The sequence below is a fragment of the Lontra canadensis genome, unplaced genomic scaffold, assembly GCF_010015895.1.
Source record: "Lontra canadensis isolate GAN:19392208 unplaced genomic scaffold, GSC_riverotter_1.0 scaffold63, whole genome shotgun sequence".
NCBI classification, from domain to species: Eukaryota; Metazoa; Chordata; class Mammalia; order Carnivora; family Mustelidae; genus Lontra; species Lontra canadensis.
Genome location: NW_022631057.1, coordinates 5,537,051 through 5,597,998, shown reverse-complemented (window position 1 = coordinate 5,597,998; position 60,948 = coordinate 5,537,051). Strand labels below are relative to the sequence as shown.

The 60,948-nt window shown below is 35.8% G+C and overlaps 1 protein-coding gene across 2 annotated transcripts; it reads left to right on the top strand.

Annotated features, from left to right (window-relative positions):
* Nucleotides 1-1,113: 1,113 nt before the first annotated feature.
* On the top strand, nt 1,114-54,804 carry ATP6V1G3 (ATPase H+ transporting V1 subunit G3). 2 transcript variants are annotated; one of them, XM_032878206.1, is made up of 4 exons: nt 1,114-1,220; nt 4,678-4,794; nt 47,351-47,451; nt 54,589-54,804. In XM_032878206.1, the coding sequence occupies exons 2-4, from the start codon at nt 4,734-4,736 to the stop codon at nt 54,760-54,762; spliced, it is 336 nt and encodes a 111-aa protein (XP_032734097.1). In that variant the 5' UTR covers nt 1,114-1,220; nt 4,678-4,733; the 3' UTR covers nt 54,763-54,804. The 2 variants fall into 2 exon arrangements, with proteins under 2 accessions (XP_032734097.1, XP_032734096.1); XM_032878205.1 differs by lacking the exon at nt 1,114-1,220 and adding an exon at nt 34,877-34,994 and having other exon boundaries at nt 4,709-4,794.
* Nucleotides 54,805-60,948: the final 6,144 nt, after the last annotated feature.

The window sequence follows — 60,948 nt, the reverse complement described above, 5'->3', positions numbered from 1 at the left end:
AATGTATGTATATTATATGTTCTAACTACTCCACTCTGAACAAAGACTTGTACAGAAGTATTCATAGAAGCTTTACTTGTGATAGCCCTGAATAGGAAACAACCCAAATGTCCATCACAGGTGAATAAATAAGTAAATTTTGGTCTTTCGACTCAATGGAATACTGCTCATCAATAAAGTAGGAATAAATTGCTGTTACATACAATGTAAATGAGTTCAGGGGGAAAAAAGAGCAAGTCCTGTGTGATTTTATTAATATAAAAATAGAAGATGCACATTGCTCTGTAGTATCAGAACACAGATCATTGGCTGCCTCTGAGCAACATGGGTTGGAGAGGGGCAGAAGGGAGTGATGCAAAGGGCACTCAGGAAGCTTTTGGAGGTGGTGGATATGTTTATTGTCTTGAATGCTGTGATGGCTTCACAGATATATACACATGTCAAAACTTACTAACTTGTCCACTAAGTAGGTGCAGTTTATTGTACAGCAATTATTCCTCAATAAAATCTGCTTTAAAAAGATGAATATGTATAGAATTCAGACTGTAGCTAAGGATAGAGGAATTTGTGACCATCACCTTGATGATGATAGTTCAGGAGTCCCTAAAAGAGATTCAGGAGGCCATGATTCTGCTCACAGTGTGTGCAGAAGTAAGCGTCACTGTCTATTTATAGTCAGTCTGCTTAGGTTTGAAACCCAGCCAAATAAATGTAGGAGGTGTGAATCTTTGGCAAGTTTCTTTATTCAACCCAGCTCAAATTTCTTACCCAACCTCATGAGATTGTTACAAGGATATAATAGATCACACAGTAAGTGATCACAAAATGTTAGCTTAACAAATGCTATATTCTCACGTCAAAACTTGGGTGAGGGATTCATAGCTTTGGCCAGCTGCTCAAAGAGTTCTGTCTCTCAGAAATTCAACCACTATGGTAAGTGAAGTTGTGAAAGGCAGGAGAAATTATTCAAAAAGAGTGTGCAGAAGCAGATGAGAAAAATAAGTACAGAATCTGGGAAAACTATCTGAGCTTGATGAGCAAGAGACAGAGAAGGAACCAGATAAGAAAACTGAGAAGTAATGCAGAGGTAAAGTGGAAACCAGGAACTGGCGGGGTCACGGAAGCCAGAAAAGGAAATATTTTCAAGAAAAAAAATATCACATACTTCAGCCATGTGGAAGAAGCTCAACTATAAGAAAGATCGACTGGATCTGACAATAGTGAGTTTTAACTTTTTTGTTTCTTGAGATATAATTGATATATAACACTATATTACTTGCAGGTGCACAAATAATGACTTGATATCTATAGATATTGCAAAATGATCACCACAGTAAGTTTAGTTAACATGTTGACCTTTAAAGGAACTATTTCACCAGAGAGGTGGGGAAACAAGGCATAGGAATAGGGGGATATAAAGAAATGGTTAGGAAGCTGGACAATTAATTCAGAGAACTTTTTGAGAAATTTAGAAATTATTTGAAAACAAAATAAAACAATAAGGCTATAGCTGTAGGTGGTGTTAGGGGAAAGAGAGTATTTCTCATGGTAAGGAGCACCTGAGCTTGTTTTCAAGATAATGGGAAGAGGCCAGAGAAAAACAGGTTGTTGGAAATGAAAAAAGGACAAAGTGACTCTTTCAAAATGAGGTTTTAAAAGAAGTAAAAGAGGAAAGGCAAGCGGGTATGCAGTCTTAGAAATAACATTTACATTTTATGTAACCTTACATTTTATGGAAACTAGAAAGAAGAAAAGAAGAGTGAGGACCAGAGACATTTTGAGCTGAAGAGGAGGAAAATTGAGGTCTCTGGTATAATTACCGAGGTCATGATCCAAAAAAAGAAGATAATTGACTGACATTGCCAACACAAGCATGGTAAGACTAAGAGACTTGAATTGTCAAGAACTTGATATTACCACATACATGATGTGCTGGATGTAGATTTTCTGAAAAATTTAAAGAGATAGAGTACTGCAACCTCATATACCTGACAACAGATACTATCACAGACTCGAGGTTTTATTTTGTTTTTAATAAGTGATTATATTGATGTCAAAAGCTACAAGCAATAAACCACAATATATACAACCATGGAATGAAGGACCTGGTTACTAAGTACACAGATTCATCTATTAAGCCTTTGGTTCTACTTCTGATTCTGCTCTGTGACCCTGAATAAGAATCTTTGCCTTGCTGAATATCAGTGCCCAACTAAACAGTTTGATCCAGGTTGCACATGGTAAAATTAAATATCTTTATTTCAGTTCCAGAGATTATATCATTTTTGGTTTAATGGGACTTGACAAGTTGTTGGTTTTTTTTTTTAATTCCAAAACAAAATATGTTCTTTTCATCAGTAGATGAAAATAAATAAATAAGAAAACCCAGAGTCAACTGTCAGGCCCCTGTACCATGAGGGTTCAAATTCGCTGAAGTCCCCTAGTCACCCTTAATTTCCAACAGATAAAACAAAAAAGGTCATTTGTCTGGCTACATAGGCTTCCTCAATCAGAGACAGCCAATGCCCTTCCAGCTTCATGTAGGTCATTCTAAACAAAATTTAGTGTTTCTATGATATTTTCCAGAGAACCTGACCTGACATCAAGGAAAAGCAGTGCTTTGTTTCAGAAGGGCACAAGTATAGTAATTAAATATGAAGTTTCAGAAATGAAATCACCTGAGTTTGAATTCTGGCCCCATTGCCTACTAATTATAGCTTAACCCTTCCAAGCCTCCTTTTCTCCACCAGCAAGACAGCACTGTTAAAAATTTCAATGAGCGTGTGCATCAAATATGCTTAGGATAGCATCTGGCACATAGTGAGCAATAAATGTTATTCTTTTTTAAATTTTTAATAAAAATGCACTACATTTGGGGAAAATACTTTTTCCCTCAATGAATATTTCTTCTATTCAGATAATATTCTGTTGGGTACATTGTATTTGCAGCCTGAATATAAATTAGCTTTAATTGAGGCAATTAATCTTGGGATTAGTGTGGTCCCACAAAAAGCCATTGAATAGAGGGTGGCATTTAGAGTATCTTCTGAAGTAAACCTGATAAACCTTCCACTTCACTTTTCCTCCTTCTTTCTCCCACCCATTTGTCTCCACTCCAGTAGGAAACAATGGTCCAGGTATTGTTAGCAGAGAGTCCAAATAAATAGAAGGAGGTCTATCAGTGTCGTGCCTGGGTGGCTCATTGGGTTAAGCGTCTGCCTTTGCCTCAGGTCATGATCCACGGGTCCTGGGATTGAGCCCCGCATCAAGCCCCACATTAGGAATCCTTGCTCAGCCAGGAGCCTGCTTCTCCCTCTGTCCTTCCCCCTGCTCATGCTTTCTCTCTCTCTCTCTTTCTCTCTCTCAAATAAATAAGATCTAAAATTTAAAAAAAAGAATTATTCTCTTTTATCTTAAAAAAAGAGAGAGAGAGAGAGGCTTATCGAGAACTGGGTGAGCCAAAAAAAAAAAAAAAAAAAGAGCTGGGTATGCCAGTTTGAACAGCTAAGAATTTATGTTGTGAACAATGGAGTGCCAATCTGGAGTTAAACGGGGAAACAGAAAGATGAAATATGCATGTTAGATGATTTAGGGATAACTATAAAACATGGATTGGCGAACTTTTTCTGGAAATGGTTACATAGTATTTTAGTTTTTGCCAGGCTTTGTTACAACTGTTGAATTTTGCTGCTATAGGACAAAGGCAGTCATAGGTGAGATGTAAATTAATGGGTATGGCTGTTGTTCTAAAAAAACTTTATTTACAAAAACAAGCAGCAGTAGCAAGCAGAATTTGATCTTGTTATAGAAGATGAATCGTACAGTGTAAGATCGAACAAGAATCAGATATTCCAATGAAGTAGTTAGCATAATTGACCAAGAAAGACCTGAGGAGACTTGAAGAAAGCCATTAGCAGAGAGACAAAAAGGAGGCAATAAGGTTTTAATATATGTAGGAGATAGAAACCACAGGTCCTAATAACCAGTTGGATATACGTAGAAGTGATAATGAAAATCCAAAGTTTAGATCTGATTTGGATGATAGCGTACAGGTGGTACTCCCCACTCGATGATGGGAAACATGGGCACTGAACTATTACTGAAGGTAACACAGTACCTGGGAAAGCTCTGCCCTCTGGTCACAGGTCACAACCCTGACCAAAATTCTCTTCTCAGTGCAGAACCAGCAATATAATTTCCATGACCCACTATAAAATAAATGAGCATGTGGGAACCCTTATTGAAAATGATTAAGGTTTTCAAGACAATAACAGTAGAGCTTTAAATCAAGCATGGAAGCCTTTTGAAGCCCTGGGCCTTGTGCCCACAAAGATTCATAGGACCATGAATCTGACCCTGCCCTTATCTCCAGCCTGGCATCTTTCAGGGGTGGGTTAGCTACTGTAATTCCAGAAGCATGCTATATTTACAAAATGGGGCTTCTAGTCATGTTTCTTTTGACTAGTGGATTTCAAGGATGTTTTTTCACAGTGCAGGGCTTTGCTGTGCCAGTAATTAAGGAAATTTTTTATTGGGGTCATAGCTTTTTAACATGCCTCCAAAGCCCACTTTTGTTAGTTTCCCAATCTGTCACATAATGTAAATAGCTGTACTTCAATGGTGACTTCAAGTTAAAGGAGCTTTTTAAATTTTTTCTTCCCTCACCTCTTATTCAAGATATGGCAGAATGGCAGTATGCATTCCCCATGACTGATTGAGAGTGCCTTTGGAAGATGAGTTTCTCTCTGTGCATCAAGTTGACAAGGCATTTGGGGTGGCACACTGAAAAGGAAGGTAAGCTCCAAAGTCCTAGACAGCACCCCCCTGCCAGCTGTTTCCTCGGGGGACCTATTGATGTCTTAGAAGGTTAAACCCACTAGGAAGCATGGAGAATGTTCTGTGGCCAGTGAAGAAAACTTTCTTTGACTAGAAGTCCAAAAATACATGCTGTCTGTCCAACTTAGCCACCATTGTTTTGTACCCTTAATTGACTCTTGACATTGCTTAGTACATCTTCCTTATGGTGACACATGAAGCATGGGTCTTCAAGACCTAAAAGTCACTTTTTGTATTATCTTTGTTCTTATTCCATAAAGTTTCAGAGGACCTATCATGTCAAGATATTAGATAATTTATGATACATAACAAAGAGCAAGAAAAAAGAAAAATGTCATCATAGCTGATTATGATGTTTATGTACACACACACACATTCCATTTACAATCAATTACTCCCCTATTTACCAAGAAATATTTCTTTCCATTTGGAAAAAGGAAAGCTAACTACCCAAACACAAGAATTCCTACAGAGCAGTCACCTATTTAGGGTTGCCAGATAAAATAAGAGACACTAAGTATTTACAGAGATTTGGGACATAGTTATACATTAAAATGTGTTATTTATTTGAAATTCTAATTTAATTGGATGCCTTTTTTTTTTAATTGGTAAATCTGGTAACTCTACACCTAAGCTGTGTGGGAAATCTAACCATATGACTTCTAAAGTCCCATCTAGCCCTGAGATTTTCAATGTAGGCATGATTTTATGGTTTCCAGTAAACCTACTTAAGACCAAAGAGTGGAAGTTAAGAGAGGGAAGATAGTGATTCAATAGAAGAAGAATCTGTTAATCAAGCAAAACAGTAACCGCAAATGTAATCCACCTAACCGTAACCCTAACCCTAACCTAACTTAATGGTCTATAAAGTGGGATGTGCTCACCGCAGGAGACATTCAAGGCAGTCCACTTAAGTGGAGGAGGTAAAAAGGAGAACATTCCATTTTTAAATTAGAAAGAAGTTGACAGAAGAATTGAGCCTGGTTCTCTGTCTCTATCAGGAGGTGAAGGTATCATGAAGGATCTGTGATAGTTTCACAGCGCAGGGGGTCCACAAAGAAAAGCATATATTAGTTTTCTGCACTATTAAAAGGGAGGGATAAAAATGTTTCTAATTTTTGTGCTTTGTTTTGCCACAAAGGACATGACATCCTTAAAAATGTATAAGCATCTTTTTTGCATAAGCATGATTTTTTAAACTTAAATTTTCCAGTATAATTTCTGCAGTGTTTAAATTTTTTTCAAAAATATAAAACTGTGATTGTCCAGTTACGTGCAACAATAGCTCAAGGACATCAAGGATGGCAGGGATTTAATGGATAAACTTCAACAAAAACCTTTGCTTAATTACTGGATGAAATTTAGTACCATAATGTAATAATCACAGTTAATAATGTATTTTTTCTTTTGGATCTATATACCAATATGGCATATATTTTTCAGTTATGACAACCATTACAACCAAGTATCAGGATTGCTTTACCATAAAATTTTGTATAATAATAAAGTAGCTCCATACTTTTCATGTACAAAAATATTCTTATACATCTTCTTTGTGAAAACAAAACAGTTTTGATATTTTGCTTTACATGTTGAAACATTTCAGGGAAATTAAAGCGTGTTGAATCATTCATAAATAAAATGAAATATAAATTATTATATCTTTGATCTTTACCTCATCTACTTTTTTTTAAATTTTAAGAATATTTTATTATATTAGAGTACAATGGAAAAATTCATATAATTTTTAAATAAATAATACTTAGAAATCAGAGAAGTGTTTAAAATTGGTGATCTGCACAATTACCTATCAGAGATATTTAGGAGACATTTTAAAATGAGGTGGGGATTTACTCTAAACTCTAAGCTTTACTCATTTTTTTCCACTTTGAGTTTATTATTTTTGACAATTCTAGAGTATCCCAGGTAAAACTGCTCTTTATTTTGGAGGGGTGGGCAGTCTCCTGTTTGGCAAAAAAAAAAAAAAAAAAAGAAAGACTTTAATTTGGAGACCCAAGCCAGAACTATTCTTAAACTGCCTTTGCCTCAAAATTTAGAAGAACAAGGGTATGTCTTCATTTTTGCATATAATACATAGTTCAGCAGTGTTGTATAAAAGCTAATTTAATCATTTCTATTATAGATTAAACCTATTTCCTCTTCTTATAACCATCCAAAAAAAATCACAACTCTGAATCTGAAGATGATCATTAGATTCTTTTCTTTAAAAAATGGTTGTGTCATTTTTAATTTGGTAAAGGAGAGTGCAATCCATTTTTTCTATTTTTTGTTAATTTGTCTACTTTAAAAAAACTCACATATTTGTAAAGTAATTGAATTTTTAAAAAAGATTGTATTTAGAATAAAGAGCTAACCAACAAGTTCAGAAAATATTAGAGCAAAGAATAGATAACTTAGTGTTCTTTGAAATTGCTATGAATTCTTGGAGAGCTGAGAAGAAATAATAGACAAGAGTAGAAACCATATGAAGTTAGATAAAGTTTAGTAACATGAACAAATGTCACTTTTTTTTTTTTTTTTTTGGTAAGCTCTAAGCACAATGTGGGGCCTGAACTCGTGACCCAGAAATCATGCTCTACCAACTGAGCCATCCAGGCACTCCCAAATGTAATTTTTTATTAGTTGCAATTCTGTTTCAATAATTTAAAGTTAGAAGTCATCCTTAGCTTAAGGAAGATATAGATTAACAACTTCATGACAAATCAGAATTACTTTTAATATTTTGACTAGGCCATATTTTATAGGCAAACTGAGTATAATTAAGGAAAATATTTTAGAAGCCTAAATTTATGGTTGGATGCCATTCTTCTATTTAAAAGATATGCAGTAGAAATGATATATACAGGTAAAAACAACACATAGGCTGATTTTTTTTTTTCAACCTGGCTAAAGTAATTGAATTTTCTAAAATAATGCTTTGGTAGCTTATCAAGAAAAGTCCGTAGAAAGTGAAGAAAGGAAAAAACACTTAAATCACTCACTGAGTTACTCTACACTGAGGACAGATTACTCAAGTAAAATGGAAGGTAGGCCTGAGTGCTCAGATCTTGTGGGAGACGTTGTGGCTTCTTAGGGTTTCACTTGACTATACAACTTTATAATATATGCTATATTTGAAATATGAGTATAGTGATAAAATGTCACCAGGTTTGTGGTTACCAAAACCACCCCGAAAAATAAGAAAAAGAAAAGGAGAGAATGAATAAAGAAAGTAAAGGCCTGAATGTAAGATTTTAACATAGTACACTTCTTATTTTTGTGGGGGTTTTTTGTTGTTGTTTTTGGGGGGTTTTTTGTTTGTTTGTTTGTTTGTTTGAGACCATAAACCCATTTTCCAGGATCATCTAAGTTCTTTCTTCAGACTACTTCTATTCAATTTTAAAGGAATATATGGAAATCTCACATCTTAAGTTCTAGTTCCCAGCACCTCTTTCCTATTCTTAAAAATTTATCTTTGAAGGTTCCGCTCATTTGTTGCCTCTTTTGTGAAAACATCCATGATGAATTCAGAATATTTTATGCAATGTTATTTCACTGATTATCATCAACATTTGTTCTTCTCTGTTGGAAGATGAGCTCTACAAAGCAAGGCACACATTTTATTCATCCCTCTATGCCCAATGCTTAGAACAGACCAGCTTAACATTGATAAAAGTCTGATAAACTTAAGGATAGAAGGGAGGGAGGGAGGGAGGGAGGGAGGGAAGGAGGAAAGGAAAAAAGGAAGAAAAATTAAATACATGAATAAATGACTGAAGAAACAGTTTTTGGAGGAGGTATTGGATATTTCACTAGTTATTAGAGTTACAGGAAGAGTATAGCATATTTCTTCTTTAATATCCCCTGTTAGGTAGGCATTAGATTCAGTCCTGAGCAATGAATAGCATGAAAACCCAAGAGTATGAAGTTAGAGCCAAGTGTAGTAGGTAGCAATAAAAAGTTAGTGCTAAATCAAAGGCAGGCAGATCATTAAAATAGAGCTGTCAATTAAAAGAGCCTGAGTAAAAAGTCAGAATTCAAATCAAAAGCAAAGGACTAGAAACTAGACGAAAGAAGAAGAGAAGCAGAACCAAGAGAAATCCCAAAGGCAAAGAAAGTAATTACTATAATTCTTTGTGTGTTAGTAATGACCTTAGCATTCCATAGAGACTAAGGGTCAGATCCTGCATAGGCTGCCTGAACTCAGAAGGGCTTTGTTGTTTACCAGATCCCTTACTTTTAGCATGACACTTTCCTCATTTGTAAACCAGATATGATAATGATACTTATCATTATCATTACTTATCATAAAACTTATCATACTTATCATAAAAAAGTGGGGGATAGATCCTGGATACAGTGACAGTATTTATCAATTTACTTAGATCAATCCTGATTTATGTACGCAGTCTTGGTATCTTATTTGGTTAGTTCTTTCACTATCTTAAACTATCATAGAAACTTTAAAAAATGAAATGTGATGGGGCACCTGGGTAGCTCAGTGGGTTAAAGCCTCTGCCTTTGGCTCAGGTCATGATCCCAGGGTCCTGGGATTGAACCCCGCATCGGGCTCTCTGCTCCGCGGGGAGCCTGCTTCCTCCTCTCTCTCTGCCTGCCTCTCTGCCTACTTGTGATCTCTCTGTCAAATAAATAAATTAATTAAATCTTTAAAAAAAAAATGAAATGTGTTAGAGTATCTTTAGGATGTCAAGATAGGGAATAATTTCCTGAAACACAAAATAAAATATACAAATTATAAATCAGTCAAATCAGACGGTGTCAAATTTAAAGTTTCTGAACAAAAGACAAAATGAAAAATAGTAATCAAGAAAATGCAGATAAAATATAATGAATGACTTGGTTTCTATAATAACACAGAGATGGTCGCTGAGCACACCTCCCACACAGACCAACAGAAACTGAACAAATTGCAATGGATTTAAATTAAACAGAGTCTGTTCTTTGAATCTATTGCCAAACTAGAAACTATAGCAAAAAGATACCTAGAAAATACCTGTTTAGAAACTAAACAATGTATTTCTAAATGACGCATTGATCAAATAATTAAATAAAATGTAGTGATATCCATTAATTAAATTAAATCATTGATTAAAATATCACATATCAAAACACTGGGAAGTAGCTAAAGCCATGCTTAGAGGAACATTTATAGCACTGACAAATATATTAGAAAAGCAGAAAGGCTGAGAAGTAATGAATAATTTTCACTGATCTAAATATTAACTTGATACACTTGAAAAGAAAGCACAAATTAAGACTAAAAAAGGTAGAAAAAAGGAAACATAAAGACAGAAAGAAATGAAAGAAAAGATGTTTTTTAGAACAAATTAACAAACCCAAATGTTGCTTCTTTGAAAGTACTTATAAAGGTTATAAATCCAAGTTTACTGACAACTTTTTGAAAATGCAGAGATACCTAATACCAAAATAAAAAAGAGGTCATCACTATTACATTTATATTCAAGGTCAAAGTAATTTACCACATTGATATAATAAAGGGAAAACATGCTGTGGTCTTTTCAACAGATACAGAAAAGGCATCCATAAAATTCAGCATCTATTCACAATTACTTTTACTAAACTAGGAATAAAAGGAATTTCACTAATCTGAAATTTAAAAAAACACAGCAGATATATATTTCATGGAGAGCTATTAAAAGCTTTCCTCTATAGATCTCAAACAAGACAAGGATGTTATATCATTTTCCCAAAACAGAGTAGAAAAATCCAAATCCCATTTATGTTAAAAATGCATCCAAATCATATGCATCTGAACTGTTTTCTCCCCAGCGGTCTAAAGGAGACTGAGGAGAGCAGGATAAAAAAGGCAGAAAACAGTTAGATCTCTCAGTCTTTTTTTCTTTCTTCTTGTTTTTCATATATGTGTGTATATAGAGAGAAAAGCACATAAAAGACAGAAAAATGTAAGTAGTAGCAGAAGCCGGTGTTAAAATGTAGATGTTGCTGGTGTAAAGGAAAGAAGGAGAACATGGCAGAAAGCCAGACTGCTCTGTGATTTATGGAGACATGGGAGAAAGGCAGGCAATGGCTTGGGAAATGAAACACTTGGGAGACTGAAGGACTAGGTTTTGGAATGCCTTATGTTTTATGTTTTGCTTCTATTTCATTTTTTTATCATGGTGTAGTAAGTGCTCTTAAATCCTGACACAATAAGATTATTTACTTTTCACTGAGTCAGAAATAGTCATCATCTCTTTTGACTAGGAGGGGGAAAAATGATTAAAACAAAGAAGTAAAATGGCCTAAGATGATCCTAATTCCTTCCAAAGCTCCCCCCACAAATAAAACCAACTGCCTCTATTATCACCCTAACAAAAAGACAGTGAGCCACACCCTGAATTTAATAGAAATATGTGAATACAAGTGACAATAAGCTAAGGCAATGGAAAAAGCCTAATACGAAATGACAATTATAAATTGATGTTCTCATTATCATGACCCATATTACAAGAATCATTAATGAACCTGCTCATTCCAGCTAAATTTAACACTTACATTTCAAGTAAGATGAATATTACTTTCCATTGTAGATCTTACAGGTTAACACAAACAAGTCATATTCCCCTACTGAACTTGTGTTAAAAAACATCATTCAGGGGTGCCTGGGTGGCTCAGTGGGTTAAAGCCTCTGCCTTCGGCTCAGGTCATGATCCCAGGGTTCTGGGATCAAGCCCTGCATCAGGCTCTCTCTGCTCAGCAGGGAGCCTGCTTCCTCCTCTCTCTCTGCCTGCTTCTCTGCCTATTTGTGATCTCCATCTGTCAAATAAATAAATAAAATCTTTAAAAAAAAAAAATCATTCACACAAGCATACTCCACAATGCACTTTCCACACGGATGTTTGTGACTATGTTAAATTCCTATTTATGTTAAAGTGGTTGGGTATCGTTAAAAAGTAACATCAGATTTGCTAGACAAAATAGCCAGTTATACTGTATTTTGCTTCTGACCATGTTAGAATGTTATAGGCATAGCAAGAAATTTTTGGTAAAATCTGGGGGTTGATAGCATAGACTATGAAATTCTGGATTCAATCACAAATGGGCCATTAAAAGTTAACTTTATTAAAATAAATAAATAAATAAATAAAACTACCAATCTGTTGGCTGAGTTTTGCCAGTGCATATAGAGCTGAACTTCACCAGTCCACTATACTCAAGACTGTAAACTGCCTGTTATTAAATTGTTTTTCCTGTGCTAAGCACACAAAGATACATTGAAATCAGGCAGGTAACAGCGTTAGCTCCCGATTCATTCTCCAGACTTTATGGAGCCAAATTTCGTGTTGCCAATCAATACGGAGCCACACGGTTGTTTTTAAATGTCTTGCCACAGGAATTGGCTCGCAGCCATCATAGCAGGGTGGTGGAAAGTAAAGGAAGCTGATATTATGGAGGAAGGGAGCAAATGCTTTTTGTCTCCCTGGAGTCTGTTTATTTGTATATTTTGCTATACAATCATTATTTTAAAAGAGAGCTATAAATTTAGATCCCTCAAGTCAGAACTCTTGGAACATGGTTTTAATCTAGAGAGGACAATTCTCTTGCTTAAAATCTTGAATCTCCCCATGTGTTCATCTTAAGCTTAACCGGTCAGAGACCCAAATAATAATTTAGTAAAGGTAAACATTTGGTTTACTAGTTTTAATTTTTATTGTATTCTATAATTTTGAAATTCTATGTGATCTTGTACCTTTGCAGTGTTCTCTAGCAGAGAAGGATCCAGATTTTAGATATCCAAGGGAAAAAAGGTAGTTAAAAGTAAGATAAACAGCAAAAGGAATTTAAGTATGTAGTTTCTGAAATCTGCCTTTAGAGCTCACTTTCTTGCCATATATATGCATTTTATGTACTCAAAACAATACAGTGTTTCTGCCATTTTACAGTGATTTTTCAGCAAATGAATCAAAGGTTATTTAAGTTTGTTTAGTGATAGAAGAAAATATTTATCAAAAAGGTCTTTATGAGTAGTGATAGGAAGTCGAGCATTTAGGTATGATTATTGCATTTGGAGATAATTTTCTAAAGCAGAAAGGCAGATTTTTGAGAATTCCCTTCCCCGTAAATAATCTGCCATAAATAATAAAAGATTTCCTTTTTTTTTTCTGATATGTAAAATGGAAATCCCTTGGTAATTCAATCAAAATATGCCTTGATATTTCTCATATTGCATTTGTTATCCTTTTATTATGACTCAGGCCTCGGAAAGGTTGAGCAGGTGTATCTAGGAGTCAAATAACATGGAACTTTGTCTTCTCTGGTTACTTTTTCTCATTTTGGACATATAAGCACTTATTATTTTTTTTTCTCTAGGGACCATTATATCCTCCAAATGTGTGCAATAAATGTCATAACTATCCACAGGAGGTACATTAGTTGTTCGGATGAAGGGAGGTTGGAGTATGATTATATATCTGGGAGAATCAGGAAGCGTTTCTTTCAAACTGAGTTGCAAAATGTCTTAAAAACATGTTCAGATGTTATAGATCTCTGATTACCCTTGGAGCTCCGAATGGGGAGGAGTCAAGATGGCAGAGAAGTAGCAGGCTGAGACGACATCAGGCAGCAGGAGTTCAGCTAGAGAGTTATCAAACCATTCCAAACACCTACAAATCCAACAGGAGATCGAAGAGAAGAACAGCCATTCTAGAAACAGAAAATCGACCACTTTCTGAAAGGATAAATGAGGCAGAAGAGAGAATTAGTGATATAGAAGACCAAATGACAGAGAATAAAGAAGCTGAGCAAAAGAGAGACAAACAACTACTGGACCACGAGGGGAGAATTCGAGAGATAAGTGATACTATAAGATGAAACAACATTAGAATAATTGGGATTCCAGAAGAAGAAGAGAGAGGGGAGCAGAAGGTATATTGGAGAGAATTATTGTAGAGAACTTACCCTTGGAGCTAGGATATTGCTCAGCAAATTTACAAATTAAAATGTATGTTGCTTAGTGAGTTAATGTTTCTCATTTCATTTACTGATATACAAATAGCAACACTATCAGGTTCTGCCTTCAAGTCACAACAGGGACAGGCTGTGTGGTATAATAGTTTATTTCTCTGTTTGGGTTTATACATACTTTTGCAGACACTGATAGGATTCAAGAAGTTTTGGGAAGTCATAGGATGAATATGGACACTTTCTGGAGTAGCAGTTTTACTTGAGGGAGGAGAGAAAGAGTCAAATAATGTAAAGTAAGTTGTTAAGTTATTAAAAAAAATTGAAGAAAACATGCAATAGACTAATATATTAAATTTGCACAGATTTTTTAAGATAAGTAAATTTTGGATACTTAACAGGAATGGAATGTTTCAGCAAGATGTGTTCAGCTACAGCATCCCATATCATCCAGGATTGATTTCTTTTAGAACTCCTTTATATTTTGCTTTTAGTACTATATTGGTGAGGAAGCATGAGAAGTATAATAAAGCAAGAGTAACACCGAGCTTCTGGTTTTCCCCCTGTTGGTGATGTGAACCTGGTCAAAGCTTGCCCAAAATATATATATATAATGACCAAAATACTATTACCAAATCAATATTACAAAGATTTGATTACAGGAATTAAATATGGCTGGCTCAGTTAGTAGAGCATATGACTCTTCATCTTGGGAATATAAATTTGAGTCCTACGTTTGGTGTAGAGATTACTTAAAAATAAAATCTTTAAAAAATCAAATATGATAATATAGTCAAAGCTCTTTATGAATTAGAAAAGAAAAGAAACTTTTTTTTCATTTATTTATTCTTTTATTTAGCAGAGATTTATTGAAGATTTCCCATGTGACAAAACTCCACTCGATATTGTTCTTTTCTTCAAGGAACCTACAGGCTAAGAGAAAAGAAACAACTCAGTCACTTCAACACAGTGCATGGAGGCCAATAATAGATGTTTCCTCTGAGTTTAGTGACATTTGAGGGAAAACCTGATGGTAAAGGAGTGAGTCACAGAAGACAACTCGGGAAATGGATTTCGGGGCAGAGGAGACATACATAGACCCAGAATTAGGAGCACATTTCATTTGTTAGAAGGACACCACGTTTCTGAATTAGCATTTTGAGGAATCAACTCAGATTTATTATTTTCTTCAGCAGTGTTTCATGTGGAATTGAAAGGTAGTTCAATTTTTTTTGAGATTTAAGTCTCTACTATGTGATTACAAAGAAGGGAATTTGAACGTATAAGCAAGGAAGTGATTTTATGTAGGAATCGGGAAATCCAAAGGAGACATAGTAGAAATTACTGATAGAAAAAAACGTGGTAAGGTTAGCACACAGGTGGGTCTGCATGAAGATGGAGAATTGTCCAAGTGATACACTAAAGCATACTGAGAAAAACATGTCACATAAAAACACATAAAAGTCAAGGAGAAAAGCAGGTTATAGAGCAAGATATAGAGTATCATCCCAGTTTTGTAAAACTAAATACTTGGAAAAATGCACAACAAAACGTTAATAGTGGTTATTGCAGGATGATAGAATTATAAGCCCGTTTTATTTTATTTTCTTTGTCTTCTATATTTTCTAAATTTTCTTCATTGAATATATATTGCTTTTGCAATTGAGAGAAAATTAAAAACAGATGTGGTAGCCCAGAAATATGGGAGTAATACCACACAGGTAATTAAGGACAATCATTCCCAGACCTGAAGAAATGGAGAGTGACATTGGGCACCACAGAAGTATCGCAAGCTGATTCTGAGATGGACAGGCATGCTACATTTACTGTACTTCCTTCGCATCTCGGCCCTGCACCCATCCTCCTTCTTCCTCACCCAGAAAAACACATCAAAACTCCCATACACAGTGAGAAACTCACAGGCTAGCACACACACGTACTTCTGCACTTCCTTCTTCTTAAGATGACAGGAAGCCCTCAGTACAATTTACATAGGCAACTACACCCAATGCGTCTCTGCACATTTCTGCATGGCTATGAAAAGTCTTGACGGTTTCCTTTGGCATCACACAGTAGGCTTTGGCACAGAGAAAACTAATTTAAGTCAAGATGATTCCCTGTTGAATTATTCAGTTTCCCTCTTCTGCCACCATCTGCCCACTCTCATCTTCACTTACAATAAAAAAAAAATTACCAGAGATAAATGTATTCCAAGTCCAGTCCTGAAGTTGCAATGTGACAAAAGGACAACAGATGTCTCTCAAATTATAGTAATGTTATGAATGCCGCTATCCAGCAACTGGAAATTTCTCTCCAAAAGATCATCCTCCAGAAATCCATAGACATTTTCCTTTATACTCCTCTGACAATCCCTATTACCTATAATTCCAATTCCATCTCCACTGCAAAACAGCACATGAGACTAGCTATTTAAAATTGTTCATTTTAAATTCAGTTCGAAGAACTAAGAATAGGTACAAACTAGGTATAGATTACTCAATCTTTTTATGAAACTTTTTATTCAATGTCTTTTCAACCCCTTAATCCTAGCTCTTGGATTTCCATTGCTTCTTGGCTAGTATATTCCACTAATCCAAGAGCTAAGACTTTTTCTTTAATCCCATGTTGGTCCTTGGAAAGGCAAAATTGTTTTGTTTAAGCTGTAGATCTCAATTTCTGTTTCAGTTTGGGCAGAATATATCTTATACTCAACTGGAGGAGATCTCCTAGATTTGCTACACAAAGTATTTTCTAACACATTGATTTGCTTTCTTAAACTCTTCAGCTTTAATTTTGTGGTGACTTGCATTAACTATTCTGGAAAATGCAATACATATGAGTTTAAAAAGTACTTGAGACCTTCAGGGAAATCAAGATACTGTGCACAAGGAGTCCTATTAGCTGAGGAGGCATAAGTATAAGCAGGAGTGATCCTGACCCTGACTCGGACAAACCTGTCTTTAAATTCCTCTAGTGCCATTTTTTAGCTAGATGGCCTTTTAAAAATTACTTACCTAACTTTAACACTAATTTCCTTAACTAAAAATAAGGTTATGATCATCTAAGACAGTTGTTTTGATGTTTTGGAGCTAATGTGCTCACCATTTCCAGTATAGTGACTGGCAGTAACATGTAGTAGTTGACTTCTTTCCCTCCATACCTAGCATTTGAGAATACCTTTTCATCTGTCAGAGGTCAGCTGTAATAATTAGCATATCTTTATCCTAAGGTTAACCTCAAGAACAGAACTTTTTTTTTTTTTAAGACCAGGAACTTTTGTGAGAGAAACATTTTCCTGCCTAAGAATTCATATGAGAATTGTCAAAGGATGGTTCAACATTCCAACAATCCAATTACACCAAAATTTCTTGGGAATAATCTAGGCCAACTTGAGTAAAGATACACTTCAAACACCCAGTTGGTACTAGAATCAACCTGATTTTCTTGGATAAGAAAGAAACTCCTTAAGGTCATTTGCAAACCCAGCCTAGACAAGATTCCTGCGATCACTCTCCCAGCAGGGAACTGAATCTGAATCTGAATCTGATTCTGATCCTGAAGAAGAAAGAGGGAGGAAGGAGGAGAGGGAAGGAAGGGAGGAAGGAAGGAAGGAAGGAAGGAGAGAAGGAAGGACAGAATAAAGGAAGGAAGGAAAAATGCAAGGAAGGGGAAAGAAAAGGAAGGAAAGAAGGAGGGAAGGAAGGAAGGGGGAGGGAGGAAAAGAAAAAGAAGAGAGTAGTTGAATTTTTGGAGGAGAGACAAAAAAAAAAATCTGTTAATATTCACCTTCTGATACCCTGTAATTCTGTATTACACATGCAACGAAACATTAAATTGTAGAGACGCAAATCCCTCTAACAAAATTATTTTCCTATTCAATTTAGACTTCAATAGTTCTTCAAAGTTATGAAGCAAAATTTTCTAATTGAGCTAAAGAATTTAGAATCTGTTTTGATCGTATTTTTCCAGCGTAACCTCTCTCTCTCTTCTCCATGACCATTTTTTCCTCCAGCTTTTCTTTTCCCTAAATTAAGAAAGTAAAACCTCTGCCAGAGAAAACACTCTCAGGAAGAGCCCAACAGAAAAACTTAAATGAGTAAGAAATCAAGGAGGGATATAATAAGAAATAAAGAATATGATGATCTTGCCTTTGGATATGGTACTATTTTTGACTTGCTGGTTTAGAGGACTCCTTAGTTTATTTCAGGACTTAGTTTTTGTATTTGGGCATACTGAATTTTCCAGTTTAAGTGATGAGGGGTATCATGTGCTTCTGAGGAGTATGATGTGCTTCCTTATTCCTACTGAGATCACAGTAAAGAGAGGAGAAACACAAAGACTGTAAAAAGAAGTTAAGATCCATTCTGGCAACACCCAGATGTTGCAAAGGACCTAGGTGTATGAAAACAAAACCATCAATGCAGAAAACACAATCAAGAAGTCTACTTTCCTCCTATTCCTTATTAAATCTGAATTCCAAAAGGCAACAGCAGACTGTAGAAAGGGCTAAGGTATATTTCTCTTGAGTGTTTTTTGCTACATATAATGCTAGTAATTCCAGGCAGAATAGTCTGGAAGTTCTTTGGAGTCAGCTGGGCTTTTGAACACTGAAAGCTCAGGGCCAACAGAAAGAATGCTAAAGCATGACCCCAAATCTCCAAATCAGTCTTGAGACTACATTGTCCTCATGAATCCTTCACATTGCAGATTGGTGGCAGGGTTACCTATGTTCCCAACATTCTACATTCAATAGGTATTTACAGGTCCACAGAAGTAGCCCTGGGAATTGGCCTCCCGGTAATGGGAGACAGAGAGCATCATTGATAGCATAGTAATTTTACCTAAAGCTTTTATATCTTATAATATTGATAATGACCATGTTTACTGTTATATTCCTAGCATCTAGAATAGTGCCTATCTTGTACTAATAGTTGTTAAATGAATGAATGGATGAATGAAGTGCTTGTATTGTGATAGACTCTTAACTACTTTTTTTTTTATTTTTTTTTAAAGATTATTTATTTATTTATTTGACAGACAGCAATCACAAGCAGGCAGAGAGGCAGGCCGAGAGAGAGGAGGAAGCAGGCTCCCTGCCGAGCAGAGAGCCCGATGTGGGGCTCGATCCCAGGACCCTGGGATCATGAGCTGAGTCAAAGGCAGCGGCTTTAACCCACTGAGCCACCCAGGCGCCCCTCTTAACTACTTTTTTATATATCACTGCATTTAATTTACAGGTTAATAATTATTCTATAGGGCATTAGGTATTACTGTCCCTATTTTACAAACAAGATGAACTTCAGAAAGATGAAGCAATTTACCCAAGCTAGAAACAGAATCATCTGATTCTAAAACTCCTGTAGCAATGGACCATCATCCCATCTCATCTTCAGTCTTAAAATCAAGAACAATTGATGAACCATTTGATACTGGCCTTAATGGCAACAAAATAATTACCTTAAATTATTCTAAAGTATCCTTTCCAGAAAGCCAAATTTTCCTTTTTTTTTTTTTTTTTTAAGAAAGTGAGAGAGAGAGCCCATGTGGTGGGGGGGTGGGGGGGCAGAGGAGGAAAAGAGAGAATCTCAAGCAGGCTTGGTGTTGAGCCCAAGGAAGAGCTTGATGTCAGGACCCTGAGATCATGACCTGGGCTGAAATCAAGAGTCCGACACTTAACTGACTGAGCCAGCCAGGCACCCCAAATTTTTCTGTTTATTCATGCATTCAGGCAACAAATATTTATTAAAAATGTACTGCTATATGCCAAAGACATTGCCAGGTTCTGGGATGGTATAGACTAAGAAGCCTTGATTCCCTATCCTTGGAGATCTGAAGAGACCACACATAAGTTGAAAGTCATGACACAGAGGGCAGAACACTTTCAAGAGGTGCACAGGGTATTGTGGGCACACAGAAGAAGGAGATCTGTAACCCCCTTTAAAAATGTCCAAAAATAGGGGCGCCTGGGTGGCTCAGTGAGTTAAAGCCTCTGCCTTTGGCTCAGGTCATGATCCCAAGGTCCTGGGATCGAGCCCCGCATCGGGCTCTCTGCTCAGCAGGGAGCCTGCTTCCCTTCCTCTCTCTGTCTGCCTCTCTGCCTACTTGTGACCTCTGTCTGTCAAATAAATAAAATCTTTAAAAAATAAATAAATAAAAAATAAAAATGTCCAAAAATAAAATGGTGTCAATTAAGACAGCACATGGCTGAAAGTGGATACTCACATAGAGATTCAACTGAGATTATCACATGATAATTACCCTCACTGTCTCAGGCTCATTTGTCATTTCCCATTTTGGTAGATTGTCACTCATCCTTCTTCCAGATTAAAAACTCTATATTTTTGTTTATTTGCTTGTTTTTAAAGAGGGAGAGAGAAAGAGAGCAAGAGGAGGGAAGGGGCAGACAGGGAGGGAGAGAGAGACTCTTAACCTGGCTCCACGCCCACCATGGAGACAACACGGGATTCCGTCTCAGGACCGTGAGATTATCACCTGAGCCAAAATCAAGAGTCAAGAGTCCATTGCTTAACCAACTGAACCACCCAGATGCCCCTGTATTGTTTTCTTTTATATAGGGGTTAAAAACTGTGTTAAAATTCTCTGGTATCAGATATTTCATTTTCAAATCTTTTGATAATTTTTACCATTTTCTCTATATTCATCACATTCATTTTAAATTATGGAGCCAAAAATTAAGATCATTCCTTTAAAAAACATTGGAACAATGGTACATATCACATAAAAGAGGAACTCTCCTATTATTCTACTCCTGCTTATATATCCCAGGGTTATGTGGATAGATTTCTATTTGTGCAAGCAATTCTTGAGTAACATATCATATTCTTGATAGCCTATCAAGTCCCTTAAACAGACCAAATGCAATTTTTCTATTTCCTCTTTTTCTTTGTAATCACAGTCTTCCAATTTCACCACAGTTTTTGGATTTTCCCCGTCTTTAGAAGTGTCCATGTGTTGTGGGTTTTAGGTTCACTTCCAAGGAAATTAAAAGTAGTTTAAAAGAAGAAACTAGCCAAAGCAAACACACACAAATAAGCTGTAGATTCTAATTAAACAAGTCACTAATTCCAGTGTAATTTCTTCTTATTTACAGTAAACATAAACAACCAAAAACTTTTGTCTGTTTATACTAAAATATCCGCCCTACCTTCTGGACCCTGCATTGTGAGTTTCCTGTTGGAAGTCACAAAACAACGATGCTTTATGGGAGTTCACATTTTTTAAAAAGATTGTGAAACTATTTTGAAAAAGAAATTATAATAATTCCAACTATCAGCAAAACAGCTAGAAATACAGAAACACATCCCCATTCAGTCCTTCCCTTAAGTAAGAGTTATCCCTGATTTCTAATTGTAGTTCACTGAAACTCACAAAAAAAGATGAAGATGAGGAAAAGAAGAAAATTAAAGAAGAAGAAAGAAAGAGAGGTTGGGAGGGAACAACAGATATAAAACTAGGATAAAAACACTAGGTATTTTTTAATGCTTCTGTCACAGTCTGTGCTGCACATACAAATATGCATGTATTTGATGTAACAAAGTTACAGCCAATAGATAGATGATAATAGCTGAATTTTCTATATCCCAGATATTCCTCCAAAGACTTTTCATGTACCAAATTATTTCATCTCCACAACTCAATTTCTCAATAGTTGAGGAATTGGAGGTACAGAGAAGCTAACTAACTTCCCTAAGCATGCACTGCAAATAAATAACAGAATCAGGCTCAAGAGGAGCACTGTCTACTAGAAATATATTATGAGCCACATATGTAAATTTAAACTCTCTAGCAGTCACATTCAAAGAGTTGGATGAAATTAATTCTTATGCATTTTATTTTACCCAGTACATTCAAAATATTATTTCAACATGCAATTAGTTAAAACATGAGATATTTACATTCTTTGATGCATACTAAATTTTCAAAATCCAGTATGCAATGATATTTGTAGCACATCTCATTTTGGAGTAGTGAGTCACACTTTAAGCTCTTAATAGGCAAGCATGGCAAGTAGCTACCATTTTGCACAAGACAGCTCTTAGGTCTGGGCATTTTTTTTTCTTTAAATACGTGGTATTGGTCAACCTCAGACTTTGAAATGATGAACATTTCATATTGGATAAGTATATTCAACTTACATCAATATACATCAGTTCTAAATAATAATGCAAGCATTTTATTTCTATTTTGACTTGAAAGGTACATGATAGACACAAACTGAGAATTAAATGTTGCCTCTTTTTGAAGAGAATGGGAACCTATTTCATGCAGATGAGCTCAGCCACGCACATTTTGTCACATGCCTCAATTTCAACTTCAGGCCCCCCTTCCATTTCCGTCTGCCTGGGTGTGCAGCTCCTCCTGCCCAGACTCTTCTTCCAACCAACGCCTATTTCTCTGAGCTCCCAACACAGATCTTCTTGAGCTTCCATTGGTTCTTGCTGGCTTCCTAATATCTGTGAATGCTCTTCTGTACTAATAGTCTCCTACATCCATTGCAGTTAGATGCTTCTTTGCCCAAAGGAAGGTAACATCTTTGAAGCCTGAGTCTCAGCGCTGAGGATGTCCCAGAACACAGAAAGAGTGCACGAGGACAAGACCTGTCCCAGGGAGGGGGGTAGAGGCAAGCACTAGGCAACCTCTTCTCTAGGTCTGGTTCTTGGCACTTTCTTTTGATACTTTATCTCCCTTTTTTTGAGATTTCTGAACACTCTCCAGAGTCACTGTTGAGTAGCTCAATGGGTGTTTCTTCTTTCCCTCTCCCATATACCTATAAAGGGGACACTAGGTTAAAGGAGCATTTGAAGCAGTCCTAGAAGATTAAAATATGAGTTCATGAAAGTGCAGCCTCGGGGGAATTGAAAGGAAAGAGGAACACCCATCCCCTCCATGCCTCTCTGACAAGAGTTTCTAGTGAGGGAGGTTATGGGCAGATGGTGTGCAAATCAGTCTCAGTTCTCTCTAAGACAAGCTGGGAAACACCCTCTTCTCTCCAATCTTATGATGTCCTACATTTCCTGGGAGCAATTTTTTCCCCAGCCAAGAACATGGGGCCACCAAGGACATCCTCAACAATTAGGGTGTCCTAATCCCATTTTACCTCAAAGTACTGCCTTGGAGGCTACATCTTTTCAGACTCCATCTCAAGCTTTTACCTGCATCTTTCTTTATTTTTCATGAGGGTGACAAACAGTCAGGAAGAATACAACTACAGTGGCCATTGATGGTGGATGCCTACAAAATGTTTGGATACACTTCCCTCCTCCAGTCACCTCCTGCCACATGTAAACAACCCAACTTATCTGCAGAATACTCAGTCTTTTCCATGAAAATCCATAATCTTTTTTTATTCCTAAATCTCTTAAGAGTAAGATAGAATGTTAAGTAGAAAGAAAGCAAAAGTCAGAGTAAATGTCAAATCCTGGTCCTAACTTGATCTTTTAAGAACCAAATGAGTTGGGCAAATTACCTGAGTTCCCCACATCTCAGTTTCTTCATATATAAAATGGGCAAAATTATGGTGGTCAAGCCTGCCTCATGGTATTATTGTGAGATTCCAATGAGGTTATATATATGAAGGTGCTTAGCAAAGTGTCAGGTGATAGTTGTGAAAGTTGTGGAGTTCAAATCAATTAATTTGTATCATAAAAAGTACTGTGGAAGATGTATTGATTTTTCCATAACTTATAACTTCTAAGCTGATCTAAAATATCCCAAGTAAAAAATTGTATTTTTATACCATTTATTTTTCCCTTGATGTAGAGCTACCTCTGAGAGACCAAGGTGAAGGCTCTGCAGATGGCTATTACTTTGACATACAAATAATAAATAAATAAAACTCTAAATAAAATAATAAATAAATAAATAAAACTCAATACTTTGTATTGACATACAAATAATAAATAAATAAAACTTTGACATACAAATAATAAATAAAATAATAAATAAATAAATAAATAAATAAAACTGGAAAATGCTTTTCCATTGTCTTGTTTAATCTTCATAAAATGAAGCAAATCTAAAGGCATGGTTACAGATTAATAGTAAAACAGAGTAAAGCAAACATTCCAGGCCATCAAGAATTCTTCCCAATTATCCAACCTCCCATTCATCATGAAGCATCTGAGAGTTGTCTGAAAGCCAGGAAACTGGATTGCCCAAATACTTTTTCTTGTATTGTTTTCTTCTATGTCCATGGTACTCAAACTTTAGGATGCATGGAATTACTATACATAGTTTTTTCTTTAAATAAGCAAATCCAAGTGAACCAAATTTTCCAGAGCTTCTAAGATTGATGGAGCAATGGAACTAAATATAAAGTTTTGGATACTTTTAATTTAATTGTGTAATTCAAAAAATGCAGCACTAAATTGTTCCAGACACTATTTTAAGAGCTCTATAAATATTAACTAATTTAATCTTCAGAGAAAACCAGTGAGGTAGGTACTGGTTTTATCTGCCATTTTACAGATGAAGAAGTGGGCTCAGCTAGAGGAATAGCTGAGTTCCAAATCCCTGTTATTAGTTTTACATTGAGTTTATTAGTGACAATGCATACTCCTGACTAGAAAGTGAAGGCATGGAAATGAAGATATACCCACTTAATAACTTGCCCAATATTTTTGGAATATATTGTAGTATTGTTTAAACCTAGTTGAATGTCCCCTTAAAGAATAAATTAAACAGAAAAATTTTTAAAGATTATTTTCATCTGGTAGTATAAACCAACTAGTCTATTAAAAATCATTGCTCCTTCTCTACCTTCTTTTCTGCAATTCCTTCTTTCTTTCCTTCTCTTTTTTCTGTCTCATTAAGCTTTAGGTATACATTTGGTTAAAATATATGGGAAGGGAAGAAAAGAGGCACCATGGTGGTGAATGTACTGTAAGAAACGGGTCTCCACAGACCTCTTACAGACAGACATTTCCATTTATTACTAGACAGATTAGTTGCAGTGATTATACTCTCCTGATAGCTTCATATTCATTTGCTTATGCAACAATATTTGAATACCTACCATGTAACAGGGACTATTCCAGATGCTGAGCATGAGGGAATGAATTAAACATGCAAAATCTATGCCTTGGTGGAATATAGTATCCCAGCAGGAAGAGGTAGATAATAAAAAAAGGAAATAATAAAGTAAAATGTAAATTGTCCTAATGGGCAATGAAGTAAAATAAACAGAGAAGCAAGATAATGAGAATCTGTGTAGGAGAGGGAGGAAGAGTCTGGCAAATTTAGATCTGGTAGTCAAAGAAGTCTTCTTTGAATCAGAGAATGAGCAGGGAGAGGAAGCAAGCCATGCAGATATCTAGGGAGTAGCACTGAAGACAGAGAGAAGAGCAAGTATATGGGTTCTAAGGCAGCAGCATGCAGGAGCAGGGAAGTCAGAAGAACTTGGGTGCAATGAATGGTGGAAGCCTTTAGATGCCTTGGTAAGGATCTGATCTTAACCTAACTGGGCTGGGCAATCATAAGACTTTGAACAGTGGAATGAAACTGTTCTCACTGGCTTAATAGGATTATTCTTTTTATTTTATTTTATTTTTTCAGTGTTCCAAGATTCATTGTTTATGCACCACACCCAGTGCTCCATGCAATATGTGCCCTCCTTAATACCCACCACCAGGTTTACCCTGAAAACAGATTTAAGTGGGGCAACAATAGAAATCGAAGAGCAGTTCATGGACTATGACAAATCATCTACTCAAGAGATGATGGGGCTTTGAGCAAAGTATTAATGGAGAGATGAGGAGAAGTCAGACTCTAAAATTATTTTGAAGGTTGAGTCAACAGATTTGTCGAAGGATTGAATATGGGAAATGAGAGAAAAGAAAACTTGGCTTTAAACAAATATGTGAATGGAAGCTCATTTTTTTTTTTAAAGCAGGATCCATGCCCAGCTTGAACATACAACTCAGGGCTTGAACATACAACCCCGAGATTAAGACCTGAGCTGAGGTCAAGAGTCAGACACTCAGTGGACTGAACCACCCAGATGCCCCAGACCTAATTTTTTTTTTCTTTTTATGAGCAAAAAGTAGAGGAGGAGTAGGCTTGTTGGGATTCAGGATACCTGATTAGGGCAAGATACCTATTAAATAGCCAAGTGAGTATGGGGCTGGTATTCAGAGGGTAGGTGTAAAATTGGAATTTAATTTGTGAGTCATCAGCATAAAGATGACATTTAAACTCATGAGCCAGGATGAGATCACCCAGGGAGTGAATATAGATAAAAAAGAGAAGTGGCCCAAAATTGAATCCTGGGTAATGCCAACATTTGGGGAAAAAAAAAAAAAAAAGAAGAAGAAGAAGAAAGAAAGGAAAGAAGGAAGGAAGAAGGAAAGGAAAATGCAGAGAAAAGTAAAGTAAAGAAAAGTAAAGAAAGTAATAAGTAAAGAAAGAAAAAGAACATGGGAAGAAACCAGATAAAGAAAGAGACTGAAAGGGAGTGGCCAGAAGTAGAAAGAAAATAAGAAATGTTGGTGGCCTTCAAGGTACATGAAAGAAGCCTTTCAAGACATCGAACTGGGAGTAATGGAATGGAGTAAAAGCAACTTGAGAAGCCCATGCCTACCTTTCTGAGCAACATGGATACTTTCGACTGTATCTTTCATCTGTTTGAATAAACACCCAGATACTGTAGTGAAACTTATTGTAGCAATATGTGGTAGAATAGAGAGTTGGAGGGGAGGGGAGCCACTTACACAACAATCTCAGAACAACTTCCTCAGACTCAGATTTCCCATAGAATTCATCTCAAAAAGCAACATGAGCTTCACTAGAAATAGGGAAACCATTTACTAATGCAAAAGAAACACGAAACTAAGACCTAAAGTGACTGCATTTTCTCACATTATGGAAACAATGAAGAAAAACTGTCAGTTAAAGTGGCATCTCTCTGTCATTCGCACAGTCCAGTATTTCTTCTACATTCAGAACTATTCTCATAGTCCCTATAGTCTACCTGCTATTACTGTTATTTCTATTATACTTCAGGTGGAAGGCAAGGATGGGAGGTTTTACTCAGGTAATCTAGCACAGCATAGATATTTAAGACTTTTTCTTGAATGCATAAATGAAGGTCAGATTTTGCAGACATTGAGCAAAAACTGGGGGAGGGAGGTATATAATGCACTCTTTAAAAAAAAAACAGAAAAGAAGATGAAAGGTCTATATAACCTAATCCTGAGAGCACACAATGGTAGAATCTATCTGGGAATCAGTTTGCTTAATCTCACCATAACTAGGAATATCTTATTTTATTTCAGTCCTAAGCAATTACCATATTTAATTAAAATATTTTCACCTTTATTGCTTTTCTTGCTATAATTATTGTGAACTTTAAGTTTGTTCCTTTGTTGTAAGAAGTGCTCTGCTTTACAAAATGACAGTTTGAAATATGGTAGAATCCCTGCTTAAATTTCTCACAGTAAATAGAGTTCATTGTTGTACTTCAGCTGAAAGAAAATGTTACCACAATTTCTAAAAAATAAAAAAAAAAAAAAGTCTGGTGCCCACAATGTGCAAAGCGCTGCTCCAGAAACAATCACAAGTAAAATGCCACCTTTATTCCCCAAAAGCTTATAGTTTGTGAGTGAAAACAAAAACAAAAACAAAAACAAAACAAAACAAAAACAAATGAAGCTTGGGGAATGTCCTCTGACATTAATGCATAAAGTCCTATACAGTTCTAGATGAAGAAGGGATCAGTTAGGTCTGATAGGATATAGAAAGTTTAAAGTAGACATTAAAATTGGACTTTGAATGATTTTTTTTCCTAGGAAAATATGAGAAAGTTATTCCAGGAAGAAGAAAGAGTCTGAATGAAAGTGTAGAAAATGTTTCTGGTGTTGAAGTGACAATAGGTAGCATGGTGAGCAAGAGATGGGAGAAGAGCAGGAGGAGGATGAGAGACAGAAATAAAGAGACATTTCACTATCTAGTGGTAGAGTTAAGGAAACAGAAGATGATCAATAGTTCACATGTATTTTCTTTATGTATTACCGCTCAGCTCTATTGAATAAATGAAGTGAGTAATAATATTGTGCTCTGTAGAAACCCCCCGACCAAGTTTTGCTTAACTATTGAAGTTAACAGTTTAGAAGCTCCAGGTCTTCAGGGAACCAGGATTAATCTACATTTCACTAGATTCAGGGGCTAAACCAACATGGGCAAAAGAAGGAAGGATCATATGATTAGTTGAAATATGCAGAGGTGGTGATGGAATGGATAACAAGGGGAAGTCTGAGTAGAAATGAAACTTCAAACAAGAGACATATATATATGTATACATGTATATATTTAACACTTGCTAAATTTATAATTACAGCCATTCAAAACATTTGATGTTAAACTTTTTGCAAGTTAAGTGCAAGTAAAAATAAGAGGCCTTTAATTGTAATCCTTAACATTCAACAATTAAAACTTTTCCAAAGGGAGATTTTAAGATTTTGTCATTTTTAACAATTTTTTTTCATTTTTCACTAATAAAAAAATATGAAAGTATTTAGAAAAGATAATCAAAGAACAGAGACCTAAATATACAATACACTGTACTGATTTTTTTATTATTTTTTTTATTTTTTTATAAACATATAATGTATTATTAGCCCCAGGGGTACAGGTCTGTGAATCACCAGGTTTACACACTTGACAGCACTCACCATAGCATATACCCTCCCCAATGTCCATAACCCCACCACCCTCTCCCTCTCCCCCCCGCCGGCCACCCTCAGTTTGTCTCTTCTGGTTTGTCTCCCTCCCAATCCCATCTTGTTTCATTTATTCTTTTCCTACCCCCCAAACCCCCCACATTGCATCTCCACTTCCTCATATCAGGGAGATCATATGATAGTTGTCTTTCTCTGATTGACTTATTTCGCTACATAATAATATACTCTATATAATACTCTATATACATAATAATATTTACATAATAATATACTCTATAATAATACTCTAGTTCCATCCACGTCCTCACAAATGGCAAGATTTCATTTCTTTTGATGGCTGCATAGTATTCCATTATATATATATATATATATATATATATATATATATATATATATACACACCACATCTTCTTTAGCCATTCATCTGTTGATGGACATCTAGGTTCTCTCCATAGTTTGGCTATCGTGGACATTGCTGCTATAAACATTTAGGTGCACATGCCTCTTCAGATTACTACATTTGTATCTTGCTGGGTCATAAGGTAGCTCTATTTTCAACTTTTTGAGGAACCTCCATGCTATTTTCCAGAGTGGTTGCACCTGCTTGCATTCCCACCAGCAGTGTAGGAGGGTTCCCCTTTCTCCACATCCTTGCCAGCATCTGTCATTTCCTGACTTCTTAATTTTAGCCATTCTGACTGGTGTGAGGTGGTATCTCATTGTGGTTTTGATTTGTATTTCCCTGATGCCGAGGGAAGTGGAGCATTTTTTCATGTGTCTGTTGGCCATCGGGATGTCTTCTTTGCAGAAATGTCTGTTCATGTCCTCTGCCCATTTCGTGATTGGATTATTTGCTCTTTGGGTGTTGAGTTTGCTAAGCTCTTTATAGATTTTGGATACTAGCCCTTTATCTGATATATCGTTTGCAAATATCTTCTCCCATTCTGTCAGTTGTCTTTTGGTTTTGTTGACTGTTTCCTTTGCTGTGCAAAAGCTTTTGATCTTGATGAAGTCCCAATAGTTCATTTTTCCCCTTGCTTCCCTTGTGTTTGGCGATGTTCCTAGGAAGAAGTTGCTGCAGCTGAGGTCGAAGAGGTTGCTACCTGTGTTTTCCTCAAGGATTTTGATGGATTCCTTTCTCACATTGAGGTGCTTCATCTATTTTGAGTCTATTTTCATGTGTGGTGTAAGGAAATGGTCCAATTTCATTTTTCTGCATGTGGCTGTCCAATTTTCCCAACACCATTGTTGAAGAGGCTGCCTTTTTTCCATTGGACATTCTTTCCTGCTTTGCCGAAGATTAGTTGACCATAGAGTTGAGGGTCTATTTCTGGGCCCTCTATTCTATTTCATTGATCTATGTGTCTGTTTTTGTGCCAGTACCATACTGTCTTGATGATGACAGCTTTGTAATAGAGCTTGAAGTCTGGAATTGTGATGCCACCAACAGTGGATTTCTTTTTCAATATTCCTTTGGCTATTCGCGGTCTTTTCTGGTTCCATATAAATTTTAGGATTATATGTTCTATTTCTTTGAAAAAAATGGATGGGATTTTGATAGGGATTGCATTAAATGTGTAGATTGCTTTAAGTAGCATAGACATTTTCACAATATTTGTTCTTCCAATCCAGGAGCATGGAACATTTTTCTATTTCTTTGTGTCTTCCTCAATTTCTTTCATGAGTACTTTATAGTTTTCCAAGTATAGATTCTTAGCCTCTTTGGTTAGGTTTATTCCTAGGTATCTTATGGTTTTGGGTGCATTTGTAAATGGGATTGACTCCTTAATTTCTCTTTCTTCTGTCTTGTTGTTGGTGTAAAGAAATGCAACTGATTTCTATCCTGATACTTTACTGAATTCCTGTACAAGTTCTAGCAGATTTGGAGTGGAGTCTTTTGGGTTTTCCACATATAGTATCATATCATCTGCAAAGAGTGATAGTTTGACTTCTTCTTTGTCAATTTGGATGCCTTTAATTTCTTTTTGTTTGACTGCTGAGGCTAGGACTTCTAGTACTATGTTGAATAGCAGTGGTGATAATGGACATCCCTGCCGTGTTCCTGACCTTAGCAGAAAAGCTCTCAGTTTTTCTCCATTGAGGATGATATTTGCAGTGGGTTTTTCATAGATGGCTTTGATAATATTGAGGTATGTGCCCTCTATCCCTACACTTTGAAGAGTTTTGATCAGGAAGGGATGTTCACTGTACTGATTTTTACACTTCCTTTTTACAAAGTTACTATGAGTGATATATCCATTTCTCTACTTCATCTGAAAAGTCAAGTCTTATCTACTTCTTGGAATTTTTATAAAAAATATATAACAAATGACACTACAGACAAAGGGCTAATATCCAAGATCTATAAAGAACTCCTCAAACTCAACACTCAAAAAAACAGATAATCACATTAAAAAATGGGCAAAAGACATGAGCAGACACTTCTCCAAAGAAGAAATACAAATGGCTAACAGACACATGAAAAAAATGTTCATCATCATTAACCATCAGAGAGATTCAAATCCAAACCACATTGAAATAGCACCTTACACCAGTTAGAATAGCCAAAATTAACAAGACAGTAAACAAGTGTTGGAGATGATGTGGAGAAAGGAAAACCCTCTTACACTGTTGGTGGGAATGCAAGTTGGTACAGTCACTTTGGAAAACAAGTGTGGAGATTCTTTAAGAAATTAAAAATAGAACTACCCTATTACCCTGCAATTGCACTACTGGATATTTACCCCAAAGATACAGATGTAGTGAAAAGAAGGGCCATCTGTACCACAATGTTCATAGTGGCAATGGCCACAGACGCCAAACTGTGGAAAGAGCCAAGAGGCCCTTCAACAGATGAAAGGTTAAAGAAGATATGGTTCACGTATACAGTGGAATATTATGTCTCCATCAGAAAGGATGAATACTCAACTTTTGTTCCAAAATGGACGAGACTAGAGGAGATTATGCTGAGTGAAATAAGTCAAGCAGAGAGAGTCAAATATCATATGGTTTCACTTACTTGTGGAGCATAAGGAATAACATGGAGGACATTGGGAGAAGGAGAGGAGAGGAGAGTTGGCAGAAATCAGAGGGGGAGATGAACCACGAGAGACTGTGGACTCTGAGAAACAAACTGAGGGTTTTGGAGGGGAGGGGGATAGGGGTTGGGTGAGCCTGGTAGTGGGTATTAAGGAGGGCACGTATTGCATGGAGCACTAGGTGTGATGCATAAAAAATGAATCTTGGAACACGGAAATAATAAAATGAAGTTTAAAATATATATATATATAGCTAAGTATTCAATTTGTCATTGAAAATAATAGTCAATAATATGAAATAACACTATATAATGTAATAAATAATATAAAGAATAAGTAATAGTATCAGTAAATTGTGTTTCTTATATGGTTTTTCATTGAAATCATTAATGCTAATATTTTATTAACATAGAAACCAAAAATGATTTATATCAATCAAATTAAAGAAAAATCTATTATTTGGGTTAATTTGTAAGTATAAGTATAAAAGAAAAAAGTAGAATACAATAAACCATAAGACCAGAGCAATTGGTCTTAAATAAATAGGATAGAAAGAACTCTAGTTGCTTAACATGAGCATTCCTGAGGAGGAATCTTCAACAGTCACGATCTCCATTAAGCCAAATCTCACTTTGTTTTGATCTTTTCATCATCAATTGTTTGAGCATCTGGCATTTTCATTGACCCACATTTGCCTTTTTTTTTTTAAGAAAAGGCCAAAGGTGTTCCTTTGTTTCTGTTTATCTTTTTCATCAAGAAAAAAGAAATATGGAAAGACATATTTCCTGGGAAGAAAAAACATTGTGCAGCAGGAAGATGACAGACATTGAGGTCAGTCATGATCTTGGGCTTCTCACTGATATTTTCCAAGCCACAGCTTCTTGACCATTAGTCCTGTTTATTTCACAGAAGGCCTGTCTCTTTATGGATAGAGTCAATGTGATATGTGATAACAAAACCCTGTCTAGTGCTACCGCAAGAATTGAGAGAGTTACTGTATGGAAATATGCAGTATAAATTGTTTACAATTAGACCCAATTTTGAAATACAGTTGATATTTTGTTAGTGAATAGAAAAAGAAATGCTTGTCCACTGGTACCTCAATGCTACAAAATATTAAAAACACAACTCAAAATCTAGGTTATTAGCAGATAAATTTTTTCAAAATATGATTATCCTTAAAGTGTAAGTTTTATAAATAAAAAGTCACATCAGGCATTAGCTTTGATCTAAAAAAATGGAATAACTCAGTTACAGTAAGTTAATATGATATAGTAATAATATAATAATAATAATATAATAAATAAATAGAAAAATAACCCATTGCATGTATGATAAAGTCCAAATTCCACTGTTAGGCATCTGGCTCTATTTACCATTATACTGCCCACTTCTCCCTAACTTTACCTTCTCATTTGTTTGGCAATTTAGAGTCTAAGCTTCTTTTCAGCATGGTTTTGTCTCTATGGAAGACCTGGTAATATAATTGCAAACTGATACAAGTATAGACCTATTTTCACTTTTATTTTTTCCCCACCCAGAGCCCTGACTAAGATGAGTAGCTTCATTGCCATTTTTTCTTTATGAGTTGTCTTTTCCATCCCTCCTTTTCACTGGGAGGGTAATCCTCTTTGGGTCAGGAGAAAACAGAATCCATTCTAACTCCCTATTTTGAGTTATGCCCAAAGTCTATCTCCTAGGTAGAGACTTCTCGCAGATATTCCACTTTGCATCTTTTTGGCAAGCAAGATCATGCAATGTCCTGTCTATATTTTTGTGCCAAAAGAAGACCTTTCCATTAAATAAAAGAAGAAAAAAACCTTCTGCCATAAAATTTAAAATCATGTGTTTTGATCTTAAGGAGAGAATGATTAAAATTTTCTGCCATTGATATGTTCACTGAATGTTGCAGATATTTAGAAAGAGTCTATCAACACGTGAAAAAAATACTCCATATCACTTGGCATCAGGAAAATACAAATCAAAACCACAATGAGATACCATCTCACACCAGTCAGAATGGCTAAGATTAATGTATCTTGCCATTAATATCCTTGCCAACATCTGTTGGCAGAGCTTGTTACCAGAGCTTGTTCACATATCTGTTTATCTCAATTAGACTGATTATTGTAATTATGCAATAAAAAGTAAATTTTATAAACTGATTAAATACGAATGAGAAAAGAAAGAAAGGTATCCCTGTGAAAAAGAGCTGTTCCTTTCAGAAAGATTTGCTAAAGATGGCATACACATAACATTGTGCTACAAGCATGGATGATGGGATAACTCTAAACTTAGGGGAAAGTTAACATTAAAGCCTTAACAGATTTAACTCTTAGATTGTTTTACAACTATCTTGAAATCAATACACCTATTGAAAGAAATTCGACCTGGTGTTTATAGGTGAGGCAATTGAAGTGTAGTGAATAGAAGAAATAATATGTGAAATCCAAATTTGCAGACCATCTCGGGGAAAAAAAAAAAAAAGCTTTGACCATAAGTCAAAAGATTAGCTTTTCATTTCACATAACAATTTTAGATACATATAAAATCATATTTTTATGATTCTCCACTGTGATCAACATTCTCATTTGTCCTAATCACTACTGGATTGAATCAAATCAAGCAAGACGGATTTCACTGTACTATCTTAGGACAATACCCAGTATAAGCACTGAGTAATATGAAATCCATGTTTAGATTATTTTAATTTAACCTCAAAACCTACAGTTATAATTTCCCCTCATGTTGATTCTGTCACCACACTAAGATCTCCCTGGAACACTAGCATACAACATTACTAAAAAAGCAACACAGTGCCCCAAACAAATCTTTTCATTCCTATCATCCAAGGCCTACAGAAAAAAAGAGTAGATTCCTAGCTTATCTTCTGCACACAAAGCCAAAAAGCCTCCTTCCTAGCGAAAGGTTAATAAAACTTGTCCTAAGCAATTAATTGAATCTCTAGGGAAAAAACTAACTAACTAACTAACTAAAACCAGAACTACATGGATAGGGAACAAAAAAAGGTCTTGCAACTTGAAAGAAAAATTTAGTAAACAAATCAATATTTCCTGGAAGAAGAAGGAAGATAATCTTACAAAACCTATCTTACTCATTTTTTATTTATTTCTCCTATTTTGTAGTGAAGATCCAGTTGGCTGAAAGGACAAGTTTTCAGCTTCCTCATTTTAACTTAACTTGTTTTTCTGGATTCCACCCTTGGGCTATCCTTGGGGCCCAGCAATTTAGCCCAGTGAGACCATTTTGAAACAAACACCCATGTTTAGAACTCACCGTTGACACAACAACCTGAGTTATGTGGTGATTTCTAAAAGGATAAATAGATCCACCACTTTCCAGATTTCACAGAAGCCACCTAACTTGAAGCAGGCTGCCATGACCAGCCAGTCTCAGGGGATCCACCAGCTCCTTCAGGCAGAAAAAAGAGCCAAGGACAAGCTAGAGGAAGCCAAGAAGAGTAAGTCTCCATTCTGTCTGATCTATGAGAAATTTGTTACAAAATGAATGAGGTGGGGTCCGTGAAATAATATGCACCTTTAGCAGCAGGCAGACTCTCGTTCAAACCCTGGCTCCACTATAATCCCTCAGAATCCTTTGGCCAATTCATTGAAACTACCCAGTCATATGTCCCTATGGCCATAGCAGGAACGAAATCCTCTAATTCAGAGACTTTGGAGAGGTCATGTGCTAAATGAAATGATAATGGACATTGAAATTACAGGAAGACATGACCTTAAGTCTTGTCCCTGCAATTTCCTTAATGTTGCCACACCTCAGTTTCTCAATATTGTGAAATGATTAAGAGATAGACAACTTCCAGAATGAATCTACTTACTAGTGAGAGAACTTGAGCAAGTTACTTACCCTCCGTACACATCGGTTTCTGTTTCTGTAAAATTGTGATAACAGTTAATAGCTCTTTCTCATCCCTCTTAATAATATTTTCATTTTATTCTCATTTTCTAACTTTCTTTTTACTTAGCCATACATCTATATATTAGCACAGAATGTTCTCAGTAAATGTCAACCCCCTTCCTACTCCCTTTGATATTCACAACTATGTGAATGAGATGTTACTATTATTTCCATTTTATGTATGTAGAGACTAAAGCTCATTGTTTGCCAGAGTTCATATTTTAAAAATAGAAAACACACACAGGCACCACACTTAATCCTTATCTTATTTACTACTCCTTGCAAAAACTCTTACTGCAAAGACAAAAGGTGATGCTTAGATAAATTATGCAGTTTGCCCAAGGTCACACAGAGGGTAAAGGTTATAGACAAGATATAGACAGAGTCTGATTTCTAAGCAAAGATCTTAACTGTACTACACAATATTTACATAATTTTTATTATGAATAAACTAACATATTGTAGATTAACAACTCAAATTCAGGTTCCCTGGGGCAAGACCTATGTTTTCTCCACTATCTCATTTCATATCACATCATTACTTAATCTATAACAATTTGTGTCATTTACCCTCTTCCTAATTATATGTCTTGCATCTGCAATTCAATTCACACTTCAACAAGACACGGAGCCATGTTTTTAAAATGTTGCTTATATGATTCTTTGGACGAATATAGTGACAGGAATAGAGTAGGTAGTGACAAAAGTTTGTTGAAATAGATCGAATGAGACGTGTGAACAGTACATTATAATGCAATAGAGGAAACCAGGAAAGAAGCAGCATTCAATCCACGGTCCATTTTTGACCACAGGTAAAATCATGTTTATTTCCTAAGTTGATTTCCTGAGCAGTCAGCAATGTAGACACCAACAACAGCAAAAGGAAGACTCCATGTGGAAGGAACTAGAAGAGAAAAAGAAGAAGTTAAGACAAACTTTATCTACTTTTCCATTTCTTTATCTACAACAAACCATGCAAATGACTGCAAAATGGTATGAATGTAATTTGATAGAAAACAAAGCAGTCTTGGACCTGCTAGTTAAAGCAGTATAGATAACGTCCTTATCTTTTATTCAAACTTCTTTAACCACATTTAAAACTTCCAGAACAGAAGTTCAACTTATTTTAAGATGTTTTAATTATGTTACCTTTGCTTCCTTATTACGGAAGTAACATAATTACAATATTGGGCACATTAATCAATATTATCGTACAATCCAGATGGTTTTTACCAATAGTGTGTCTTTTCTCAAAGCTGTTAGAGAAGAAAGGATTTGTGAATTATGCAAGTTGTTTGGAAGAGAGGACCCTCAAAACTATATAGACTCAGATTTATATTTCTGTGTATGTCATTTAACACCTCTGAGTTTCACTCTTCTTTTTTTAATAGAAATAGAAGATATATATGATATATATAAATATCAGATATAAATAAAATATAAAATATACATAAAAGCTATATGTTTATCAGATATAGATAGATATAGATATAGATATAGATATAGATATACGTGTATATATATATCAAACTTGTTTTCCTTTCCACTAGTGAATATGTTGTTCTTGGACAATTTTTCCTCAGAAGTCCATATTGGTCAGTGTTAGAAAATATGTATTGTCTTATTTTTATACAAAACATTCATTTTTTTGCCAGTAACTTAAAGCCCTTGTGTACTTTGTCCCTTGGTCTTCAGTCATAAATATTCAAACAAATATTCAATGAGTCATAGTAAATACCCAGGCCTTAAAAACATTTTGGAAGATATTTTTACAAATGTTATTTCCACAACCAACCTCTACCCTCGGTTTTACAGAGAAGGTCGGTCTGTCCCCTTTGCCACAGAAAGCACAGGCTTTGAGAACAGTTTTTACCAGTTAGAAGCTATTTTCTTAAACAGCTATCAGCAGGTAGCAATTTGCGGCTACAACTTCAATTATCGTACGCATCATACTTACTTCTTAAGCATTCTGCAGTGAAATAAAATACTACCTTGTTTGCCTGGTATTTTGCAACTTCTCTCATTTCACTAGTTTTGTAAGTTATTTATTTAATTTAGTAATATTTATTGAGTGCCTACTCTTTCTGGGCCACTTTGGTATAGATACTAATGAGTAGACCTGGACTCTTCCTTCAGCAATGCTCATGAGATAAATGCATTAAACGAGCACAAAAAGGAGAAAGGAATAATGACGTGAGAATACAGATAACCATCGTTTTTATAAATCTGCATATTTCACCTTTTTTTTCCCCATAAAGCAATTCATTTGAAAAATCTAACGTATGAAGGCCGACCAGTTTCAGATGGTGAACACCATCATGGGAAGTCTGTGATCACTTTCTCTGTCTTAAATCCATTTATCTGAAAGCAACTCAGAAATTTGCATATAGAGTCTCCGCTAGAGAGGACTCCTGAATATATATCTAAAAGAAAGAAAAAGAAAGAGAGGGAAAGAGAGAGGGAAGGACATGGGGGTGGGGGGTTGGGGGAGAAACCAACAATTCACATGTTAATCATTTTAGAAAAATGCAAGATTAATAAGGTGGTATATTTATATATTATGCCACAAAAATATTAATATATTCCATTAAATAGGACTGCCTCAGATCTCAGTGAAGTTGTTACCTAATACAATATAGGGTATAAATGTTTTGCCTTAAGGGATATAGATAAGGGTTTATAGACCTGATATATCAGGAATTCTCCGGAAGGCTGTAGGTCTGTGGAAATGAAATATACAACTCCCTACTCTCAAAACACTTGCCAGCCACGCTGTGGCTGGGGTGGGGTGGGGAGACATTGTGAACAGACTTGAAAAGTTGGGATGCGAGGCAACAGAGTAGAAAAAGCATTGGCTTTTTCTTATGTTTCTGTGTATAAGTCATTTAGCATCTCTGAGATTTGCTCTTTTTTTTTAAATAGAAATATAAGATATATATGATATATTTAAATATCAAGGTTATACATATGGTCATGATGTTTTGAGGATCAGAACACTATATACATAGTGTAGAGTGCAATCAAAAAAATCATTTTTATTTTTAACTAACATAATATGTATATTCATATATTACTATAAGTTGTAAAAATAAAGGAATGGAATAAAAGGACAGGATAAACCAGTTTCTTTTCTTTTTACAACTGCCTCCAGTTCTGGGTCAACTTTTCCTCTAATGAGGGAGACTTGAACTACTTCTAGTAGGTGGCTGGTAAAACTCAGATATCTGTCTCTGTTCACTGATTACAGATAAGATTATATTTGTTAGGTTTTTTTAAAGATCTTATTTATTTATTTATTTGAGAGAGAAAGAACAAGCAGGGAAGAGTGACAGGGAGAGAGAGAAGCAGACTCCCTGCTAAGCAGGGAGTCTGACTTGGGGCTCCATCCCAGGACCCTGAGATCATGACCTGAGCCAAAGGCGGACACTTAACTGACTGAGCCACTCAGGTGCCCTAATTATATTTCTTAGTTAAGACAAAAAAATCTTTTATGTGCAAAGTAGCCTTGCTGTTTGGTTAAATTTAGATGGAATCACAGTAGGTTGGCACTGTTTTAAATCACCTTATTTGAAGTTAACAACTTTTGCCTTAAAAATTGTGCGTTAATTAAAACATAAAAGTGAGTATGTTGGTCCAAGATGAGTTACATTTTTATAGCTGAACGTTAGACCTGACCTGGAGCTCCAGGCGTGGGGAACTGAGCAGCTCCCATCAGAATTCAATTAGAAAGTCAAGATATCATCATCAATACGAGGAACAGAGACTTGTATTTCTCTGAAATACATGGCGCTTTTACTTGTAATTATGACTTTTTTATGAGATCAGTATTTATTCCATTTACACCCATTGCAGACTTGGAAAACTCTACAGCTCTTATGAAATGCCCAAATGCATATGACTCCACATCACATAAAGAACGAATTCTTTCTGAAGGTGAACATAGCCGTTCTCACTAATAAACACTCAATCTGTCTACTGTGGCAACTATTTGAAAACAGTGTTTGTGTTTAACTCAAAATTACAACCTGCATGACAGGATATAGATCAAAAGATGTGATAAACAATGTAAATGTTCAAATCTGAATATGAGAAAAACTGAACAAGCAGGTATATTTAAAATGTACTAAAATGTTCTAAAAGCAATAGACAATCTTAATAAAAGTAAAGGACATACCCAGAATTTTCTACCAAGATAGAACACGGTCAGTGCTCGCTTCCTAGAGCTGCTAGGCCTGGTCGCAAATCCAGGTTTGCCTCCTACTAAATGGATGAGTTGGCCAGATAACCTTCTTACCTCACTATGACTCAGTTTCCTAGCCTCAGAATGGAGATAACAGTATCTGCCTCACGGAGTTGTGATAATTCCCTGAGTTAATACCTATAAAAGACTTAAACCACCACGTGGCACATAGCAGGTGCTCAATAAATGTTAGCTATGGATTTTCTTCTACTACCTCATAAAAAGATTCTATTGAAAAGTACAGCAAAATAATAGAATCCTGCTGATCTGTTAAATATGGTCTTCTAGGAGGACCTCATTGAACTATATGCAAATGCAAAATAAATTCCCAAGACAATATTTTGATGATCTACTTTGATAATACATAAGCTAATACGGTAATGCAGATTCGTTTTTGTGGGTGTATAGAATGCCAGCCAATATTTTTTAAATCAGGTAATTGCCTATTTGTTTCCAAATATGCAGATATTCCAAATTATTTAAACAAACACCTTGATTTAATAAATTCTTCTCTATGTATGTGAATGCTTCGGTTCATGAAGACATGACTTTTAATAAACTAATAAAATAGAAGTTGCTGTATTAGAATTTCATGGCCCTGTCTTGGGGGTTTTGTGGGCCTGTAAATTTTTTCTCTTTCTTTACAGTCCACAGACTAATGGGGTATTTGTAAGTATATTGGACTTTCATTTCTGCAAGTGGGTCATATTAAAATAATACCCGCTGAACAGTTTCATCTAGTAATAGCATTTGATTATATCCAATCCAGGATCTATACAAAACTACATATGATTTTTTTTTTTTTTAATGAGGAAAATACAAGTACAAAGAATGGCAAAGGGAACACCAAGAAAACAAAGATATGAAATGAGAGGTTAGGGTCAGCAGGGAAACTCTATACCAGTCACAGGCCCCAAAAGAGTGGTTGCTTCATTGTTTTCCTGGTGACATTACCTTTTCCAATGTTTGTATCAGGTGAGCAAAATAATACCATTCTTTGAACCACGTTGGTATTATCATAATATTAACAAACCCCCAAAGCCCAGAAAAGCTGTTGTCATTTCTCTTCTGCATAGTATAACAGAATCAAAAACAATTATTAGTCACAGATAGAAATCTCCAAACATTCCCAAAGTGTCCTTTGTTTTCCTACCAAGTCAAGGTAGCCTCTATCCTGTTGATGCATACTATTGTCAGGTGGCTTATTCATTTGGATACCTATTCTTCCTACCATACTCCTGTATCTGGCTTTGCTTTCCAATGCTCAACTGACATCATTGTTGTCTGGTTCTCACTGAGCCTTTGTATTGGTTTCCTACAGCTTCTGTAACAATTACCACATACAGGATGGCTTAAAACAATGGAAGCATATTATCTCACAGTTCTGAAGGCCGGAAGTCCAAATGCAAGGTGTTGGCAGAGCTGGTCCCTTCTGGAGGCACTAAGGGGTAATCTGTCTCATGCCTCTGTCCTAGCCTCTGGGGACTGCCAGCAAGTCTTGGCATTCCTGAGTTTGCAGCTGCATCATTCCAATCTTTGCCTTTGTAATTACAACCTTCTTCCTTAGGTGTCTTTCTTGTGCCTCCATGACTCTATGCCCAAATCTCCCACTCCTATAAGGATAGCAGTTATCAGCTGTAGGCTCCATCTTAAATCAGTGTAACCTCATCTAACTTGATTACATCCGCAAACACTTCATTTCTAAATAAGGTCACATTCACAGGTACCCAGGGTAAGGATTTAAACATATCCTTTTGAAGGACACAGTTCAACTCACAGCATCTTCTAACTGTCAAATCCACTTGACTATCTTGAGCCTTTATCTTCTTTGTTCCCCTTTGTAAGTGAAAAACTCAGAGGTTTCCTGTATTCCCTGTGTTTACATTTTCTATTCCATTTTCTCCTGAACCCACTTTTTTCCTTTTTTTTTATTTGAATGTAGTTAACATACCATGTTACATTAGTTTCATATAGACAGTTTAGTGATTCAATATTTCTATATGTTATGCTGTGCTCACCATGAGTATAGCTACCATCTGTCACCATATAATGCTATTACAATATCATTGACTATATTCTTTATGCTGTGCCTTTTATTCTTGTGATGTATTCATTCCAGAACTGGAAGCCTCTCTCTCCCATTTTCTCTTCACCCATTTTGCTCATCCACCCACCCCTTTTCCCTCTGGCAACCACCATTTTGTTCTCTCTACTTGTGGGTCTAATTCTCCTTTTCGTTTATTTATTCATTTGTGATTTTTTTATATTCCACATATGAGTGAAATCATATGGTATTTGTCTTTCTCAGTCTTACTGATTTCACTTAGCATAATATCTTCTTTAATCAGACTTTTATCCCTACAATTCCACCAAAGCTCCCTTTGCCAAGACCACAAACATTGCTAACCCATTTTTTAATTAAATGTCTCAGTCACAACTAGAACCCTCTTTTATCTTTGAAACTCTTCCTTCATCTGACTTTGGGACACCACTTTCACGGTTGGCTTCCTGTCAACTTTCCAGTCTCTAAAGTTGGGCTCCCAATTGGGACCTGTTTTTTTCTCTATCTGGAGATACTTCCTATGTGATCCCATCTAATCCCATGGTTCTAAACACCAGCTGTATGAATGATGATTCCTAAACTTGATACTTCCAGACCTCATTGCTTCCTCACTCTCCAAATTCATGTAAACATCAGTTTTCTCACCATTGTCACTAGATGTTTAATAGGCATCTCAGTTAAACTGCATTCTTGACCCTACTCCCAAAATAAAATGTTGGATCACCATTGCCTTGTCTCTCATGTTTATCCATTGACTCTGCCTTCAAAGTATATCTAACTTCTTACCAACTCTTCTGCTACTTCACTATTTCCAGCAATCATTAACACTTATCTGAACTATTGCAACAGATTTCAAACTGGTCTTCCTATTTCTCCCTTGACCCTACAATCTATTCTCACCACACCAGCCAAAGAAATCCTTTTAAATCTTATATAGTATCACAGTATACCTTTGCTAAAAACCCTTCATGAATTCAGCATCTTAAGAAACAAAAGCTATATCATGCCCCAGGAGCAGTTTGTGACCTGGTCCCACTACTACCTCTCTGATATCATCTCCTAACATTCATTCATCTCAATCATTTTGTTCCAGGCATGACAGCATTTTTGCTGTTTCTTGAGCATGTCACATACCCAGGGTATTTACATCTGTTGTTGCTTCTGCTAGGAATGCTCTTGCCCTTTAGATATTTGCATGGCTAATTGTCTTATTCCTTCAGGTCTCTATTCATATATCACTTCATCCAAAAGACACTACTTACCTAAATTAACACCCACCATCTCTCTATCCCATAGGCTCTTTCTTCCTTCTTCTTGGTACTTACTATCTCTACCATATCATCCACTACCTGTTTTCTATCTCCCCTTCACGTGTTCAGAATACAAGCTCCTTGAGAATAGAAAGTTTGTCTGTTTATGATTTTCACTGCTGTATTTATAGATCTAGAAACAGTGTGCAGCACATAGAGGATGTTTGATAACATTGGTTATTTAAATGTCTCTTTTTTCCGTTCTCTGTAGCATTTGACCCTGTGGCCACATCCTTCTTGAATGTTTGTTTGGTTTCCCCTACTTCTCTGACCACTAATTCTCAGGCTCTTCCTGAGGGTCCTCTTCCTTTTCTCATATATGGAATGGTGGCATGCACCCAGATTAAGACCTTCATTATCTTTTCTCTTCATTCTGTACATACTCCTTTGGTTTCAGTCCAAATCCCATTGCTATGACAAGCACCCATACAATCCCAGATAACTGACATGCAGATCTTTGTCTCCATTTCAAAACTTGCTTCTGGATCCAAACTTGTCTGTCCAGATGCCCTCAATACCTCCACTTGGATGTCCTTAGGGAAGCCTACAGAGGCTTTTCTAGTTAACAGCCTGAGGATTGTTCCTCAAACTCACATTGTATTTCTTGTCTTCGTTCCTAACAAAAGGTCCCCAGAAACTGGACTTGTTTTCCTAACAAAGATTAAAAAAGTCAAATAGCTGTTCTTTGTCAAACATTTTATTTATATTTTTTCCTAAGACATATCATGATTCATTCCAGTAGATTGTTAAATCTGTTTTATAGATGAGAAAACTCAGGCTCAGACACACGAACTTGCTCAAGTTTGCAAGGCTTTTAATATCTTATTTTAGTTGTGCTTAGTGTATAATTTCAGTTCTCTTCTGAAATGATAAATGAAATCTCATCTTCCTCATCACAAAACCATTCCAGAATCAATTTAACCATCCAGTCAACAGAACAGGGTTTTCTGTGTCTCAAAAGCTCATTGTAATTGGGATACTCAATTCACTTGGCCACAAACCCAGGAAGAGTCCATACCTGAGCATTTACTGCCCACCACACTCCCACATACAGCTGAGTTTTAATCTGCCCAAATAGATTTTTTCATTCTTTTCCCACAAATCCCCTGGACCTCAAAGATCTTTCCCTCTCTTTCCTTCCCACAAAATTTCCTGTAAAATATCTCAATAAGGGCATGTTGAATGTAAGACATATTTGCATGACAAGCCGCATGTTTAGAAATGAATGGGGTTATTAAGGTGCAGTGTTTACAAAGAATGTCCAAAAGTATCTTAGAAAGGGTCACTGTGCCTTGTTCTTTTTTTTTTTTTTTTTCCCATTCAGCTCAATCATTCCTTCCTCAGAAGTTCTTCCCCGATGTCCCTTGGCAGCCTGCTCTGACCCACACTCTACGTATCTGTGTTCTGTTGTTTGTATTTTTGACTTACTTTAATAACATAAGACATAACATGACTATTGGGGTGAATGGCAAGCACAAATTGTCTAGAACTTAAGTATACTAACTTCCATAAATTTGAGGGTTTTTAACTGCCATGGAAGAAACAGAATCAAAATATACGTTCCATTTTTCATAATTTATTATATGTATTCTTCACAATTTTATGTATTTTATATTTTCCTCTTGGATGCCGGTGTATCATGCACATATTTCCAAATTACACTGTATTTATGCCAGCTGGAGGCAAGGATCATATCATATGCATTTCTCTACACTCTGTATAGCTGTATGCAAAACATATAGTAGGCGTTTGATAAACATTGAGTGAATAATGGATGGACAAATCAAAACCATCCCTTCCTGGACCACTCTGGAGCTTAGTAGTATTTAAAATCTGCTTTAGTTGTATTTAAAGTCATCATGCATAAGGTAATCACATTTTCTAAACCAAACATTAGACCATTTGGTCTCATAAGCACATATGACCTTGTAGGAATTTTGGGACCAAACATTTGATTGTCCTATTTAAAATCTGGGCTGTCCCATAGGGTCACCCCTATGTTTGGTACAGAAAGTATTAAGAAATAAGAATATAAACCTGAATGCCACTTGAGTCACAGCAGCCATATATTTAATGCTTAAGAAGAAAGAGGTATAATATTAAAATTTGGAAATCTTTATACCGAGACAGAGAAGCAACCCAGAGGTTGATAAGAGTTGATTTGATGCATGCATTTTGCTTCACCTCGAGTGAAACAGCAGGCTTTAGGCTCCAGTTTCTTCCACTGGGTTAAATCAGGTGTAGCATATGCAGGCTCTCACACAGCGGCAGCTGCTGAGTCTGTCCAGAAAATGGCTGTGCCAGCAGCGATTTCCCTGTGGATCTCCTATTTAATTGAATGAGAACCAGCAGGTGACTGGTGCCATGACGGGGGAATCACAGACACACTCTGAGCATGTCACTGTGTGATGGAGCTAATATACAGCCTTCTAAGTGGGACACTGGATTCTGCTCAGGGAAGGCGCACACACAGAATTTTCCTATTATTATTATCATTATTATTACTATTTTAATGTACTAGAGTTGTGATTTTGAAACCAATATTTTTACATTTTATGTAATTAACATGGAGAGTAGTGATGTCTCATGTAATTTATAAAGTGATTATGTATCTTCCAACCCATTATTACTAAGAAAATGTTAATACACCTTACGTATATTTCTGTCCTAATGTTAATGACAAGCAGTGATAAGAAAGAGAACTGGGGATCGAGGAAGAGTTTCCTCTCCCAACATATTGTGTATTTGTTCTGTGAATAGTACGTGCTTGGTTGCCACAGAATGGTTAGAAACGTGGAGAATGAAGGCATTTGTATATATAAAATGATAATGAGCATTCATTCAGTAGGAAAAAGGTAAGCATTGCTGTTAATGTTCCATTAAGCCTCAAACATCAGAAGAGCACTAATTTTCACCATACCTTGGATTTTTTATGGAGTAAAGGCAAAGCTAACTATCTGATCTGAATGAGGTTTACTCGGTTCTATTCAAGGACAAGAGGCATTAAAAGAGACCCATGTCAATTTATAACTCAGTGAATCTATCTTCATAGAATAAATGGAATATATAGACAGCAACTAGCAAAGCAACTCATGCTTAGCAGGGAGAGAAATTTAGAAACCATTTACACTCAAATGTTACAAAGATGTATAAAAATAAAGTCATATAAAAACATGTATGTGGATGACAGAAGTTTATGTTAAGATTTTCTTTTCTGCTACTTAATGAGAACACTTATTTAGTTCAAAGTCTACACAAAATAATAGTTGACAAAAATTATAAACAAAAGCTTGAGACATTATCAGAGAATGTTAAATAAGCAAAAGAATGGAGGCATTTAAGTGAAATTAGAAGACAAGAGATTCAGATAAAAAAATGTTAATACAGTTCGGAGTTTCTTTAAAGTTTTAATGATCACAAAGCATTAAGACCTAACCCCCTGAAGGTGGTGGGTGCTGGGGGCATAGTAACAATTAATATTAGCCTGTAAGCCCCCAAATTTACTCTGGTTGTCAAAAAAAGTCATGTGCTTAGTTAATGATCCCCACAGCATTGTGTTTGTCTGAAACTTTCATCTACATTGCTGTCTGCTGGCTTAAGGCTTACACCTTTGCTCTTAATAAAAGAAAAGAGAGCTATTTAACTAAATCTCCTAACCATTAAAAACAATTGGTTTTACGGCCACTTTCAAGTCCCCCTCAGAGAAAGCTTCTACAAAAAAAAAAAAAAATACCCACTTTGATGTGCTGTGGGGCTTAATCAAACATTCTAGAGTCAACAAATGCTAAGAAAAAAAAAATCTCAATAAAATGCTTTAAAAAATTGTAAGTCAGTTTGATAGAGTCTGAGTTGCATGTCTGTAGTGCTTTTGGAGATCTGCCAGTGCTAAATAGGATCCAGTTGGTGGGGACTGAAGGATTCCTGGCAACAAATCAGGACAGAAAATCTGACCAAATAATGTCTTTCCGAATAGCTGACAGCTAAAATCTGTTCTCTGGCTGTTACTGCTGTGAGTAAATGGGCAGATATTTTATTTAAACACATAAGTGTGAAAGAAAGAAAGAAAGTCATTTCCATATTCTGGAAAATCCAATCGGAAAAAACAAGGTATTTTTCAATATTGTTTTTCAATGAAGTTTTCCAGTTTTAGGAAAATATATCAAGAAAATAAGGTAGACTTCACTGATTTTTTTCTTCTTAGAAATCAAGTTTGAAATTCCATGTCTATTTAAAAAACAAAACAAAACAAAAAAAACCATTCCTTCTATGCCATTGTCCATATTCAGGAAAAGAGAAGCGACTGAAGCAAGCTAAAGAAGAAGCTATGGCAGAAATTGACCAGTACAGAATGCAGAGAGATAAGGAGTTCAGACTGAAACAATCTAAGGTAAACAAGAAAGTAAACACAGCTTCTTTTTAATGCGGCACAGATTATAATATATTAATATTCAAAAGGTATAATTCAGAATATCAAGGGGGGAAATACACTGGAAGTTCAACTAGCTTGAACATCAAACTAAATCTTACACATTCTAGAATTACTGATTTTACGTTTTCACTTTCAAGGCTTTTTGATTTAACATAGAAAGTGTCAATCAATAGTTAATATCTATTATATGCTGCCCATTAAAAACTGTATTTCAAATATTCAAATTGAAGGGCCTGGTTGAGTATTATTTCTACCACAGATTATTGACTAACATATTTTATTAAGAAAAACACTTCACAAAACGTATTTTTTTGTCTATCAACATTCACCACTACAATCAATAAAAAGAGTTGTACATCGTTACAGAATAAGTTTGTTAAGCCACATCTACTTTGGTGAATTCAAGATTTACAAATAACCAAAGTAGATACTGTTGCATATTGCTGAAAAGTCTCCTGGTATTTTTTTTTTTTTAATTTCCTCTTTAACAGTCTGGCTTCATTCAACAAATCTTTCATGAAAATATTTCTAAAAGGGTTTTTCCTCCACTAACATTTTCCAAATATCTACAGTTTACAGTAAAAAATAAATAAATAAGCACACGATATTTTCAGAACCAACATCCTTCCTTCTGTGTTGCAACAGGGAGTAAAAAAAAATTATTAAATTCCATGTGTTACAAACTAAAGTTTATATGGTACGGGTTTTTTTTTTTTTTCTTTAGTAGGAACATAAATAAAGGCTGACACTGCAAGATGAACTACAAGCACTTTGGAAATCCCCTTATTTACAACTTTTATTTTAGTGGGAGTGGATGTGAGACTCATAGAGGATCAGGTAAATTGAATCTCATGGTAGGAAAAACTTTTCCAGTGACCTCTTTCTTTTTTCTTTTTTCTCAATATTTTTTTGAGGGGGGGAGATTTCATTTATTTATTTGACATAGAGAGAGAGAGAGAGAGAGCATGAGCACGGGAGGGGCAGAGAGAGAGGGAGAAGCCAACACCCTGCTGAGCAGGGAGCCCATTTGGGTCTCTATCCCAGGACCCTGGGATCATGACCTGAGCCAAAAGCAGAAGCTTAACCACTGGAGCCACCCAGGTGCCACCAGTGGGCTCTTTAACATAAAAATTCCTTCCTAGAGTAAAGTGGACTATCAGCTAAAATAAGTTCTTCTTATCAATATTTTTAAAAAGGCATCATAAAATCCGAAGTCTATACATGTGTATACAAACCTCCGTAATTGGCCCTTGGCTGTCTCTCTAACTTGTCAGTTCTGAAAATGTCATGCACTTACATTTTACTGTGAACCACAGATATTTTTTAAATGATAGTGTAGGGAAAAGCATTTCTTTATGTTTTTTGAAAAATTTATTGAAAGAAGCCAGTCAATTGAAAAAGAAATCATAAGGAAATAGGAGAACATTTTCCAGCAAGCAGGGTGCAATAATATCTACTAGGGTCATTTGTAACATTTTCTATTACCTTTGTCTCTGTTCAATTTTAGCCATATCTGCCTTCCCGTTCTTCCCCAGACTGAACGCGCCACCGCCAATGGCACCTTTACACATGATTTATTTCCTCCCTGGAATCATCTTCTTTCAGACATTTTCATCCTTCTTTGATCTCTGTTCATTTGTTAACTCCTCTTTCTAATCACCTTATTTAAAATTGTGTCTCTCATTCAAAAAAGAAATTCCCCATTATAGTCATATTAGGTATCATTACTAGATACATTGTAAATTCACATTTTTTATTGCCTATCTTTTCTTCTGAACTATAACACCAAAATGGCAGGTTCTATGTTACGCTCTCTGTTACCTTCCCCAGTGATAAAATAGCGTCTGCTCCATAGTAAGCACACAATAAATATTCACTGGGAGAATATTTCTTCTGTGCCTTTATCTTTCCTGTTGAGTCCTATCATGACCCATGACATGTTGGGACCTGAGATAATAGTCATCCTTAATGCCAACCAGCATTTATTATTCCAGGCAGAATATTTCTGATGTACTTATTTCTATTTTTAAGTAATCACAAGACTGACTGTAATTTTAGAAAGTAGTTGGGTTAAATCTCTTGAAATATTATATCTCCAGAAAGATCTCATAAGATGTAAATCTGGTTCAGGATATTTGTTCTCTGCTTTGGAAAATAATTAAAACTCCTCATTGCTGTCATAATTAGAGCTCGAAGCCAATTTTCCAGCTAGTTGATCAAAAGCTCACATAGAAAGGTTAACAGGTTTAGGCCTCCGCTACTTCAAGCATATTGTAAAACCATTAGCACAAGATAGTCGTTCCTTGGCATGACCTCCATATGTCAGACATATTGCTATTCCAGTTAAATCTCATCATCATTAACCCAGGGCAAGTAGGAGGTCTGGGAGGAGACCCAAGAAGCCAGTTTCCTGCCTGCTGTGGGTGAGACACCTCGATGTCACTTTTTTTAGTTGCGTCTTTTAGCTCTTGTTGATGTATGTGTTGTTTCAATTCCCCTGATGTATCAACAGAAAGAGGTATCCCAGTGTGGGTTGCTTATCAACAAATATTATTTTATTAAAGATTTATTTATCCCTTGTTTGTCATTGATACCGGATATAATTTCTTCTCCAAAAGAAGATATTACGTGGCTAAAAGGAAATCTGGACTACAGTGGAAACATGAAATCTCTTATTAACGCAAGTAGAAGTTAGATGGCCCATGAATCTAACCAGAAAACATGAAAACAGTTTCCTGGGGCATATTGAAGACTTTTGTATCTTTCATCTTTCCTCCTGAATTCATTTTGTTTTCTTAAAACAACTGTAGATTGAGAATACAAAACATTTTGTTTTCTTCAAATAACCGTAGATTGAGAATGCAAAACTGTGTTTTGCTTATAATAGTGGGACCCAAAAACCTCTGCTTTCTCCTTAAAAAAGAAAAAAAAGTTTTATTTATTCTATTTGAGAGAGAGAGTGAGTGTGTGAGGGGGGTGAGGGGAAGAAGGAAAGAATCTCCAATCAGACTCTCCACAGAGTCCAGAGAACGACGCAGGGGCTCAATCCAACAACTCACAAGATCATGACCTGAGCTGAAACCAAGAGTCAGATGTTTGACCAGCTGAGTCACCCAAGCACACCTCTCTGTTTTCTCTCAAACAGGAACATTTGAAAATTTTGTAAAGAAACTTACTGAATGTTGAAAGATTTCACAAACACCATCATTTAGCTGTAAATCTAATAAGCATCAATCTCAATATTGAAGTTTTGAAAATTAACAGGAAGAAGTCCTTAAAGGGAGTCCTTTGATGAAGTGTACCACCACATGTCACACAATTATCAACTTTTAATTTATATAGTGTGCCAAACATTCAGATAGCAAACTTCTGCCAACAAGAGCAGCAGAGTGCAGGTAGTAAGTTCTCTGTAATGTGTTCTCTGTAATACGTTCTCTGATCATTCTATTCAGTTCAACAAATATGCACTGAGCATCTACTATGCTCTAAGCAGTGTTAGAGACACTTACAATACATCAGTGGACAAGGCAATTGATCTTTTGTGGAGCTTATATTCATTCCTTTACTCTCCTGGATGACTTAAATCCACACTGTCTGCATATATAAAGGTATGGAATTCTTCCTGAGGAAGGCCATTTAAAATAGTATATGGGGGCGCCTGGGTGGCTCAGTGGGTTAAAGCCTCTGCCTTCGGCTCAGGTCATGATCCCAGGGTCCTGGGATCGAGTCCCGCATCGGGCTCTCTGCTCCCCGGGGAGCCTGCTTCCTCCTCTCTCTCTGCCTGCCTCTCTGCCTACCTGTGATCTCTGTCAAATAAATAAATAAAATTTAAAAAAGAGTCCTTTAAAAAAATAAAAATAAAAAAAATAATAAATAAAATAGTATATGGTACCAGAGGAGAGGTGGGTGGGTGAAGGGTGTTAAGTGTACATTTATCTTAATGAGCACTGAGTAATATATAGAATTGTTGAATCACTGTATTGTACACCTGAAACTAATAGAACTGTAGTTAACTTATATTAACTATACTGGAATTAAAATTTAAAATAAAGTAAAAAAAATAATAAAACAGTATATGGTTGGTTACTGGTAGAACAAGTCAATATAGAACTATAGAAATTCAAATTACTGCACATCAAATAAACTCAAAATTATATTATATTTAACTATTCAGGATGAGGCATGGACTATGGGCTACTTTTTAAAGGCATTCCAATGTTTCCAAAAGTATAAAATGGATTAAAAAGCACAAGGAACATAATCAGTGACAATTCATAAAAATCACCGACATTTACTGATTAGTTGCTCAGGGCTAAGCTTCTTGCTATGTAACATCTATACTATAATCCTTTCAGAAAGTCATCGTATTGTCTTAGAAAAGCACATGAAGAATACAACTAATAGTAGTAGCTACCATCTGTGTGTTAGACTCGTACTGTCAAAAATGGTGGCCACTTCACCTATAGCTAAAAAACACTCATAATGTAGCTAGTCCATGCGTGGAAGAGTTGGGCGGTATAACTGGGTGATGGGCATTAAGGAGGGCATGTGATGTAATGAGCACTGGGTGTTATATACAACTGAAGAATCACTGAACTCTACCTCTGAAACTAATAATACACTGTATGTTAATTAATTGAATTTAAATAAAATAAAATTAAATTTTTAAAAAATTTAGCGAGTCCCCATTAAGATGTTCTGTAAGTATAAAATATATACCAGATTACAAAACTTAGTATGAAAAACAACAATGCAATAATTTTATACTGATTGTACATCAAAATAATAATATAAAGAATACATTAGGTTAAATAAAATATGTCATTAAAATCAATTTTGTCTTTTTTAAGTTAAATTAAAAATTTTTTTAAAGATTTTATTTATTTATTTGACAGAGATCACAAGTAGGCAGAGAGGCAGGCAGAGAGAGAGGAAGGGAAGCAGGCTCCCTGCTGAGCAAAAAGCCTGATGCGAGGCTCGATCCCAGGACCCTGGGATCATGACCTGAGCCGAAGGCAGAGGCTTAGCCCACTGAGCCACCCAGGTGCCCCAGTTAAATTAAATTTTTAATTAAAATTAAAAAGTCATCTTTTTAATGTGACTCTGTAAAATTTAAAATTACTTCTATGGCTTGTTGGGACACCTGGGTGACTCAGTTGGTTAAGTGACTGACTTGATTGTGGCTCAGGCCATGATCTCAGGGTCATGAGATGGAGCCCCACTGTGGACTCCCTACTCAGCAGGGAGTCTGCTTGAGCTTCTCTCTCTCCTTCTGTTCCTCCCCCCACTTTTGCACTCTCTCTCTCAAATAAATAAATAAAATCTTTTTAAAAAATTTACATATATGGCTTGCTTTGTGAGTTGTGTTACGTTTCTATTGGACAATGCTGAAATAAAGAACCTAAATTGAAATGAACTTTTTCAAGGGCCTACAGAATAGTTCACTGATCTAACCTAATAATAGCTGTTTTTAACACTGTTCCAAAAAAATAGATAATAATTTTATAATAGTTTGTCTTACACATTTTTCAACACTAAAGAAGTTGGATTTAAGACCTTTTTTTTGAGTTTGGTAGACTCTCACGTAAGATAGTGGGTTTAGAGGGAAAAATAGATTTTGGTAAAATAATTTTGGTAAGTAGTTCTCCTCCATTTTTAGACTTCTTCCTAGCAAGGGAAATTCAGTCCATATGTCTCTGCTTCTTGTATTCTCACTTATCAAAATGTTATTTTATAAAAGTTATTTGATGTCTTAGAAGCTAGTTTTCCTTAAGTGATTTTCTTTGAACTGGGAAGCCCTTATTGCATGGAGTATAAACAGAAAAGAACTTGAAACTGATGGCCTCAGTTGCATTTGATTTCAAGTGTAGGACCTAGAAAGATAATTCAAATCCTAGAATTTAAAATAGTCTTACGAGTCAATCATTAGCGTAGTCCCTTGGATTGAACTAAATGCATACCTTCTTTGTGTGTAAACACTCACAGAAGAGAAAAACAAACAAAAACCAGCTGTGTCACCTTAACAATACTGTTTAAGAAAGGCTGATTTACAAAGGAGATAAATTAGGAGTTGACTCTTTACTTAGCAAAGGATAACTTTACAAAGGGTTTCACTGCAGAATCCCTTTAAATTAGCAATTCCCCTGGTGAAATTTTATTTGGTTCAAATCTCTTGGAGATAATGGGAAATACTGGGAAACCCTGCCAATGAGAGCAACCAGAAAGATTTATTAAAGTGCATCTAAAAATATAATGTAACTAAATGGACACGTATATCTTTTTTTTTTTTTAGATTTTATTTATTTATTTATCAGAAAGAGAGAGCACAAGCAGGCAGAGAGGCAGGCAGAGGCAGAGAGAGAAGCAGTCTCCCCACTGAGCAAGGAACCCAATACGGGACTCGATCCCACGACCCTGGTGGGATCATGACCTTAGCCGAAGGCAGCGGCTTAACCAACTGAGCCACCCAGGTGCCCCTGGACATGTATATCTTAAGTTGAAATTCAATTTATATTAAAATTTTCAAAATTGTATCTGTTACCCAAAAAGAGATAACTATACATGCCAAAGTATTGTACTGGGCATGTTGTAGCTATATCTTGCTGAAAAACAACAATCAGTGTATATTTTAAAAATTGGCAAACCAGTTATTTGCTCTTTAAAAATCAGCAGAATGGGTGAAATCATGTCTTTCAACTTTATTTTCAAGATTTTTAATTCAGAAAAGTAAACCACGGGGAAGATACAGGAACTGGATTGAACATATTATAAATATGTGAAAAATGTAATACATGAAAAAACTTCTGAGTGTGTTATAACGATTGTGAATGTGCCTTCAATTTGTACTGTGTGGAGACCAACCTCAAAACAGAAGTAACTGACCATGGCTTTTCATTCTTTAGGAATGTTTATCCGTCTCACTCATGGTAGTGGTGGTTGTATCCATTCTCTGAGAAAGTTCTGGAAAAATAACATGTAAGATGTACACCATAGACCAAGCATTAATAAATAACCCAAAACAAGTTTAACTAGTAAAACAATTACACTTTAAAATGATACATAGTGTGGTGAATTCTCTCTGTTTTATTTTGTCAGATAATGGGCTCTCAAAGTAATCTCTCAGAAGAAGTAGAAGAGCAAACACAAGGGAAGATAAAAGAACTGAATGGAAGCTACAACAAATGCATGGAAAGTGTGTTGAAGCAGCTTTTGAACACTGTTTGTGATGTGAAGCCAGAAATCCATGTAAACTACAGAGCCACCAACTAAATGGGCACCCTACTGTTCAATAAAAGCTATATGCATGCCACCTGGTTGCTTATGGTTATTAAGCTTAATAATGGGTTATATTTTATAATCCATATATTATAATATAATGGATTATTATAATCCCTATATAATATATAATATATATGTTAAAATAGAATGGATTATATATTATAAAGCTTATTAATTAAATAAGTTAATTAATAAGATTAATGCTTATTAGGAAACTTGAAATGTAAATCTCATATTTACTAGGTATCTACAGATTTCAGTGTGACATAATTCACAAAACAGCACTGAATTTAAAAACAAACAACCAAAAGTTGTTACATCTTTCTTGCTAACAGTCATGACTTGTCATTCAATGTGGAGTAAATCAAACATGCAAAGTAACATATTTTTTGACACTTGGCAGGAAAACATGAACCTGACCACTTTTTAGTGGATATGTGGCTTTTAAAAAGTGCTTCTTTTTAACAATTTACAAAATTTTTTCTTTGTTGTAGTTGTTAGAAGATCATTTTTAAAGGAAGATTTATATCTCATGCAGGTATAAAATGAACAGATGTCAAAGATTTTATTTAAGTCATTAATCAATGAGGAAACCAGTAAGATGTTACCACTAGTTCAAAGAATATTAAGAATATCATAGATAAGAGAAATGAGAGATAATAGATGATAGGTAGAGAGAGAGAGAGAGAGAGAGATGATAAAGAGAAATGGGTTGGTTGTGTAAACATCCTTTCTGCCTATCAGATATTCTTCTCTTTCAACTATTCTTTAAAAGAGAAAAAAAAAAGATACTTAAATGAGCTGCTCGCATAGATGTTTAGGTTTAAAGAACAAACAAACAAACAAAAATGGTCCCAGGAGGTGTTATTGTTATATGATATGAATTGAATATTTGTGTTCCCCCAAAGTTTATATGTTGAAATCTATCCCCAGGGTCATGGTAATTGGAGGTGGGCCTTTTGGCAGGTAATTAAGTCATGAGGGTGGAGCCCTCATGACTGGAATTAGTGCCCCTGTAAGAAGAAGCCAGAGAGTCAGTTCACTCACTCTCTGTCATGTGAGGATAGGAGAAGCTGGAAGTCTGCACCCTGGAAGAAGGTTCTTACCAGAACCTGAACATTCTGGCACCCTGCTTTCAGACTTCCAGCCTCTAGAACTAAGAAAAATAAATTTTCTATTATTTATAAGCCATCCAGTCTGTGTGACACTTGGTTATATCAGCCCCCTGTACTGATACAGACAACCATCTAAACATCAATAGCTTAATTCTTGTTAAGTACCAGGAACTTGAGGTACCATGTATAGTTATCTTGATCCCATTGTGGTGGGTAGTGTCAGCATCCCTGTTGTACAAAAAGGGAAATAAAAATTAAAGAATTTCTTAGAGTTGCTTGAGTAACAGTGACAGAAGACTTCCTGTCTGGCCAATGACTCCAACGTCCCCACTTTGTTACTTACCATGCTATCTCCCTGAAAAGTTTTTATGTTTACATCTTTAAGAATCCTGAGGACTCTGATTTTCCAATACTGTATGCAGACAAATTTTAATTCTAGTCTAAACAAAACGTAATTGGTATAATTTTCATATATTCAATTCCAAATATAAACTGAAATTATTCTAACTGGTCATGGTTTTAGATTACTCTAAATTAGATTTAGGTTTCCCTCTCCAGACAAAATTAAAACTTCACTACATAGTTTTAAATATGAGAAATATTCAATTTTATATTGACATGAAGCAAATGGGAGAAAAATTTAATTTCATTCTTTTCCCCAACTTTTTGAGCAAGGAAAACCAAACAGGTTAGTTTCTGATCGATTTCTCTATTTGTCAGAAAAACAAAAAACAAAAAACTGATTCCCCAATTAATGACCAGAAAGGTATCAACCTTTCATAAGAACAATGTCCTTTAATTTGGAGGAAGGAGGGGAAGCTGTAATGCATCAAGTAAAATTGCTTCCCTAAAATGAGGACAAAAATACTGATTCAAAAGGGTACATGTACTCTGATATTTATTGCAGCATTGTCAACAATAGCCAATTTATGAAATGAACCCAAATGTCCATCAACTGATGAATAGTTAAGAAGAGGTGGTGTAAACACACACGCACACACCCACACACACCCATATAGTGGAATATTGCTCAGCTATCAAAAAGAATGAAGTCTTGCCACTTGCAATGACATGGATGGAGCTAGAGTGTATTATGCTAAGTGAAATAAGGCAGTTAGGGAAAGACAAATACCATATGATTTCGCTCATGTGTGGAATTTAAGAAACAAAACCAGTGAATATAAGGGAAGGGGAAAAAAGAGAGAGGGGGATGTAAACCATAAGAGACTCTCTATTGTAGGAACCAACAGGGTTGATGGAGGGGAGGTAGATGGGAATGTGCTAAATGGTTGATGGGTGTTAAGGAGGGCACTTGCTGGGTTGAGCAGCACTGGGTATTACAAGTAAGTGATGAATCACTAAAATCTACTCCAGAAACCAGGATCACATTGTACATTAACTAATGGGTGTTGGAGAGGGCACGGATTGCATGGAGCACTGGGTGTGGTGCAAAAACAATGAATACCGTTATGCTGAAAATAAATAAATAAATAAATAAATAAATAAATAAATAATTTAAATAAATATTTGAAAAATATATATACAAAGCAGAAATCAAGACCACCTAAAATGAAGGAAAACTAAAAGAATTTGTTGCCAAGTGACCTACACTAAAAGAATGACTATCTCGGTCACTTGGAATTTAACAAAGAAATAACTCACTAAATTAAGTTTGTGACGATATCGGGGAAAATAAATGTTTTCTGGTGCACACAGTGAAAAAAAATGATAAGATAATAAAATAAAATAAGGACAGCCATGAAGGATATCCATTTCAACACAGATTTAGAGAATTCTATTACTCTTGCAGAGCTGAGATATGTAAAACACTGAGCAAAACTGCACTTTTGAAAAATTATCATGTGAAAAGATAATTCTAAGAAACACAGCCTTGTGATTTGCCTTAAATATCTTATCTCATAAATAAATGTCTTAAATATCTTATCTCATGAAAACCATCAAGATATCAACTTCTGGGTAGGAAAAGCTTGAATATATATCTGGAACACATTACTCAGCCTACACAGGAGATAGGATGATTTTTTTAGGCTTAAATGTAATAGAAATACACTAAAATCAGTATGGGATTTTTCTCAACAGTAAAGTGGCTACCAAGGCCAAAAGAGAGTGATGAAGACTGGGGGCCAATATCCTGTGTGTCTGCTCTAGGCTGTGCCCCACATTTTCTATGTCCCATTGGCAACCTTTTCAATCTCTCTGAGTCTCAGATTCCTTTTAATGTTTTAATAGGCAAGATGGCCTTCAACTAAATGATCTCTTCAGGCCCTTTAATATTCAGTTCTGCATGTTACATCAGACCATTTGTAAAAATCAGTATTCACAACTTGTGTTTTTCTCATGCACTTCTGTAGTATTTGTTAATTTTTTTAATGGCCCCACATTTATTCTAAACACTTAAAGCATTTCAGAACATCTCCCCAAAGCATGCCACTTTCGCATGTGGACTATTTCCAGCTGAGGGCAATCAAGACCCAGCAGGCTCGAGAAAAACTTTTACCTCTCCCTTAAGCTACCTAAAACAATTTGGGTAGGGGGCCTAGTTCAGAAAGAGAGTTTTACCAAGAGATAACTTCTGTATCTGAATAAACTATCTATATGGCAGGACAAAATCTAATTACCAAATATCTGCTTTTTATTATCCTGTAACTCACCAGCCTTCCTTTTGCAGTCCCTGGTCCTTATCTCATTCCTTAGTTCAAGATGGCATATAAAGGGTGCCTGGGTAGCTCAATTAGGTAAGTGCACGCCTCTTGATCTCAGCTCAGGTCTTGATCTCAAGGTCATGAACAGTTCAAGCCCTGCACTGGGCTCCACACACCATGTGAAAAAAAAAAAAAAAAAGATGTCATTTAAGCTTCAATTGTCCCACTGTCCCTGGGTTTCATATTCTTACAGGTCTCCTATGTGTGTGTAATTGAATTTGTCTTCCTTCCATTAATCTGTCCTATGTTAATTCGATTATTAGACCAGCCCACAAACCAAAAAAGATGGAAAAACTCAACACACTATTTTGGCAAGAGTTTGTGCTGATCTTCAGCATTCTAGATTCTCTGTAGCTCACATAGTTCTGCATTCAGATATGGTTTCATATCTTTGCCTAACTGAATGAGTCATTTTTCAAGAGCTCTCACACTCTCACAGATGGCTGAGCTGTGAAGTTTTACTTTATTTACATATGAAAAATATTTTACGTATTTCAGAGACACCTCACTTATCTATGACAGCTTTCTCAGTCACTAAAACTGTTGACTTTTTTTGCACATGTGCTTATCCTAAAATAATTTTCCTGCTCATACAGGTTTTCACACAGAAATGGAGTAAAGTAAGGATGTGTTTAATCCTCCTCTGTCCTTGTTTTGATCCTTGACACAATCAGAAACTACAAAATGAAAAATGACTCCATCAACTTCTTATTCATTTCCATTGTGCCTGAAAACAAAGCAATGTAATGTACAGAAATGTAAAAGAATAAAAATTTTCTGATTTTTTCACTCTATATTAGCACACAAACACACACAAGGTGAAGAACTGCCACCAATAATTCAGCACTGTTACTTTCTAGATGAGAACTAGTAGAATAGAGTTGGCCAGAGTATGAAAACCTGCCAATTTTGAAATATCCAGATGAGGCCACCCTAAAATCTGTCAATCCTCAACATGTTAAGAATCCAGCCTAGATCAACAGAGTCCCATTGCCTGCACCAGCCCATAAAAATGTGAGTGAGAAAGTGAAGACCATATAAACCACCTAGAGGACCCATAGACTCAAGAGAAATCATAAATTATTTTAAGCCACAGAGTTTTAGGATGGTGGATTATGAAGCAAAAACCCATTAGCTATTGCTTTAAAAAAGAGAGAGTGAGATCTGTCTTGAAGGCTGCTGAGAGTTCAAGTGAAATCAAGCAGATATGTGAACATTCAACTCAGATCTGTGAAGGAGGACTTTGAGGAGGAAATGCGTGGGGAGCAAATGAGCAATAGCAACTGCAGGTTAACTATAAAACTATGAAAATGGTCAGAGAGATGGGGCTGCCACTTAAGGGAGATACGTGTCCAACGATTTTTTTCTTTTTTCTTTTTTGTTTGGAATAGGAAATGTTAAGAGTATATTCATAGGCCAAATGAAGTTCTATTGGAGAAGACAATATTTCTATGAAGAATAGAAGAAAACTATTGCAGAAGCAAAGTCCTTGAGAGTAAAGGAAGCATAGGATTCCCATCCCAAGGAAAAGAGAGCCTTAGATAAAAGTAGGGACACTCACATTAACAGGAAGATGGAGGTGGGGTTGACATACAAGTGAGTAGGTAGACTTAGCGTAGGAAGATGAGAAAGTCCCTATCTGATTTACTGATGTTCTCAAAATAAATATGAGAGAAATGATTGCCTGGGAGTGAACAGAAGTTTTAGGAGACTTATCAAGATGAGAGAAGGAGTAAATGGTCATTTTAGAACGTGTGAAGATGACAATGCTAGGGAACTGTAATAAGAGTATCAAGTAGTGTTGAGTGTCCAAATATGAGATAGCTTGTCACCCTTGTAAAATGAAACAAAGTCAGTGTGCGTTTTTCTCTGGTGTTGGTGAGCTGCTCAGGTGTAGACAGATAGCCTGACTCCACCTCTAAACTCAGCAATGGAGACTTGACATCCCCTCCTTGCCCTGTTGAACTAGAATAAAGCTCCTCAAAATGAATACTACATTTTACAAATTTTAAGGAGAATAAGATTAATGGAAGGAAAGCATGAAAAAAGAAAGATAGGAATCTAAGCACAGGGAGCGTTAAAAATGTAATAATTCCATTGTATCAATGAGAGGAAATGTAACTGTTACTATTTCTACATGGTTCTCCAGTATCCTATTATCTTGCCTCCATTCTTTTGGGACTGCTGGATGTTGACCCTGCAGGGAGATGCTAGTGTATTGTTTCTTTTTCTCACTTCAAAGAGTAGCATGAAGGAGCTACTTACCAATGACATAACTGGGAGATCTTACATCTTGCATAATATGAATCATTCAGTCACTCTTTCTTTCATTTACTCAA

Excerpts from the sequence above, each read along its gene's own strand:
- ATP6V1G3 (XM_032878205.1), top strand. The coding sequence starts at position 34,913 with ATGACCAGCCAGTCTCAGGGGATCCACCAGCTCCTTCAGGCAGAAAAA. Across the intron at positions 34,995-47,350 it reads GCTAGAGGAAGCCAAGAAGA|GAAAAGAGAAGCGACTGAAG; the intron begins GTAAGTCTCCAT and ends GTCCATATTCAG. Across the intron at positions 47,452-54,588 it reads TCAGACTGAAACAATCTAAG|ATAATGGGCTCTCAAAGTAA; the intron begins GTAAACAAGAAA and ends TTATTTTGTCAG.